The sequence below is a fragment of the Mustelus asterias genome, chromosome 19, assembly GCF_964213995.1.
Source record: "Mustelus asterias chromosome 19, sMusAst1.hap1.1, whole genome shotgun sequence".
Lineage (NCBI taxonomy): Eukaryota > Metazoa > Chordata > Chondrichthyes > Carcharhiniformes > Triakidae > Mustelus > Mustelus asterias.
In genome coordinates this window covers 75334815-75406903 of record NC_135819.1, presented here as the reverse complement: position 1 = coordinate 75406903, position 72089 = coordinate 75334815, and the positions used below count along the sequence as shown (strand labels likewise).

The 72089-nt window shown below is 46.1% G+C and overlaps 1 long non-coding RNA gene across 1 annotated transcript; it reads left to right on the top strand.

The window, feature by feature from the left end:
- The first annotated feature begins 27189 nt into the window (after positions 1 to 27189).
- Positions 27190 to 61872, top strand: LOC144508071 (uncharacterized). The gene is made up of 3 exons (XR_013500203.1): positions 27190 to 27278; positions 52867 to 52963; positions 61391 to 61872. It is a non-coding gene; the product is annotated as an uncharacterized LOC144508071 (long non-coding RNA).
- Positions 61873 to 72089: the final 10217 nt, after the last annotated feature.

Genomic DNA, 72089 nt, shown 5'->3' with positions numbered 1-72089 from the left:
ATTTATTGTGTTACCTAAGCTATTAATAAATGTAGCAAATTATTAATGGCCCAGCAGAGATTCCTTTGGGAAAACACAAGTGATTTTCTTCCAAATCATGTAACCCTCTCTTCTAATACCTAACCACGTTCCCAACCATGTAATAGTCTCTAACATAGCTATAATTAGTCTCTAATTAGCCATAGTTCTTGGGGCTAAAGGGATCAAGGGATATTGGGGGGTGGGCGGGGTGGGGGTAGGCAGGATCAGGATATTGAATTTGATGATCAGCCATCTTCATAATGTATGACGGAGCAGGCTCAAAGGGCTGAATGGCCTACTCCTGCTATTTTCTAGGTTTCTATGTAGTGCCTTATTGAATGTTCTCCATTATACCATCTAAACTGCATCTGTAGATATACCCCTTTCTTTTCGTTTATTTAGTCAAAATTTTCAAGTTTAAAGCTTATTTATTATTGCCACAAGTAGGCTTACATTAACACCACAATGAAGTTACTGTGAGAATCTCCTAGTCGCTACACTCTGGTGTCTGTTTGGGTACACTGAGGGAGAATTTAGCATGGCCAATGCACCTAACCAGCACATCTTTCAGACTGTGGGAGGAAACCGGAGCACCCGGAGGAAACCCACGCAGACACGGCGAGAATGTGCAGACTCCGCACAGACCCAAGCCGGGAATCGAACCGGGTCTCTGGTGCTGTGAAGCAGCAGTGCTGACCACTGTGCCACCCATTTACTTATTTTTTTTTAAAATTACACTTGTTGAATGTGACACTTTGCAAATCAATGCTAGCTCTCACTAATCAGCTCAAATTTCTCTCAGTGCTCAGGCACTCTTCTTAACAATAGATTTCAATAGCTTTCCCTACAACTGATGTGAGACTAACAAGTCTTTACTTCCTGGTATCTGTCCCTCAAGTTTCTCAACTTGCTTCAATAACATGCCTGCAATTTTACAATCTTCAGGCACTGTTCCTGAATCAGGCGAGCTTTAGAAGATTATGGCTTAAGAAGCTGCGATTTCCTCACCTACTTCCTTGACGAACATCAGGTGCTGTGAATTTGTTAGCATTAGTTTTTCATAATGCTGCTTTCTTGCATATAGCTTCAGTGAGTCTCAGAGCATGCTCCATTCTTAAATTCAATAGAATGCCCCTATTGTGAAGACTGGCACAAATTAAATCATTAAAAAAGTCTGCTGTATCCCTATTGTCATTTATTATAAGAAGTCCAGCTGTTTCAGAGGGTCCCTATTACTCTTAACTACCCTTTCCTTTCTTTAGTAATTGTAAAAGCATTAATCCTGACATCCTTCACGAGTTTGGTTTTGTATTCTCTGTTTGCAGCTCTTAGTACTTTTTGTCCTCCTTTGCTGTGCATTATTTTCTGTTCTTTGTTTATTCACAGGATGTGGGTTCACTGGCAGCACTGTATTTGTTGTCCATCCCTAATTGCCCCTGAACTGAGTGGCTTGCTCGGCCATTTCAGAGGGGCAGTTATTAGTCAACCACATTGCTGGGGATCTGGAGCTGCATGTAGGCCAGGCCAGGTAAGGACAGAATGTTTCCTTCCCAAAAGGACATTAGTGAACCAGGTGGGTTTCTCCAACAATCAACAGTGGTCATTATTAGACTTTTATTTCCAGAATTTTTTTATTGAACTTAAATTTCACCAGCTCAGTCCTCTAGATCTACACTACTCTTTGCACCTTTATTCGTAATTTCCTTTCGTTTTGTTATCATCGAATCATAGAATCCCTACAGTGCAGAAGGAGGCCATTCAGACAATTGAGTCTGCACTGACTTTGTGACAGAGTATCTTACCCAGGCCCTGTCTCCCACTGTATCCCTGTAACCCCACTTATTTCTCATGACTAATCCATTTAACCACATCTTGGGACACTAAGGAGTAATTTAGCACGGCCAATCTGCCTAACCCGCACATTTTTGGACTTATCTTGCATCTCTTTTGTTGGCCATTGCTGTTTTACGTGGTAACTAAAGTTCTTCCCCTTCAGGGGTTTCTACAGTTCCTGTATCATGCAAAATTATTTTTTAAACACTTCCCCGCTACTTATCAGTAGATTTACCCGATAACTGTTCTGATCAGCTTGCTGTCATCATGTTCTGCGTCATTCTGTTAAAGTTGGTTGTAACTCTAAGTAACTGCGTTAAGTTTCTCAGCCCTTCACTTCAAACTCAGAATTGAATTCAATCATATGATACCACTGTCAGATAAACAGTGTCTCATTTTTAACTTATTAAAGCTGGCTCATTAGTCATTCCTAAATGACCTGCCCTCTGCAGTTATTGCTCCAAGAAACTATCTTGGATGTATTTGAGAAATGTTCTACCTTTCTGAATCGAACTGCCCTGCATTTCCTAATCTGTCTGAAAATTGAAGTTTCCCATTAAAACAACTTTGTGTTTAATGTAATCCTTTCTGAATCACTGAATTAATCAAATAACCCCCAGAGTGCAGAAGGAGGCCATTTGGCCCATCAAGGTCTGCTGCGATTCCCTGACAGAGTACCCTACCAAAGCCCTCTCCCCACCTCATCCTTGTAACCCCACGCATTTCCCATGGCCAATCCACCTAACCTACACATCTTGGGACACTGAGGGACAATTTATCATGGCCAATCCACCTAACCTGCAAACCTTTGGACTGTGGGAGGACCCAGAGGAAACCCACGCCGACACAGGGATTTTCGCAGTAACTTCATTGCAGTGTGAATGTAAGCCTACTTGTGACTAATAAATAAACTTTAAAACGTGCAAACACCACAGAGTCACCCAAGGCTGCAATCAAACCTGGGTCCCTGGCGCTGTGAGGCAGCAGTGCTAACCACACTAAATTAATATATTTTGCTGCTATCAGGAGGCCTGTCGACAACTCCAATTACATTTTTAAGTCAGATGCAGCTCCCTCCTGTCCCAGTGCTGAGGCCACTGTCCCATTAAATCAACCTTTTCTTCTCACAGAAGAACCCCTTTAGCTAAGTGTTTGTCTTCTAGCTTACTTGCTATTGTGGCTCAGCTGGTCGTGCTTCTACCTGAGTCATGAGATTCTAGAATCAAGTCCCACTTGAGGGCTCGGACGCTAAAGTCATGGCTGATGCTCCAAGCAGTACAGAGGGAGTTTGGCACTGTTAGCCGCACTGCCTTTTGAGAGGAACGTAAAACTATGACCTGGGTTAAAACTGTCTGCTCCCTCAGGCGGATGTCAAAGATCCCATAGCACTATATTGAAGAAGAACAGGGGAGTTATTGTTGGTTTTCTGCCTAATATTTATCCCTCAATCAACATCTGAAAATCAGATTAGCTAGTGATTATGACACTGCTGTTTGTGGGAGCTTGCTGTGTACCAATTGGCTGCCACATTTCATACATTACAACAGGGACTACACCGCAGAACGTACTTCATTGGCTGTAATATGTTTTGAGAAATTTAGTGGTTGTGAAAGGTGCTATATAAATGCAAGTCTTTTTTTTCTTCCTGGGGATTACCACCCGTGTCCATTTCATAGAAGCATAGAATCCCTACAGTGCAGAAGGAGGCCACTTGGCCCATCGGGTCTGCACTGACTCTCTGACAGAGTATCTTATCCCAGGCCCTCTACCCCCACCCTATCCCTGTAGTCCCACCTGACCTGTACATCTTTGGACTGTGGGAGGAAACCGGAGTACCTGGAAGAAACCCACACAGACATAGGGAGAACGTACAAACTCAACACAGACATATCACAGTCCTGGACACATTGCCTGAACTGACATTTCCAGTTTTCATCTATTTTTTGCTTGTTTGTTTGTTAGTTACGATTTAATTCTCAACATAAGAAAAATGTGTGAGCTCCAGATCACATTGTATAGATGCATTTAGCTTGATTTTAGCTCAAAATGTGTAATTAATTAGTTACGCTTTTAGTTTATTAACTTATTTAGTTTAAAATGCCTTCACCTCATATTTACTATTTATGTCCTTACAATTTGGATTCTTTTAAAGTCGGTATGTTCTATTCAGCTCATTTTAATTGAATCCTCTTTGATTGAATTTGCCAATTCTGATTATTACTTTTTAAAATATATTTAGCTATTCGCTGTTGCCCCTGAGTTGTAATAATGCATCACCTCCTTCCACCCCTGCACCACATTCTTACTTCAACTACATTCCTGCTGTCATTCCACTTCGTAGATTAACCCAATTCTCATGTGCCTGCTCTGCCCCATCCAGAAGAAAGAAAGGAAGAGGAAAGTTATGCATTTATTTTGTACTTTTCACAACCTCAGGACATCCCAAAGCACCTCACAGCTGATGGAGCACTTTTGCAACGACTGCTGTAATGTAGCAAACACAGCAGTCAATATTGCACCCAGCAAGCGCGCACAGATAACAATATACTAAGAACCAGGTAATCCTTTGTGATGATGGTAGTTGAGGGATGGGTATTGTGGCACAGTGGTTAGCATTGCTGCCTCACAGAGCCAGGGCCCAAGTTCGATTCCTGGCTTGGGTCACTGCCTGTACGGAGTTTGCACGTTCTCCCCATGTCTGTGTGGGTTTCCTCCAGGTGCGCTGGTTTCCTCCCACTATCTAAAGATGTGCAGGTTAGGTGGATTGGCCATGCTAAATTCTCCCTCAGTGTACCTGAACAGGTGCCGGAGTGTGGCGATTAGGAGATTTTCACAGTAACTTCATTGCAGTGTGAATGTAAGCCTTACTTGTGACACTCATAAATAAACTTTAAACTTTTTTTGGCAAGAACGCGAGGGAGAACTCCCCTGCTTTTCCCCAAAGTTGCATCACGGGCGCTTGGACATGGGTTCCTTAACATCTAACATAGAAGGCAATACCTCTGACAGTACAACACACCCTCAGTACTGCACTGCAGCACCTGCCTAGGTTTTATGCTCGCATCTCTGGATTGGGTCTTCGAATCCACGAGCCTTCTGACTCAGAAACAAGGGTACTACGCAGTGAGCCAGAGCGCACACTAACTGATACTGCGAAGACAGACACAGTGCGCATGTACAGTGGGAGGAATGTGCCTTGAGCTTCGAGATGAATTTGTACTGATAGGCAGAGTGGAGGGGGCTTCATTCTAACCCCTGTGAAACTGGCTGTAACGTGAAGGAGAAACCCTAAACACTCCAACAATCATTGATGTCCATCCTCTTGATAAGAGAAAAAAAATGTTTTGCTTCTGATTAAGCTGGAAGCCCATGTAGAGAGCTTATAAAGTGCAGCTTTAGCAAGTTGTTTGCAGTGAAGGGTTGCGGCTCTGTGGTGCCGAGTGCAAAGAAACCAGTGGAACAAAGTCCTACATGTCTTTGACCAGGTCAGACCAATACACACTGGAAGATGTATGAGACTTGGCTCATCATTTGTAAAGGGCTGGTTAGATGTTTATCGATGACATGTCACCGATAGAACAACAAAGCAAACAAAGAAAATAAGAACACTCTTTGCTCATTTTATCAGCACAATACCTTGTAATCATTAACATTAATTAAGCGCATCTTAAACGCAAGTTATATCTCCTGATGGAGAATGAAGTCTTCTTATTTCCTTTTTAAGAAGTTTCTGGCTGTAATATTTAATAAAATTAAAACCCGATAACATCTCGCTTCGCTAAAGATCACTTTTCGTGAAATAGAACTGATTTTTATCAGTTTTGCTGTATCAGCAAATACTATCAACCGCACTTTTTTCTATATTTGCATAACTGCATTAAACTTGGTCGTCAGCATAGATGAGACAAACTTGTGGGTGCAGCCTCCAGAATGATAATTTATAAGATGGTCCCTTCTTAATAAAACAGCAGTTTCTCATAGGAAACAATGATTTAGAGAGTAGTCTCTGACATTTGCGTGTGAACACTTCAGGTATTACATGATACCCCTTTGTCCACCATGTTAATGGAGGTATTAAAGCGTTCAGAACTAATGCCAGCTGCAAGAATATACGTCACACATTATTTTTGCACCTTTGAAATTACGAAGTCTTTCCTGGAGCCCATCACTGGTGCACTGTGACAGCAAAGCCTACCATTTCCAGGATGCACTACGGTGGCACAGTGGTTAGCACTGCTGCCTCACAGCTCCAGGGGCCTAGGTTTGATTCCAGCCCTTTGGTGATGGTGTGGAGTTTGTACATTCTCCCCATTTCTGAGTGGGTTTCCTCCGGGTGCTTCAATTTCTTCCAACAGTCAAAGGATGTGCAGGTTAGGTGGATTGGCCATGTCTAAAATTGTCCTTTCATCTCGCAACATGTGTAGGATATGCACTCCAATGTCCCCTTGATCTTCACTACTTTCCAGGGCCCAATCATTCTGTTTTTGTTCAAAAATGTAAAGTATTGCCTGCAAGTTCACAATGTTTTGGAGCATTACATGTGTGAGCAAGAAAGTAGGAGCAGATTTATTGGTTCAAATGGAGGGAAACAACAACACAGACTCAGGCTCAAATAGTTAGGTGCATTGGCCATGCTAAGTTCTCCCTCAGTGTACCCGAACAGGCGCCGGAATGTGGTGACTAGGGGATTTTCACAGCAATTTCATTGCAGTGTTAATGTAAAGCTACTTGTGACCATAATAAATAAACTTTAAATGTTCTTATCTCATCTGTGCACTTCATATTTTAACAACCTCTCTTCCCTCCAATAGAGGTGTCCCAGCCAACAATTTGTTTTGACCTAACACCTTTAACACTGTAACACGATACAATGCACTTTGCAGGAATGTTCTCACAGATGTAAGTTGGCTTCAAGCCACAGAAGGAGGTGGGACTGCTGAACAAAAGCTTGGTCAGAGATGTCAATTTTAAGAAGCGTCTTGAAGAAAGAAAGAGAGGCAGAGAAACCGAGTTAAAGGAGGGAATTTCTCAACTTAGGGCCCAGGAATCCCTGGTACAGCAGGACTCCCACAAGGAGGGGATGATTTCCTCCTGCGTTACATGTAACAAAATAATAACTGCATTCTTTGAAAATGCATTTATAATCTGGTCAAAATGCAAATCTCTCTCTCTTTTTCATCAGTATCCAATTTTGGTTAAGGAACAAAATGTAATTTGACACAACACACTCAACTGGAGCCACCAACCCATGCCTGTCTGTTAAAGATGGCTGCCTTCTGACTGTTGCATATCAATAAACCCACAGCATGTTTATCACTGGGCTATTCCAAGGGTGACATGGTGGCAGAATGGTTAGCACTGCTGTCTCACAGGACCTGGGTTCGTTTCTGGCCTTGGGTAACTGTTTGTGTGGAGTCTGCATGTTCTCTCTGTGTCTGCATGGGTTTCCTCCGGGTGCTCCAGTTTCCTTCCACGCTCCAAAGATGTGCGGGGTTAGGTGCATTGGCCATGGCATATTGCCCCTTAAGTGTCAGGCAGACTAGCAGGGTAAATGCATGGGGTTATGGGGATAGAGCCTGGGTGGGATTGTGGTTGGTGCAGACTCGATGGGCCAAATGGCCTCTTTCGGAAATGTTGGGATTCTATGATTCTAGTCAATTATGGAACGTTACCACAGCCAAATGGAAGAGGTCTTGTGGAGAGTGGGTCATCAGAAAGTCCTGGACGTGAAAGCCAAGGAAGGTGCATTCATAACATGGCCACACAGGTTAATTATCAACCTGAAATCCTTTCCAACATATCCCATGACAGGCGATGAGAGTGGGAGAGATTCCTGTTTAGCCAAGTGGGGAAAGAAAGCTTGGAGCCTTGAATATAACTATTCATAGCTCCAGATACTCTCTGAAATAACTCCCATGAGGCTGGTGTCCCTTCACCAAATCCAGATTTATTTACAGTGGTTAGTAACTCTCAGACAGGTACTTCCCAGTACAGAGTATACACCCCGAGAGCCAATAAACCAGGCACTCCACATTATATACCTCTGCAGGGCTCCCGGATTGGATGGCATGAAACTACCTCAATCAAGGAACTCATATTCTAACAGGTCCACCACCTCGTTAAACTCATTACACACCCTGCATGTAAAATTGCCTGTTACCACAAGAACTCAGACTCCCTAGCCAGGATTTTCTGGTCCAGGGAAGCAACATGGGCATGGCCGGAAAATTTGGAGTGGAGGCAGAAGTCTGTTGACTTTGTGCATGAACTTCCACTTCCATTGTTGGCTGGACTGGAAAATCCTGCCCCCCTGCCCACCCCCATTCCCCCCCTCCACCTCCACGACACGCCCCCTCCTCCCCCCCCGTCCCAGCCTGAGTGAGCTATAACACACCACCCCCACAGTCTTACCTGATCTCCACCTACAGGGGGGGAGGAGGGCAGTGGGAATATATCAACAAAGTGCTGGAATGCTGGTGAACTTTTCCCTCCCTAGATCTGGAACACTCAAATCCAATTGCGGCTGCCTCCTCTGCCTGTCAGCTGTGACTCTGTTGATTGAACTCCCACCTTGGCACTAGGGTTGTGGGTCAAATTTCTGCTCCAGAGACTTTAGCACAGAAAGCAATCCAGGTCGTTACTGATGCGCGATAAATTACACGGGAGGCTGGATGTACCTGGGAAATAAAAGCTTTTATTACCAACAATAACGGAGCTACTATATACAATATACAATCCCAGACTAAAGGGTCACCAGGCAGAGCAGTGACCTTTATACCTCTCCCAGAAGGCGGAGCCAACTGGAGTGTACCATAGGACTATATTACCAGGTAGAAACAGCCCAAGCCTAACCCCAACAGTAACATATCTACAGACTCATAGTGCTGGCCAGACCATGGCTCAGCACTCCTGGTGGTAACCAACAATGGTTCACCACATTCACCCCTCCTTTAAAAACAAAGGCCGGCGGGGCACAAAAAAAACAGAACAACTGTTCATCTGTCTATAAGTTCAATTGTTTTGGGGGACCGCACCGTTGCTGCGACCTCCTCAACACTGGCGATGACGCCGGTTCAGGCAATCGCGGTGACCTTCTCTCCAAGGCGGTGTCCAGTAGCTCCTCCAATTCCTCACGGGCCGGTAGGCCACGAGGTGGTGACAATCCGCTGGACTCGAGCACGCCTCGAGGTGGCGACAATCTCCTGGACTCAGGCAAGCTGTACACGGGAATAAGAGGGTTAAGTGGTGGTCCCGATACTGCCCGTGCCGTGTCAGGAGAAGAGATAATGGTCGGGGGGTCCCTAACTGGGGGTGTGGGAGTGACTGGGGTTTCCAAGCCTCCTGCAGGCGCCAGATCTCGAATCGAGACCGTGTCCTCTCGCCCGTCAGGATATGCCACATAGGCATACTGAGGGTTGGCGTGGGGGAGATGGACCTGTTCAACCAAAGGGTCGGACTAGCGGGTCCTAACATGCTGCCGCAGGAGGACAGGTCCTGAGTACGTCAACCAAGACGGTAATGAGGTCCCAGAGGAAGACTTCCTAGGGAATGAAAACATTCTCTCATGAGGAGTAGCGTTGGTTACCGTACACAGGAGTGAGCGGATGGAATGGAGCGCATCAGGGAGTACCTCTTGCCAACGGGAGACTGGAAGACCTTTAGACCTCAACGCCAGTAAGACAGCCTTCCAGACTGTAGCATTCTCTCGTTCAACCTGTCCATTACCCCTAGGGTTGTAGCTCGTGGTTCTACTAGAGCCAATCCCGTGTGAGAGCAGGTATTGCCTCAAGTCGTCGCTCATGAACGACGAGCCCCTATCGCTGTGGATATAACAGGGGTAACTGAACAGGGTGAAAAGATGCCGTAATGCTTTGATAACCGTGGCAGCGGTCATATCAGAACAGGGAATGACAAAAGGGAATTGTGAGTACTCGTCAATCACATTGAGGACGTACACGTTCCGATCTGTCGAGGGAAGGGGGCCCTTGAAGTCCACACTCAGTCTTTCGAAAGGACGAGTGGCCTTAATGAGGTGTGCCCTGTCAGGTCGGTAGAAGTGCGGTTTGCATTCCGCGCATACCTGGCAGCTTCTGGTTATGGGCCTGACATCCTCCACCGAGTAGGGTAGATTCCGGGCCTTTATAAAATGGAAAAGCCGAGTGACCCCCGGATGGCAGAGATCATTGTGGAGAGCCTGTAATCGATTCTCCTGCACACTAGCACATGTTCCACGTGACAGGGCGTCCGAGGGCTCGTTGAGCTTCCCTGGATGGTACATGATATCATAATTGTAGGTGGAGAGTTCGATTCTCCACCTCAAGATTTTATCATTCTTGATCTTACCCCGTAACGTGTTGTTGAACATGAACGCCATGGACCGCTGGTCCGTGAGCAGGGTGAACCGTTTTCCCGCCAAGTAATGGCGCCAATGCCTGACGGCCTCCACAATGGCCTGGGCCTCCTTTTCCACCGCTGAATGTCGAATTTCAGGGCCTTGGAGGGTACGAGAGAAAAAGGCGACGGGCCTGCCCGCCTGGTTAAGTGTGGCGGCCAGGGCGAAATCAGATGCATCACTCTCCACCTGGAAGGGGATGGACTCATCAATAGCGTGCATCGTGGCGTTCGCGATGTCGGCTTTTATTCCTCCAAAGGCTAAGCGAGCCTCTGTTGTTAGGGGAAAGGAGGTAGACTTGATGAGCGGACGGGCTTTGTCCGCGTAATTGGGAACCCACTGTGCATAGTATGAGAAGAAGCCTAAACATCTTCTCAGTGCTTTGATGCTAGTGGGCAGGGGGAGTTCGAGGAGGGGACGCATACAGTCTGGATCAGGGCCAAGGACCCCGTTTTCCACCACGTATCCGAGGATAGCTAGGCGGCGCGTGCGAAATACACACTTCTCCCTGTTGTAGGTCAGATTCAGGCGAGATGCAGTGTGTAAGAATCTAAGAAGGTTGGCATCGTGGTCCTGCTGGTCATGGCCGAAGATGGTGACGTTATCCAGGTACGGGAAGGTAGCCCGCAGCCCGTTCTGGTCCACCATTCGGTCCATAGCACGCTGGAAGACCGAGACCCCATTCGTGACACCAAAGGGAACTCTTAAAAAGTGGTACAGACGACCATCCGCCTCAAAGGCCGTGTATTTTTGGTCCTCTGGGCGAATGGGGAGCTGGTGGTAAGCAGACTTCAAGTCAATGGTGGAGAACACCCGGTACTGCGCAATCTGATTGACCATGTCAGATATGCGCGGGAGGGGATACGCATCCAGCTGCATGTATCTGTTAATGGTCTGACTATAGTCTATGACCATCCGGGGTTTGTTCCCATTCTTAACCACCACGACTTGCGCTCTCCATGGACTAGCGCTAGGTTGGATGATCCCTTCCTTGAGGAGCCGCTGAACTTCAGATCGAATGAAGATCCGATCCTCAGCGCTGTAACGCCTGCTCTTTGTTGCGATGGGCTTGCAGCCTGGCACGAGATTCTGGAATAGGGAGGGTGGGGTAATCCTGAGCGTCGAGAGACTACATGTGAAGCGCTTTGGGCAATTTAGAGGCTGCAGTGCTCCCACTGAAAGCGGAGGGAGTGGCCCATCATACTGCAGGGTTACACTCTTCAGGTGGACCATAAAATCTAGTCCTAGGAGTATCGGCGCGCAAAGGTGCGGTAACACAAGGAGCCTGAAGTTCTCGTAAACCGTGCCCTGCACCGTCAGGTTGACCACGCAGCTCCCTAGCACGGTGACAGACCGGGACCTTGACGCCATCGAAATTGTCTGCTTGACAGTCCGAATCTGGAGACCGCACCGCTTTACGGTGTCAGGGTGAATGAAGCTCTCCGTGCTCCCGCTGTCAAACAAACAATAAATCTGGCATCCGTTTACCTGTATGTCCATCATGGACTTGTCGAGTCTGTGAGGCTTGGCTTGGTCCAGGATGATTGACGCCACCGTTGGATCGTGGGTGCAACTGCAGGCAGCTGAGCTGGTTGATTATGGCCCCTGCTGGTCATTTGCGGTCGGTGCCGACCAAAATGGCTGCCCCCATGGGTCGCACGTGGTCGATGCCGCCAAAAACGGCGCCCCTGCAGGTCGCACGTGTCTTGCGACTCCGTCGTTAGGAATGGCGATGCTCTGGGATCGCACGTGGTGGAAGACCTCGCAGGCGCTGAAGACAGGGAGACCGGCTCCGGGGAATCACACGCCGCACTGCTATGTTTGGAGGGTGGTTTGGTCCTGCAGACTTTGGAATAATGCCCCTTCTTGCCACAGGCGGAGCACAATACCGCTTTAGCTAGACATCGCTGCCGTGGGTGTTTCACCCCCCCCCACAGAAGTAACACCGCGGGCCTCCTGGAGCTGCTGCCGTTGTCAGGTCCGAGGCTGGAAACGCCATCGCGCAGTTTTTCGAAACCGCTGAATAAAGTGGAGTCTGCGGCTGCACCTGCCACAATGTCCCCACACGGTCGTCGGGGTACATCTCCAGACTTTTGGAGGCCGTTTCTAGAGCGTCAGCTAATTCTACGATTTTAGTGAGGTCGAGGTTACCTTGCTCTAGCAGCCGAAGCCGGATGTATGACGAGCCGATTCCCGCCACAAACGCATCTCGAACTTGGTCGCTCATGTACTGGGCCGCCGACACTGACTTGCAGTTGCAGGCTCTGGCTAGCTGCTGAAGTTCACACAGGTACTGTTCCGTCGTTTCGCCGGGCTGCCGCCGTCGAGTGGCTAGAAGGTGTTGAGCATGGATCTCATTCGGCGGTTTGTTGTATCGCTTTTTGAGAAGCTCGAGGGCCCCTTTGTAGTCGGGGGCCTCACGGATCACTAAGTATACAGCGTCGCTTACCCTCGCGTGGAGGACCCGCAGTCTGTCGGCGTCGTTTTGAACCGCTGTGGAGGCGTCGAGGTAATCTTGGAAACACTTCAACCAATGGTCAAAAGTGTTCGACGCTCCCGCCGCACGTGGATCCAACGTAAGCCGCTCAGGTTTCAGCATTTGCTCCATGGTTTTCTTTTGTTTTTGTCAAAAAAAATTTTGTTGGTAATAAAATTGATGCGTGATAAATCACACGGGAGGCAGGAGGTACCCGGGAAATAAAGGCTTTTATTACCAACAATAACAGAGCTACTATATACAATATACAATCCCAGACTAAAGGGTCGCCAGGCAGAGCAGTGACCTTTATACCTCTCCCAGGAGGCGGAGCCAACTGGAGTGTACCATTGGACTATATTACCAGGTAGAACAGCCCAACCCTAACCCCAACAGTAACATATCTACAGACTCATAGTGCTGGCCAAACCATGGCTCAGCACTCCTGGTGGTAAGCAACAATGGTTCACCACAGTTACTTCCACCGCAGTACAGAGTGCTGCATTTTAGAGGTGGTTTCTTTCAGAGGTGATATGAAACAGCTGGACATAAAATATCTCGGGACGCTATTAAGAAAGCATTCAAGGGAGATTTCCGCTGCTGCCCTGACTACTTACCCCACCAAACAACATTAGTGAAATAGAGTAGTTATTTTCACATTGTTGTTTGTGGACACTTTTGCTTACTTTCTTCGATACACCACAGATTACACTTTAAAAAATACATTATCAGTTGTGAAATGCTTTGGGGTGTACTGAGGTTGTGAAAGGTGCTACGTAAATGCTTTTAATCATAATCATAGAATCTCTGCAATGCAGGAGGAGGTAATTCAGCCCATCGTGTCTGCACTGACTGTCCGACGGAACATCTTACCCAGACCCATTCCTTCCCCATTCCCTTAACCCCCACCCATCCCACTAACATCTTGGGACACTAAAGGTCAATTTAGCATGGCCAATTCACCTAATCTGCACATCTTTGGACTGTGGGAGGAAACCGGAGCACCCGGAGGAAACCTGTGCAGACACGGATAGAAAGCACAGACCCCGCACAGACGGTCACCCAAGCCAGGATTCGAACCCGGGTCCCTGGTGCTGTGAGGGAGCAATGCTAATCACTGTGCCACTGTGCTGCCCTTTTCACTGCTGCTTTGGGTAAGAGTTAACTGATCATAAACTGGGAAACAGAAGTTGACCCAAGTAACTCAGGAAAACTCAGCCTTTGTTGAATCAACTATTCCCTTTATAGTTTTAACTGATCTTCACTACAATTGAAAAAAACAATTGTGCAATGCTCCTTCGATGCTCCATTAATAGCATATAAAAGCTTGAGTGTTTGAGTGGAGTTTTCCCCAACCTGCGAGATCGTAACAAGTCTTACAGGGCAGAAGTTCAACTCAGACAGTGTCTGAGAGACAGGCAAATCATTTAGTAAATAATGACATGATTCAGAATTCTAGGTAAATCTCTCAATTTAGGATTCTTAGAAGAAGATGTCTTTTTGTGTGGGTAGATGTAAAAGCAGCAGAATTTATATGAATCATTGAATAGTGAAAATATCTTTGTTTGTGTTAGTCCAAAAGCTGCAATCACCTCAATGTCAGTAAAAGTCTCACTATGAAAAGATTTTTAAAAATGAATTTATCACCATTATCATAACTTTTGCTTTTCTGACCAAATGCTTAACTAATCAATTAATTTAGTTCTTACTCTTCTAAACTCCAGTGGATACAAGCCTAGCTTGTCTAGTCTTTCCTTATAAGACAACTTGTCCATTCCAGGTATGAGTCTCGTAAACCTTCTCTGAACTGTTTCCAATGCCATTCCTTAAATAAGGAGACCAACACTGTACACAGAACTCCATATGTGGTCTTACCAGTGCCCTGTATAGCTGAAATGTAACCTCCCTACTTTTGTATTCAATCCCCTACACAATAAACAAGAGCATTTTATTAGCTTTCCTAATTACTTGCTGCCCCTGCATACTAACCTTTTATGATTCATAACTAGGACAGCCAGATCCCTCTGCATCTCAGCAATCTGGCCAGGTTCTGCAATCACCCACCAATTAGATAATAAGCATTTTTATTATACCTGCCAAAATGTACAATTTCACATTTGCCCACAATACACAAGGGCGGCACGGTAGCACAGTGGCAGGGCGGCACGGTAGCACAGTGGCAGGGCGGCACGGTAGCACAGTGGCAGGGCGGCACGGTAGCACAGTGGTTAGCACTGCTGCTTCACAGCTCCAGGGACCTGGGTTCGATTCCCGGCTTGGGTCACTGTCTGTGTGGAGTTTGCACATTCTCCTCGTGTCTGCGTGGGTTTCTTCCGGGTGCTCCGGTTTCCTCCCACAGTCCAAAGATGTGCGGGTCAGGTTGATTGGCCATGCTAAAATTGCCCTTAGTGTCCAGAGATGCGTAGGTTAGAGGGATTAGTGGATAAATATGTAGGGATATGGGTGGGATTGTGGTCGGTGCAGACTCAATGAGCCAAATGGCCTCTTTCTGCACTGTAGGGTTTCTATGATTTCTATGATTTTACACTCCATTTGCCGGATCTTTCCCTACCCTCTTAACCTTTGTAGCCTTCCTATGTCCACTTCACAGCTTACTTCCCCATCTTTATTTTTATTCATTCATGGGACATGGGCATCACTGGCTGGGCCAGTATTTATTGCCCATCCCTAGCTGCCCAAAGGCAGTTGAGAGTCAACCACATTGCTGTGGATTTGGAGTCACATGTAGGCCAGACCAGGTAAGGATGGAAGATTCCCTTCCCTCAAGGACATTAGTGAACCAGATAGGTTTTCTGACAATCGACAATGGTTTCATGGTCATCAGTAGATTCTTAATTCCAGATATATTTTTAATTGAATTCAAATTCCACCATCTGCCGTGGCGGGATTCGAACTCCTGTCCCCAGAACATTAGCTGAGTTTCTGAATTAATAGAGTGGCGATAATACCACTGGGTCATTGCCTCCCCTTTGTGTCATCAGCCAATTTAGCAACTCTACCATTTTTTCAAATTCATTCACTGGATGTAGGCATCGCTTGCTGGGCCAGCTGTGGCTCCGGAGACACATATGGGCCAGACCAGGTAAGAACAGCAGATTTACTTCCCTAAAGGACATTAGTAAATCTTTGATATGCAGAAAGCTTTCTTATTTAAAAACAAATTCCTTGAGGTTTGGATCCATTAACTGAAGATAGATGTGATTTGACCCCCGACATGTTCCTGCTCTTCCTCTGTCACTTCCTCTCGAAAGACTTGCTTTTATATGGCAGCTTCCAGGGCCTCAGGACATCACAAATTGCTTTGAAGCCAGAGTAGCAGCTTTGAAGTATTATCACTATTAAAATGTACGAAACTGTTCACCATGTTTTGTACATCATTGAGTGCTTTCTCCTTAACATCACTCCCAAAATTTTCAGAGTTGGGTGTAGCTGGTGGTTAGAAGGATTTGAATGGAGAGACGATGAAGAATAAGAGGCAACTTGATCAAAACCTTTAAGATCCAGAGGGGGATTGACAGGCTGAATGTGGGGAGGATGTTTCCTCTTGTCAGAGATTTTAGAACTGGGGGGGGCGGTCACTGTTTAAAAATAAGGGGTCCCACTCATTTAAGACAGAGATGAGGAGAATCTTTTTCTCTTAGAGGGTTACAGGGTGGCACAGTGGTACAACTCCAGGGACCCGAGTTCGATTCTGGCTTGGGTAACTGTCTGTGCGAAGTCTGCACATTTTCCCCGTGCCTGCGTGGGTTTCCTCCGGGTGCTCCGATTTCCTCCCACAGTCTGAAAGACGTGCTGGTTAAGTGCATTGGCCGTGCTAAATTCTCCCTCAATGTACCCGAATAGATGCTGGAATGTGGCGACTAGGGAATCTTCATAGTAACTTCATTGAGGTGTTAATGTAAGTCTACTTGTGATGCTAACAAATAAATAAACTTGTGAGTCTTTGGAACTCTTCATCAAAAGCCAATGGTTGCAGAGTTTTTGAATATTTTTAAGGCAAAGATCGATGGAGTCTTGATTAACAAGAGGATTAAAGATTATTAGGGGTAAGCAGGGATGGGAGGTTGAAGTGACAAGCAGATCAGCCATGATCTTATTAAATGGTGGAGCAGTCTCAAGAGGCTGAGTGGCCTACTTCTGCCCCTATTTAATATGTTCAGATCAATACTATTATGGTTCAGGTCAGAAACACGAAAGTGTTCTATGGAGCCTGCCTGGATCATGAATTTTGCATCTAGGATAAGAATGAGATGTTTCACTTCAGGTATGATTCAAGTGATCCACTAAGGAGCTTTTATCAAACAAGTGGGGTGGCACAGTGGCACAGTGGCACAATGGTTAGCACTGCTGCCTCACAGCGCCAGAGACCTGGGTTCGATTCCCGGCTTGGACCACTGTCCGAGCGGAGTTTGTATGTTCCCTCCGTGTCAGCATGGATTTCCTTCGGGTGCTCCTGGTTCCTCCCACAGTCCAAAAGATGTGCTGGTTAGGTGGATTGGCCATGATAAATTCTCTCTCAGTGTATCCGAACAGGCGCCGGATTGTGGCGACTGGGGGATTTTCACAGTAACTTCATTGCAGTGTGAATGTAAGCCTACTTGTGACGAATAAATAAACTTTAACTTTCAAGTTTATTTAAGAATATAGTTAACATGTATAGTAGAAAATTAGCAAGGGCTTTTATCAATTACAAGCAAGAAACAAACAATCATGATAATGCATAACCCTTAACAAAGATATCTAATGTGTTCCAATCAAACCAAAACTCTTGCCATAGACAAAACCCTTTAAAGCACGTTCAATACAGCAAGGTCTACTGCTCATGTGAGACTGGAAATTGAGTCATTTGGTTGAAGTCTCCAGTTCTCTGGATTCCCTTTGAACAGTTTGAAGACAAGACAGTTTCCCAAAGCACCAGAGACACTCTGGTCCAACCCCCAACAATAGCAGATTTTCACCCTTCTGGAAAACAAGCTCTTGTTTTCAACTAACCAACAGAATTTTCAAAACAATAGAGAGGGAAAACACTTTTTAGCATGCTGTCTCTTCTAAAACTAAAACTCAAACCTGCAGCTCCAAACTGAAAATGAAAAAAAACTGTCCATAAACACATGATCATCCTCCTAACAATGCAGGATTGTAAAACTAATCCCAGAGTAAACACAAAGAACCCCATTTAAGCCACGTAAATAGCAATAAAGGATATTTCCAGTCAAGCCTGCAACAATGACATCACTGAAGCTGTGAACTGCAGAAATCATGTTTTAAAATAATCCTTCCTTAAAGCTACACTAAAGTCACAACACTGTAAGGTACTGTCAGTCTCCAGTTTCTGTTCCCATACTTAGCTCCATGTGGCAACTTAAAGGGAGACAAGAGAAAGATGTATTATGATGTTATTTTCATGATAACACTTCAGTTATAACTTTCAACAGATGCAATGAACCTAAATTGTGTTGTAATGTATGCTTTGGAGTTAATACGTTACCAAAAAGGATGAAGAAAAAACTGTGTAAGTTGAAATCCCAATCTGGAGAAGTGCTTTCAATTTTTCCATCTCTTGATCTCTCAATGATCCCTGTTCCAAGAACTTTCTCAAAGAGGCTAAATAAATGAAGGTTGGAGAGATGACTCAGATTACACAGGTTCTCTCGAACTCATTACATTACCTCTTCTTCCGCAAACACAGTCTCCTTCTTAGGCAGTTCCTTGGGTTGGAGGATGACTTGCTCCCACTCCAGTTTAATAGGTTCTGAGATGATTGATAAATCCGATGTGAACAAGATCTGCAGACTCTGTGCCACTCGCTGGGGCTACCTTTGAGGGTCCCAGGTTTCATTTTGATAAGTAGATGATGCCTGTACATGACTTTTTCAAAACATGGGGTGGTTGTTGCACATTGTCTACCACACAGTCTGGGCAGACTGGGAGCCTTGGTCCAATGGTAAGGTGGTTCCAAGTTGATTGGGGGCCAGGCTCTGCTGTGAGCCATTAGCTTGTTCTGTGCATGATCATACATGGATGCCAATGTAACCTGAGGGCCAGGAGCAGTGTAGAAGTCACACAATCATTGAAAGTTTCTGATGAGACATTAGAGAGTGAATAATTAATGCTTTGGTCTACAATTATAGCATTTTTGTTTAACACCTCTGCTAAAATAAGTGAACAAGTCTAGATATTCTGATCTTCAAGGAGTAGAGCCTGGAGCCCCATTTCAGTGGGAAAGATGTGCGACTTTGGGCAGAGTCCAGGTATGAGGGTTTCTTTATATTCATTTGTAAATTCTGGATAATTGTGGTGATTCTTTTGCTCCGTCCAATCACTGTTACCAACTCACCTCACCTCAATTCATTAGCATCCATTGTCTCATTCTTGATCAATAAGGGGGCTAGGGGTTATGGGAAAAGGCAGGAGAATGGGGATGAGAAAAATATCAGCCATGATTGAATGGCGGAGCTATGGGCCGAGTGGCCTAATTCTGCTCCTATGTCTTATGGTCTTTTGGTCTCCGTGTCTGAGCAGCAGCTCAGGAATATTTCTGCAGAATGTATTTTATCTACACTAGTAATTATACCCAACTGACGCTGTGGCATGCAAACCTGCTGAGGACAAATACGGACTCCATTTTGAACCTTTGGTTGATCTATTTTTTTTTTTGTTATTTATTTGTCACAAGTAGGCTTTCATTAACACTGCAATGAAGTTGCTGTGAAAATCCTCTAGTCGCCACACTCCGGCGCCTGTTCGGATACACCGAGGAAGAATTCCGCATGGCCAATGCACCCTAACCAGCACATCTTTCGGACTGTGGGAGGAAACCGGAGCACCTGGAGAAAACCCATGCAGACACGGGGAGAACATGCAAACTCCACACAGACGCCAGAATTGAACCCGGGTCCCTGGCGCTGTGAGGCAGCAGGGCTAACCACTGTGCCACCAAACTCTCAGTGTAGAAGGAAATGTCAATTAAAGGACTGGTTGCCATTTGAAGAGAAGCCAATGAGTGCGTCATGAAGAATACAGACCACCAAACTATCATGGTAATGTTGTGAAAAGCATTAGACAGAAAATCAGAGATGCATGTGTTAAAGGAACATCTGTGATAGTGGGAGACTTTAATCTGCGCATAGATTGGGAGAATCAAATTAGTCACCGTACAATAGAGGGGGAATTTCTGGAGTAAATATGGAATGGTTTTCTGGAGCAATACATTGAAGAACCAACATGGGAACAGGTCATCTTGGACTGGGCATTGTGCAATGAGAAAGGGTTAGTTGGCAATCTAGTTATGAGAGAATCCTTTGGGGCGAGTGGCCATAATATGGTGGAATTCTTTGTCAAGGTGGACTGTGGTGTAGTTGATTCCGAGACCAGGGTCCTGAATTTCAATAAAGGGAACTACAATGGTATGAGGCGTGAATCGGCCATGATGGACTGGGAAACATTACTGAAAGGAAAGACGGTGGACAGGCACTAGCAGGCATTTAACAAATGAATAGGTGAACTCCAGAAGTTGTTTAGTCTTGTTTGGCGCAAGAGTGGTAAGGGAATTTTGGCCAAACCATGGCTTACAAGTGTGATGCTGGTGTGCCTTTAAGAGATGTTTTTTAAATCAGGTTCTCTGCAGATTGTAAGCAGTTTTTAACATTGTGGCACCGGCTGCCTGCTTAGCAGTCCTTTTATTGCTGCTTCAATGGTTTAAATGGGGTTTGGCTTATTTTTACTCTGGGCTTCATGCAGTGTCTGGGATTTTACGATCTTTTGAATTGTTATGGGGAAGATTGATTGACAAGTCAAAGTCAAGTGCTTCCTCCCCAGATGAATCCAAGGATTCACTTTCAACTTTGGTTCAGAGTCAGAAGTTGTCCTGGCTTTCAAATGCAGGCAGGTTTTCTCTCTGTCTCCCTGGTATTATCGATTCTGTTGGCAAGCTGGAAGCAGTTCTTCGTGTCTTCCTGGAGACAGAATTCTGTCTCTTGCAGTGGTTCACTGGCTAAACCTTAGAGACCAGCAGTGGCATTATCTCTACTTTGAGGGCTGCTGGAAGTTAGAAAGCTGAGAAGTCAGAGTTTCAATTCTCCAACCAAAGGACTAAGTTCCAGCATAATGTGAGCATTCGTGTTTTCTGTGTTAAACCTGTAGCAGAGGTATGTTTTAAGGAGGTTTGTTTGCTTGGAACATTTCATATAGTTGTTCAGGTTTATACGATATCACAGTTGTTTTTTTCACCTTTGTAATTGGTAAAAGTTATTGCTATATGTTAACTGTATTCTTAAATAAACTTTGTCTGATGAAAGCTTCCTAGTGGGTCATTTGAATCATACCAGAGATGATACATCTCATGCTTTTCCTCGCTAAATTCAAATTGCAAAACTTATGATCCAGGCAGACTTCATAGAACACTTTGGAGTTTCTGACCTGCGTTATAGCACAAAGGAAAGTAGAGATAGTATCAGATTCAAGGAAGAAGCATGCACATTGGAAGAAAAAGATATCGGCCTGAGGATTGGGAGCAGTTTAAAATTCAGCAAAGGAGGACCAAGGGATTGATTAAGAATGGAAAAATAGAGTCATAGGGTCCGATTTTACCAATAAGTTGCACCCGTTTTCGGGTGCGAAGAACTTGATAAAGTCGGGTGTGAGGCGAGTACCACGATCCGTGGCCGCCTCCGCGCCCATTCCCCCTTTACCAAGCACTAAAATGACCACGATCGGCACCACACCCGAAACGGACATGATGACAATTTAAATGCATTTGCATGCATTTAAATTGACTTAATGGGCTGGTCGCCCAAACTTACCAGTATTTCCCCCTTTACCACAGCATTCGCCCGTCCAGATTCGGCACGAAACAGACATGCTCGGCAAAAGTCTGTTTCGGACGCTCCAGCTTCTGAAGAGGTAAGTTCAGACCTTCCAGCGGCTCTCTAACTCAGGTCGGTGGTGGGGGGGAGGGGGATGAGGGAGGTGGGCCAGATTGTTCTCTGGTGGTGGGGCGGGGAAGGGAGACGGGGTTAGATCATTCTCTGGTGAAGGGGGGGAGGGGGAGGGAGGTGGGCCAGATGGATCTTTGGTGGGGGGGTGGGGGGGTGCAGGGGGGTCCGCTGCCACTCTGCATGCGATCGGTGGGGGGGAAGTGGGGCAGGGTGTCACGATCGGTCTGGGTAGCGGGGGTGCGGGGGGGGGAAGGGTGGATAAGGGGGACAGTTATGTTGTGGGGGTAGGGGCAACGTCTGTCGGGGCCATCGCTCCCGGGCTGCATAAAGCTGTGGCAGGGGAGCGTTTTTCAAATTTTTGTTACTGCACATGCGCAGTTGAAGGCTCCGATTGGAGCTGCAGCGTTTCGGGCGTGATAAGCCCCGCCCACAGCCTTCTGTAGCGCGATTCAGAATCGCTGCTTCTTTTTCGGGCAGAGTGCGTATGGGGTGGGCGGGAGAACAGATTTACAAGTCGGATCTGAAACACGCCCAGATTCAGCACTCAGAATCAAAATGGTAAAATCGGGCCCATAGAGTGATAGCGTCATCGAGCTTTACATCACAAAAAGAGGCCTTTCGGCCCATTGTGTCTGTGCTGGCCATCACGCACCTATCTTTTCTAATCCCATTTTCCAGCATTTGGTCCATAGCCTTGCCTGCTGTGGTGTTTCAAGTGCTCATTGAAATGCTTCTTAAATACCGAGAGGTTCCAGCCTCTACCACCCTTTCAGGCAGTGAGTTCCAGATTCCCACCACCCTCTGGGTGAGAAAGCTTTTTCTCGAATCCCCTCTAAATCTGCTGCCTCTTACCTTAAATCTATTCCCCCATGTTTATTGACCCTTCCACTCAGGGGAAAATATTCTTCGGGCGCGTTAAGCCCCGCCCAAAAATAAAATAGAATGAAAACAAAGGGGGGTGAGGTGGGGTAGAGCAAATCATCCGACATGTGGGCAGCACACGATCCTGCTCCCCATCCCCACATGTCTGTCCTGGGCCTGCTGCAACGTTCCAGTGAAGCTCAACGCAAACTGGAGGAACAGCATCTCATCTTCCGGCTCGGCACGTTACAGCTTTCCAGTCTCAACATCGAATTCAACAACTTCGGATGATTTGCTCTATCCCACCTCGGCCCCCTTTGTTTTCATTCTATTTTATTTCATTTTTTTTACTGTTCTCTACCTTTTATTTCTTTATTGTCTTTCTTCATTTTTCTTCCCAACCCCACTCTTTCCCCCAACTTCATCTCCCTTCCCTTGCCTTTTCTCTCTCTGCTTCCCCTTTTCTACATTCTACTTCTGTCCCATTTCTCCCCCCCCTCCGCCATCATCTTCATCTGTCACAACTTACAGCTTCTCTGCCGTTTGACCATTCACACCCTTTATTCTCTCTGTGGACTGCCGTTAGCAGTCCTTCCTATGGCTATGACTCATCTTTCATTCCCTCCCCCTGCAGGAGAATATCTCCCACTTTCTCTGCCTTTTCGCTTTGACAAAGGGTCATCTGGACTTGAAACGTCAGCTCTTTTCACTCCTTACAGATGCTGCCAGGCCTACTGAGATTTTCCAGCATTTTCTCTTTTGGTTTCAGATTCCAGCATCCACAGTAATTTGCTTAAATAATGATTGGGATGTTTTACTGCAACTGTATAGTGCGTTGGTGAGGCCACTCCTGGAGTAGTGTGTGCAGTTTTGGTGTCCTTATCTGAGGATAGGTGACCTTGCCATAGAGGCAGTACAGCGAAGGTTTACCAAGCTGATTCCTGGGATGGCAGGTCTGTCACATGAGGAGAGATTAAGTCGGTTAGGATTATAATTGCTGGAATTTAGAAGAGTGAGAGGGGATCTCATAGAAACTTATAAAATTCTAACAGAATTAGACAGGGTAGATTCATAAAGAATGTTCTCAATGATGGGAGCATCCAGAACGTCCAGGTCATCATTTGAGGATAAGGGATAAACCTTTTAGAACTGAGGTGAGCAAAATTTCTTCACCCAGAGAGTGGTGAATGTGTGGGATTCACTAGCACAGAAAATAATTGAAGTCAAAACATTCTGCGATTTCAAGAAGAATTTCGATATAGTTCTTGGGGGGGAAAGGGAGCAAGGAATATGGGGGTAAGGAGGGATCAGGATATTGAATTCGATGATCAGCCATGATCACACTGAATGGCGGAGCAGGCTCGAAGGGCCGAATGGCCTACTCCTGCTTGTAGTTTCTATGTAAGTGATCTTGTTTTCCTTTGTCTCCATCTTGGGCCTCGGAGAAGAGGAGGTTTTGGTTTAACATCTCATCTGAAATACAGCATTTCCAACAGTGTCACACTCCCTCAGTGCTGCACTGACTTGACAGCCTGGCTCATGTGCTCCAAATTTTTGGAGGGTGATTTGCAACTGCAGTGATATAAAACTAAGGTTGACTCCCGCAAGAGGCATTTGTTACCCTTCCCCCACCATCCTCGGAGAGCATTCTCCATTTTATTTCTGGAATGTCTGTCACTCACCCTTAGCCTCCAGGCTCAGCCTGCAGGCCCCTGTGGGGTTTCCGGCATAGTTTTCGAATTAGGTAACTCAGCAGACCCGGATCACATCCCCTTCTCCTCCTGCTAAGTCAGCCAAATCTTCCTATCCGTACCCCAACAATTCCCCCACTCACCAAGGCAGGTCCCACCATAAGTCATCAATATAATGCATTGCAGAAAGTGTATCATGCTCTGTGTGACAGAATGAGGGAATGAAGAAGGGGCTTAAGGCTCCGAAAGCGAGTGGCTTTTGCTACCAAATAAACCTGTTGGACTTTAACCTGGTGTTGTTAAACTTCTTACTGTGTTTACCCGAGTCCAATGCCGGCATCTCCACATCATGACAGAATGAGGGTCAGACCATTTCCCGAAGGAGTATTACCCTCACCAAAAAAGCTAATTAGTTAACATTCCCCAATAACTTATTGAAGAAAGGCTTGATAGTGTTGGACTTATCCATGTAGAGCTAAGGTTCCGGGTGTGATTCCGTGTCTGTGTTGTGTTCGCTGACTTCAATCAGGGCGGTAACTGCACAGTGGCACAGCGGTTAGCACTGCTGCCTCACAGGGCCAGGGACCTGGGTTCAATTCCAGCCTCAGGTGACTCTCTGTGTGGAGTTCGCACATTCTCCCCGTGTCTGCCTGGGTTTCCTCCGGGTGCTCCAACTTCCTCCCACAGTCCAAAGATGTGCAGGTTAGGTTGATTGACCAGGCTAAATTGCCCCTTAGTGTGGGGGGGGGGGGGGATTAGGAGGGTAAATATGTGGGGTTACGGGGATAGGACAGGACCTGGTTGGGATTGTTGTCGATGCAGGATGGGCCGGATGGGCCAGATGGCCTCCTTCGGCAATGTAGATTCTATGATTCTATGACCATTACAGCTGGCTGGAGCTACCCCCACACTAAGTGGGGAAATCCAGTGATGGGCTTCTGCTCCTGATCACCAGTGACCTCTGCTGGAAAGTGTGTGTCTGTGGGCATAGAGGAGGATCCAGATTTAGCTCAGCAGTAACTGCACTTAACTGTCAAGTAACCAGATGACATTCAGTGTGGAGAGTCAAACTTTAAAACAGATTACTCCTCACGGGTGAATAATGGTGATCAGAGTGAGGATTCAGAGCGCTGACAGCCTCCTGCAACTGCATCCCAGCGAGAGACCTTTGGGGAATAGCAAATGGAAGGAGTGGGGGAATGATGTGCATGTACAGTCACACAAATTCCACATGACAGTGTAAATTCCATTAACAACAATTTGATTGTCAGAAAAAATAGGGTGGCACGGTGGCACAGTGGTTAGCACTGCTGCCTCACAGCGCGCAGGGACCCGCGTTCGATTCCTGGTTCAGGTCACTGTCTGTGCGGAGTCTGCACGTTCTCCCCGTGTCTGCGTGGGTTTCCTCCGGGTGCTCCGGTTTCCTCCCACAGTCCAAAGATGTGTGGGTTAGGTGGATTGCCCATGTTAAATTGCCCCATAGTGTTGGGGGGATTTGGAGGGTAAATATGTGGGGTTACAGGGATAGGACAGGACGTGGGTGGGATTGTTGTCGATGCAGGCTTGATGGGCCAGATGGCCTCCTTTTGCACTGTAGATTCTATGACCATTACAGCTGGCTGGAGCTACCCCCACACCAAGTGGGGAAATCCAGTGATGGGCTTCCCATCCCTGATCACCAGTGTCAGGGGGGCTAGCTAGGGTAAATGCATGGGGTTATGGGGATAGGGCCCGGGTGGGATTGTGATCAGTGCAGACTCGATAGACTGAATGGCCTCCTTTTGCACTGTCGGATTCTATTCTATGATTCTATGAAGCACTAATGTTTGTGCTTAGTGGATGAATTCAATGATGCAATGATGAGAAGCAAGAGCCCAATGATCTTTAACGCTGTTATTGCAGACACGATAGAGCAAAACATAGACTTAAACAGTCGCAAGTAGTGTAAATGATGAGCTTGTGCAGCAAGGATTATGGCTGTCTCTGTTCCACAGCTTCAGTGTAAGCATGATGGATGGATTCATGAAATATCTCGATAAACTTTATTGAAAGAATAACATTCGCGACAGAATTTTTATTAAGACGGAAGCTACATATTGTTTTTAATTAAAATTCCGTTTTATTTTACAAGGGTGCAGCATTCCCCGCTTTGTAAAGGGGGATGTCAGTGAAAACCAACCCAATCTGGCGCACAGATTAACCCATTCACTGAGTTCAGCAGTGAAACAGTATTATATGTTCTTTCATAATGAAATGGCTTTTTAAAAAAAATGCTGATAAAGTGGCGCCTTCATTCAAATGGAAAATGCGAAACAGATTTGTCTGAACACAAATCTCCATTCTGTACAGATATCACCTTGCTCTTGTGAAGGAAACTGCACAGGAAAATCTTTGCCGGTTAAATGTAACAATGGAGGAACCACAGCCTTTTCAAGCTGCTTTGAGACACACCGGGTGAGAAGTATTTGTGTGAGCCTACAGATTAACAGAAAGTCACACCTATAGCAAAATACAACGCACAATGCTTGAAGATGAATTGCAGTAACATTTCCATGACATAATGCATTAAAATCTACTTGAGAATGTGAAGAAAGATTATACAACATGATACCAATTGACAAGACAATGCTGACATTCTGAATCTTGGTGCATTTTTTGCACAGAACACCGCTCCCCATTCATTCATGGGCAAACCTGACTTTGTACATTTTAAATACTCAGATACCCAAACAGGATCTTGTTTTTTTGTTGGTCCTGAGGTGTACAATTTATAACAAAACTTGTAGTCACAGGACAAAATTGATTTCTTTTGCAAAACATCAAGATGGAGATTGAGATTGTGAGGAGGTTTGGATGCTAAACAAGAATTCCAAAGCTTTTTGATAGGCTTCACGCCAACTACATAATGTCTGTGTTTGACATTCCCCAACGGTTGGGTGGGTTAACTGTGTTTTGGTCTATAGTCGGATAGACTGTCAAGATCCCAGTTTGATCCCCATTCTATTCTGCGTGAACTGATGACAATTACAAGGGGGCACAAGTTCAAGGTAAAGGGGGGAAAGGTTCAGTGGAGACGTGTGGGGAAAGTTTTTTTACACAGAGGATGGTGGGGGCCTGGAATGTACTGCCATGTGAAGTGGTTGAGGCAGATACGTTCGCCACATTTAAGGCTTATCTGGATAGACACATGAATAGACAGGGAATAGAGGGATACAAGCAGTTGGCCTAGATAGGACAACATGATTGGCGCAGGCTTGGAGGGCCGAAGGGCCTGTTCCTGTGCTGTATAGTTCTTTGTTCTATGATCTTAGACAACTGTATGAGGCTGGGGTGCAAGTTGGGGGGGTGGTGGGAAAACTTGTGCTGCTCCTGAGAATGTGACCCCTGCTGCCTGCACAGGTATCCTAATTACCCGTGAGAACTGGGTGAGCATCAGTCAGCTTTTTGATGCCTGCTTTGATTCTCACTCACAGGTTTAGGGAAAACACAACTTGTTTATTTACAGGTTAAGACTATACAGAGGCTTGCAGCTACATGGCTGCAGTCAGCTCCCGAGATGACTCTGAATACGGAAGCCAGCCTTACCCCGCTGATCCCCATCCTGCTCCCCGATTGGTTCCCTGGAAGTCACGTGACCTTTACTCTACAGCGTGATTCTTCAAAGGACAATCACCACAGTGTCCTTCTCAATACAATAACCTATCAAACACAAGGCTTATATGAACAATGGACAATTAGGCATGGGAATATACCACAGTTTGGACCAGTGCCTCAGAGGAGAGGAAGAAAAAACCCCAGAAAAAATAGAGGAATAGTTCTGGGTTTAAACAATCTGTATTGATGAGATCATCACCATCAGCCAATGTCAATACATAAAAGTAAGAAGGGGGCTTATATGGCACTTAAATATTATTCAAGTTATAGGTTAAGTTTAAGTTATCAAAACAAAACCTACTGGAATTATTCAGAAAGCCAGGCAGCATGGAATTTATTTATGTAATTTATTTATTAGTCACAAGTAGGTTTACATTAACACTGCAACAGAATTACTGTGAAAATCCCCTAGTCACCACACTCCGGCGCCTGTTGGGATACACTGAGGGAGAATTTAGCACGGCCAATGCACCTAACCAGCACGTCTTTCGAACTGTAGAAGGAAACCAGAGCACCCAAAGTTGCATGCAGGCCCCATGCATGGGGCGGCACGGTAGCACAGTGGTCAGCACTGCTGCTTCACAGCTCCAGGGTCCCGGGTTCGATTCCCGGCTCGGGTCACTGTCTGTGTGGAGTTTGCACATTCTCCTCGTGTCTGCGTGGGTTTACTCCGGGTGCTCCGGTTTCCTCCCACAGTCCAAAGATGTGCGGGTTAGGTTGATTGGCCAGGTTAAAAATTGCCCCTTAGAGTCCTGGGATGCGTGGATTAGCGGGTAAATATGTGGGGGTAGGGCCTGGGTGGGATTGTGGTCGGTGCAGACTCGATGGGCCGAATGGCCTCCTTCTGCACTGTAGGGTTTCTATGATTTCTATGATTCTATGCAGACATGGGGAGAATGTGCAGACTCTGCACAGACAGTGACCCAAGCCGGGAATCGAACCCGGGTCCCTGGCGCTGTGAAGCAGCAGTGCTGGCCACTGTGCCACCGTGTCACCCCATTTATGTATGTGAAAGCATGTAAAATCGCCGGCTCCAAGGCACCCCTCCCTGATGAGCTCAATGCATTCGACACCCATTTTGAGCAAGAGGTCAGCGAGAGCATGCCCTCCACCTTGGAAGCCCTGGATGAACTTGTATCTGGGGTCACGATTGCAGATGTCAGAGCAGGTTTCTCGAAGGTCAACCCACGGAAAGCAACTGGCCCGGATGGGGTACCCGGACGAGCACTCAGATCTTGTGCGGATCAGCTGGCGGGGGTATTCACAGACATCTTCAACCTCTCTTTACAACAATCTGAGGTCCCTATCTGCTTCAAGAAAACGACCATTATTCCGGTACCTAAGAAAAGCCAGGCAGCGTGCCTTAATGACTATCGGCCGGTGGCTCTGACATCAATCATTATGAAGTCCTTCGAAAGGCTAGTCATGGCACAAATCAATTCCAGCCTTGCGGACTACCTGGATCCACTACAGTTTGCCTATCGCCACAACAGGTCCACAGCAGATGCCATCTCCCTGGCCCTGTACTCAACCCTGGAACACCTAGATAACAAGGACACCTATGTCAGACTCCTAATTATTGACTACAGCTCAGTCTTCAACACCATTATTCCCATGAAACTCATCTCCAAACTCTGTGGCCTGGGCCTTGGCACCTCCTTCTGCGATTAGATCCTGAACTTCCTAACTCACAGACCACAATCAGTAAGGAAAGGCAACAACACTTCCTCCATGATCATCCTCAACACTGGTGCCCCACAAGGCTGTGTTCTCAGCCCCCTACTGTACTCCTTATACACCTATGACTGTGTGGCCAAATTCCCCTCCAATTCGATTTCCAAGTTTGCTGACGACACCACCATAGTGGGTCGGATCGCAAACAATGACGAGACAGAGTACAGGAATGAGATAGAGAATCTGGTGAACTGGTGTGGCAACAATAATCTCTCCCTCAATGTCAACAAAAGGAGATTGTCATCAACTTCAGGAAGCGTAAAGAAAACATGCCCCTGTCTACATCAATGGGGATGAAGTAGAAAGGGTCGAGAGCTTCAAGTTTTTAGGGATCCAGATCACCAACAATCCGTCCTGGTCCCCCCATGCCGACACTATAGTTATGAAAGTTTACCAACACCTCTACTTTCTCAGAAGACTAAGGAAATTTGGCATGTCAGCTACAACACTCACCAACTTTTACAGATGCACCATAGAAAGCATTCTTTCTGGTTGTATCACAGCTTGGTATGGCACCTGCTCTGCCCAAGACCGCAATAAACTACAAAAGGTCATGAATGTAGCCCAATCCATCACGCAAACCAGCCTCCCATCCATTGACTCTGTCTACACTTCCTGCTGCCTCAGCAAAGCAGCTAGCATAATTAAGGACCCCACGCACCCCGGACATTCTCTCTTCCACCTTTTTCCATTGGGAAAAAGATACAAAAGTCTGAGGTCACGTACCAACCTGCTGCTGTCAGACTTTTTGAATGGACTTACCTTGCATTAAGTTGATCTTTCTCTGCACCCCAGCTGTGACTGTAACACTACATTCTGCACCCTCTTGTTTCCTTCTCTATGAACGGTATGCTTTGTCTGTATAGTGCGCAAAAAACAATGCTTTTCACTGCATGCTAATACATGTGACAATAATAAATCGAATCAAATCAAATCAGAAAGAAATTAATGTTTCAGATTGAAGAATCATTCTAACAACAGGTGATTGAATTGAAACTTTGGACAGAGTTGTTGCTTGCAGGAGTGTGTCATTCTGGCGGTGGACAGAGGATTAAAAGTGCTAAAATTGACAGTCTGCCAGGAAGCTGGTTCCAACCGAGCAAATGTAACTGCAGCACATTAGGTTGTGTGCTGCTTTTGGGTAACCAAATGAACAAATTGAGGGATAAACAAAAAAAGCAGTTCCTTCAAGGGATACTGCATCAAAGTAGGCAGAATCTCCAAGGAAATTTAAAACATCAAAACAAAATGAGATTAAAGGGATCGATAATGCAACCCAGTCCCCGCGGTGTCCACTGGGTATGAGACACCGCATGCTCCGTTTCGAAGGGCATCCAGACATGAACCTAGCTGTAGAAGAGGGGAAGACAGTCTGGAAGGAAAAGCCCCTCCACTGCCCACTGCCTGGACCTATTAGTACTCAGCCTGGCCAGAGCAAAGAGCAACATTGGGCTCTGTGTGTGAGCAACGCCCACAGGAGAGGCAGGTTATCAATTTCAATATGTTAATAACTCATTAATAGTGATATTAACATGGGCTTTGGGATTTAAATGGGAGTGTATGAGTTTTCCCATAATGAAAGCAAGGCTGGAGGGAACACAATGGCAATTGAAATGACTGAGAGCTAACAGGGAAACATTTCTAGCATTGGTCAGGTCAGGCAGCTCTGTACATCCTGCCACTCATGGCGCCAGCCAGAATGATCAAGCGCTCAGGACTATGGATCTGCCTGGCTTCTCATAGGTCCATGGCAACATTGACATAAAAACGTCAATTACTCGGAGACATTGGTTTAAGCTAAAAGGGGGAAAGTTTAATGGAGATGTGAGAGGCAAGCTTTTTACACAGAGAGTGGTAAATGCCTGGAATATGTTGCTTGAGGAGGTGGTAGAGGCAGAAACAATAGCAATGTTGACAGATACATGAATAGGCAGGGAATAGAGAGATACGGGCCACGTAGAGGCAAAAAGCCTTTAGTTTAGAAAGGCAACATGCGCCGGTGCAGGCTTGGTGGGTTGATGGGCCTTTCCCTGTGCTGTACTCTTCTTTGTTCTTTGACTGCATGCGAAGGGCAACCCCATCAGACTCTTCAGTAACCACAGGGACTTCCTCTCCATTAATATTTAGCTGGTGCGAACCACAGAAGATGCCTGTCCCAGTATGAGTAAGATTCCCAGGCAGATTTTGCCCTGTGCCGATCCACACTCTCTTTGCACCTTGAAGCAGGTTTAGCAGTTGGTCATTTGGAGATAGGAAATGCCCACATAAAAGGTGACTGCTGACAGTCATGAGGAGCCCGACTGGTGAGGTCCAGCAGAGCTACACTGAAGGTCATCTGAGAACCAGATGTGTTGTTTAACAAGAAATAAGCACCTGATGATGCACTTCTTGTCCCTCGATAGATCTGGAGATGCCCTTCAAAATGCACCAGCCAGTCTCGCTGGAGTAGTCCAAGGGGTGCTGTGCTCTACACAAAATTGCACAGCAGCGAAGTTTGAACCTTTGAGAGCAGCAGAAGCTAATGGCCGGAATTCTCCGACCTCACTCACGGCTCTCGTCCCGCTGCAGTGAAATTCTCCAACAGTGGGATGAGCAGATTCGGAGAATCCCGGTTAATATCTGAGACTCTTTAGGAGGGGAGGAATGTGAAGAGGAAATGCATGATTCAGCCAATGCACAACACAAAGCAGCCCGCTTGATTGGCACCACATCTACAAACATCCATTCCCTCCATCACCGACGCTCAGTAGCAGCAGTGTGTACCATCTACAAGATGCACTGCAGCAATTCACCAAAGATCCTTCAACATCACCTTCCAAACCCACGACCACTTCCATCTAGAAGGACAAGTGCAGCAGATACATGGAAACACCACCACCTGCAAGTTCCCCTCTAAGCCACTCACCATCCTGACTTGGAAATATATCACCGTTCCTTCGCAGTCATTGGGTCAAAATCCTGGAATTTCCTCCCTAACAGCATTGTGGGTCAACCCACAGAACATAGACAGCAGCGATTCAAGAAGGCAGCTCACCACCACCTTCTCAAGGGCAACGAGGGATGGGCAATAAATGCTGGCCAGCCAACGATGCCCATGTCCCACGAATGAATTAAAAAAAACAATGCAGCCCATGCTACCCTCATAATTGCAAGATTCGGTAAGGTTCTGCCTGTGCACCCATTTTACAACTGCATGTTAAAACAAACTACCTGCACCACCCCCCACGTCCCCCCCACACCCCTAATCAATCCCCGCCAATTCCCCCAACACAAATGGTCCTGCAATCAACCAAACATCCATTTCATTGACACCCATGTTCAATGGTAAGTTTTGGACCATTCATCACAAGTGAATGCATCACTTGTTCGGAGGTGGCCAAAAAATGGGGAACTTGTATAAACAAGTAATTCTTAATGTAGTTCAAAAATGGATCAGAAACTTAACAATCTAACATTGTGTAGCACACTCGTGTGCATAACCTTGTGTAGCTACAGATCTTTGCTCTTCACCTTTTGATTTGATTTATTATTGTCACATGTCATATGGGTGAGCCACTGAAGGACTGTTGATGTCTGTGAAATCAGAAATGGGTGTAATTCAGTGTCTAAGGGAGAAAAGTAGAAGAAAATATGTCTGGAACTTACTGTGAACAATATTATTGTATGAATGTTCAATATGCTTGCTTTTAAATCCTCCCTGCACCATTTTAATGGAGGCATTAGCCCACTTAAAAGATTTGATTTGACTGATTTATTATTGTTACATGTATTAGAATCGAGTGAAAAGTATTGTTTCTTGTGCACTATATAGCCAAAGCAACCGATAGAGAAGGAAAGAAGAGGGTGCAGAATGTCGTGTTACAATCACTGTTAGCGCGTACAGAAAGGTCATTTAATAGTCTGATGGCAGCAGGGAAGAAGCTGTGGTTGAGTCAGTTGGCACGTGACCTCAGACATGGTATCTTTTTCTCGATGGAAGAAGGTGGAAGAGCGTAGGTCCTGCGTGTGTGGGGTCCTTGATTACGCTGGCTGCTTTTTCGAGGCAGCAGGAAGTGTAGACAGAGTCAATGGATGGAAGGCTAGTTTGAGTGATGGACTGGGCTTCTTTTATGAACCTTTGTGTGTTATTGTGGTCTTGGGCAGAGCAGGAGCCATACCAAGCTGTGATATAACTGGAAAGAATGCTTTCTGTGATGCATCTGGGAAAGTTGGTGAGAGTTGTAGCTGACATGCCAAATTTCCTTAGCCTTCTGAGAAAGTTAGAAGTTGCAAACGTTTTGTACTCCACATGCTGCTCAGGTTCCTGCTGTGATTATTGAGATGCTCTTGGCCAACATTACCTGGGTTTTGGGAACCTCAAGGGACGATCAATGACTCCTCCACCTGCACGAGTGAAGGGGTAGACTCAGCCACCGGCTCAAGTTTTATTTTTAGGTTATTTTTAATTGCAAAAGTATATTCATTTGAAAAATATCTGAAAAAACATTACAAACTGGCCATCACAGAAAACGCAATGATGTTAAGGTTTTCTACATAGATCATAGAATCCCTACAGCACAGAAGGGAGCCATTCGGCCCATTGAGTGTCCACCAACTCTCTGACAGAGTATCTTACCCAGGCCCTCTCACCCACCCTATCCCCATAACCCCATGTAATTAACCCACTAAATCTCCTAACCTACACATCTTGGGACATTAAGGGGCAATTTAGCATGGCCAGTTAACATAACCTGCACGTCTTTGGACTGTAGGAGGAAACCGGAGCACCTGGAGGAATCCCATGTAGACACGGGGAGAACGTGCAGAGTGCACACGGACAGTGACCCAAGCCGGGAATCGAACCCGGGTCCCTGGCGCTGTGAGGCAGCAGTGCTAACCACTGTGCCACCGTGCCGCCCTAGCGCAATCATGTTGCACTCTGAGTGCTTCAATACAATCAAAGGAACATTACAGACAGTTCAAAATGGCCACTCCAAAAAGTGCAACCTCTATGTTACATTGCTCTAACTTCCTCCTGTAGTTCAGTGTCTAAATTGTGACCCTTCTATGACTGGTAAATCTTAATTCACTACATTCTCCGTTTGTCAAACCAGTATGTCAATAACATAATCTACTAACTTAAGAACACAGAGGCAAAAAACCTGCATTGACCTCGCATTCTTAAGCATCCCAAAGCATTTGAGAACCAACAAAGTACTTTTGAGGTGACATCAGTGTAGACATGAAGGGGGTCCAGATTGCATGTGACAAATTGCAAAGGGATCAGTGGCCAGCCAATCATTAATTGTGTGGTGTAGGTTAACTTCTCACATGATATCTTGTCGTGTTAAGTGGGTTTTCCTTATCAAAGATGGGTTGTATCATCTCTTCATGTATGATGTGTGAATTTTTCCGCCGACAGATGTTAAAAGCGTCAGCGACACTTTCATTTTCATTTGAATCACGCCTCCCAACTCATTTCCATGAAAATGTTAATGTTTTATCCACCCTGTTTTCTAGTCAGGTCAATGCCTCCTTCCTGGAATATGGTCTCATACAATATGCCTCTCCTCTATGTTGCTCCGTGACAGTTTGTTTCTGTGTGATCACAAACGCCAGGTCCTTTAGACTCTGAGGAGCAAATAGAAATAGTGAGTGGGATTTTCCGGCCGTACTCGTCTCGAAACCGGAAAATCCCACCCAAGGTCAACAGACTTTTCCATGGTCTGCCCCTCATTTGAAAATTTGCCCCAGTGACCTTATAGTGAAATTTAAATTCAATAAATATCTGGAATGAACGCCGGAATTCTACCTCCCCGCTGTCACGGGAACCGGAGCGGGCAAGCGGCGGACAATGGGAAGGTCCATTGACCTCAGGCGGGATTTTAGGGTTTCAGAATGAGCAAGGCTGTAAATTCCCACCCAAAAAGTCGACTGATGACCATGAAACCATTGTCAATCGTCATAAAAACTCATCTGGTTCACTAATGTCCTTCAGGGAATGAAATCTGCCATCCTTACCTGGTTTGGCCTACATGTGACTCCAGAGCCACAGTAATGTGGTTATCTCTTAATTGCCCTCAGGGATGGGCAATAAATACTGGCCCAGCCGGCGACACCCACATCCCATGAATGAATAAAGAAAAAGCAATCAGCAATTTAAGCTAGACAGATATTCAAATCCAACAAGAGTTCCCATGGAAATTGTGATTGGACAAATTACTGCATGTTGAAAGTATCTTCAGTCAGTAACTGGACCTCTGATTGGTCAATAAACCTAAGACCATTTGTAAATTATGATCGGTGACAATAGACATGGCAGCAAAGTAGAAGAAAAAAGACGAATAACATGACAGAGCGATAAATATTTCAAATGTAAATCCAAAAGAAGATTTTATGTATGTCTGATGTAAGTTCATTGACCTTAAGGGTTAACTCTGTTCCTTTCTCTCCACAGATGCTACCTGATTTGCTGAGTGTTTTCCAGCACTTTTTGTCATTATTTTAATTTCATATTTCCAACATCAACAGTATTTTACTTTTGTTTAGCATCTTCTGATTAAGAACGAGACTATGGAGAGAGTTTTTTTTTTTTTGTTTTCTTTTTTTCTTGCTGGTAATGGCTTCAGGGATGGCAGTTCAGGCAGTATGCTGCATCTCCTGTGGGATGTATGTGGTGAGGAAATCCAGTAGTGTTTCAGGAGATTTTAGTTGTAAGAAGTGCATTAGATTGCAGCTTCTGGAGGAGCGTGTAAAGGAGCTGGAGGGGGAGGTAGAGGAACTCCGCATAATTCGGGAGGCGGAGGTGGAAGTTGATAGGAGTTATAGAGAAATAGTAACTCCTAGAAATGAGGCTTGGGTCAATGCCAGGAGGAGGGGTAAGAAGCAATCGGGAAGACAATCCCCTGGGGCGGTTCCCCTCCATAATAGGTTTTCGGTGCTGGAGGCTACAGTTGAGGAGGAATCAACTGAGCATAGAGAGCAGATCTCTGGGGGTGAGCCGAGTGAGAAAGCTCAGGTGGTTAGGGGCTGTAAAAGACTGGGCCTTGTGATTGGGGACTCCACAATTAAGGGGACAGATAGGAGGGTCGGAACTAAAGGTAGGGACTCAGGGTTGGTGTGTTGCCTACCAGGGGCTGGGGTCCGGGATGTGTCTGACAGGGTATTCAGGACTCTTAGGGGGGAGGGAGATCAACCACAAGTTATTGTACATGTGGGGACACACGACATAGGGAGGATAGGGGAAGGGGATATTAGGCAGGGATTTATGGAGTTGGGGTGGAAACTAAAGGCCAAGACTGACAGAGTGGTTATCTCTGGACTCTTGCCTGTACCACGGGATAGTTTAGAGAGGAATAGGGAGAGGGAAGGTTTGAATTCATGGCTGAGGGGATGGTGCAGGAGGGAGGGGTTCAGGTACTTAAGCAATTGGGGCTCGTACTGGGGAAGGTGTGACCTCTATGAGAAGGATGGTCTACACCTTAATCAGAAGGGGACCAATATCCTGGGGGGTAAATTTGCTAAGGCCATGCAGGGAGGTTTAAACTGATTCGGGGGGGGGGAGGGATCCTGAGTAGTGGGGCTGAAAGTGAGGGATGCATGGATGGGGTGGAGCAGGGTTTGAAATGTGTATACTTCAATGCCAGGAGTATTCGCAATAAAGTGGGTGAACTTGCAGCGTGGATCAGTACCTGGGACTTCGATGTTGTGGCTATTTCAGAGACATGGATAGAGCAGGGGCAGGAATGGATGCTGCAGGTCCCGGGGTTCAAATGTTTTAGTCGAAGTAGGGAAGGAGGTAGAAGAGGGGGAGGGGTAGCATTATTGGTCAGAGATTGTATCACAGTGTCAGAGAGGAGGTTTGATGAGGACTTATCTGTTGAGGTAGTATGGGCGGAGATTAGAAATAGGAGAGGAGAGGTCACCCTGTTGGGAGTCTTTTATAGACCTCCTAAAAGTTCTAGAGAGGTTGAGGAAAGGATTGCGGAGTCAATCCTGCTTAGGAGTGAAAGTAATAGGGCAATTGTTATGGGGGATTTTAACTTGACTAATATTGACTGGAATTGTTATAGCTCTAGCTCGTTAGAGGGGTCAGTTTTTGTTCAAAGCGTGCAGGAAGGTTTTTTGACTCAGTATGTAGACAGGCCAACTAGAGGTGAGGCTATATTGGATCTGGTGCTGGGAAATGAGCCAGACCAGGTGCTAGACTTGGAAGTTGGTGTGCATTTTGGTGATAGTGACCACAATTCGGTTACGTTCACCTTAGTGATGGAAAGGGATAGGCATGAACCTCGGGCCAATGGTTTTAGCTGGGGGAAGGGTAATTATGAGGCTATTAGGAGAGAATTAGGAAACATAGGTTGGACTAGGAGATTACAGGGACTGGGAACGTCCGACATGTGGAGTTTTTTCAAGGAGCAGCTACTGCGAGTCTGTGATAGGTATGTCCCTGTCAGGCAAGGAGGAATTGGTAGGGCTAGGGAACCGTGGTGCACCAAAAAAGTTTCTTTGTTGGTTAAAAAGAAAAAGGAGGCTTATGTTCGGATGAGACGTGAGCACTCGGGTAGTGCACTAGAAAGCTTTAGATTGGCTAAGAGGGAGTTGAAGAGCGAGCTTCGAAGGGCTAAAAGGGGACATGAGAAGACTTTGGCGGATAGGGTTAAAGAGAATCCTAAGGCGTTCTATAGGTATGTCAAGAACAGAAGGTTGGTTAGGGCAAGTTTAGGGCCAGTTATAGATGGCAGAGGGAAGTTATGTGTGGAACCGGAGGAGATTGGTGAAGCATTGAACCAATATTTCTCTTCGGTGTTCACGCAAGGGGACATGAATATAGCTGAGGAGGACACTGGGTTGCAAGGGAGTAGAATAGACAGTATTACAGTTGATAAGGAGGATGTGCAGGATATTCTGGAGGGTCTGAAAATAGATAAATCCCCTGGTCCGGATGGGATTTATCCAAGGATTCTCTGGGAGGCAAGAGAAGTGATTGCAGAGCCTCTGGCTCTGATCTTCAGGTCGTCGTTGGCCTCTGGTATAGTACCAGAAGATTGGAGGTTAGCGAATGTTGTCCCATTGTTTAAGAAGGGGAACAGAGACTTCCCCGGGAATTATAGACCGGTGAGTCTCACTTCTGTTGTCGGCAAGATGTTGGAAAAAATTATAAGGGATAGGATTTATAGTTATTTGGAGAGTAATGAATTGATAGGTGATAGTCAGCATGGTTTTGTGGCAGGTAGGTCGTGCCTTACTAACCTTATTGAGTTTTTTGAGAAAGTGACCAAGGAGGTGGATGGGGGCAAGGCAGTGGACGTGGTATATATGGATTTTAGTAAGGCGTTTGATAAGGTTCACCATGGTAGGCTTCTGCAGAAAATGCAGATGTATGGGATTGGGGGTGATCTAGGAAATTGGATCAGGAATTGGCTAGCGGATAGGAAACAGAGGGTGGTGGTTGATAGTAAATATTCATCATGGAGTGCGGTTACAAGTGGTGTACCTCAGGGATCTGTTTTGGGGCCACTGCTGTTTGTAATATTTATTAATGATCTGGATGAGGGTATAGTTGGGTGGATTAGCAAATTTGCTGATGACACCAAAGTCGGTGGTGTGGTAGACAGTGAGGAAGGGTGTCGTAGTTTGCAGGAAGACTTAGACAGGTTGCAAAGTTGGGCCGAGAGGTGGCGGATGGAGTTTAATGCGGAGAAGTGTGAGGTAATTCACTTTGGTAGGAATAACAGATGTGTTGAGTATAGGGCTAACGGGAGGACTTTGAATAGTGTGGAGGAGCAGAGGGATCTAGGTGTATGTGTGCATAGATCCCTGAAAGTTGGGAATCAAGTAGATAAGGTTGTTAAGAAGGCATATGGTGTCTTGGCGTTTATTGGTAGGGGGATTGAATTTAGGAGTCGTAGCGTTATGTTGCAACTGTACACAACTCTGGTGCGGCCGCACTTGGAGTACTGTGTGCAGTTCTGGTCCCCACATTACAGGAAGGATGTGGAGGCTTTGGAGAGGGTGCAGAGGAGGTTTACCAGGATGTTGCCTGGTATGGAGGGGAGATCCTATGAGGAGAGGCTGAGGGATTTGGGATTGTTTTCGCTGGAAAGGCGGCGGCTAAGAGGGGATCTTATTGAAACATATAAGATGATTAGAGGTTTAGATAGGGTGGATAGTGATAGCCTTTTTCCTCTGATGGAGAAATCCAGCACGAGGGGGCATGGCTTTAAATTGAGGGGGGGTAGTTATAGAACCGATGTCAGGGGTAGGTTCTTTACCCAGAGGGTGGTGAGGGATTGGAATGCCCTGCCAGCATCAGTAGTAAATGCGCCTAGTTTGGGGGCGTTTAAGAGATCCGTAGATAGGTTCATGGACGAAAAGAAATTGGTTTAGGTTGGAGGGTCACAGTTTTTTTTTTTAACTGGTCGGTGCAACATCGTGGGCCGAAGGGCCTGTTCTGCGCTGTAATGTTCTATGTTCTATGTTCTAAGAGAAACACCTACACAGTGCCTTTCACAAGCTGAAAACATCATGAAGTGATTCACAGCCACCAACGTCCCTGTGGAAGTGTAGTCAGTTTGAACGCAGGACTCCCATCATGCAATGGTGAGGGTATGATGGCAAGCAATGCCAATAACCTCACGGTAGCCATGATGTGGAGGTGCCAGCGTTGGACTGGAGTGGGCACAGTAAGAAGTCTCACAGCACCAGGTTAAAGTCCAATAGCTTTATATGGGATCATGAGCTTTCAGAGCACTGCTCCTTCATCAGGTGATGAAGGAGCAGTGCTCTGAAGCTTGTGATTCCATATAAACCTGTTGGACTTCAACCTTGTGTTGTGAGGCTTCTTATAATAACCTCACAACATACGGCTCACCTCGCGTCAATAGTGACTACAATTCAACAGTACTTTGTTGATTGTAAAAATGCTTTTGGGTTGTCGTGAGGTTGTGAAAGGCACCCTCTGAATGCAAGTCTTCCAATTTTCTTTCCAGTTCTCAATCAGAGGGGTGGCACGGTGGCACAATGGTCTGTACGGCTGCCTCGTAGCGCCAGGGACCTGGGTTCAATTCTGGTCGTGGGTGACTGTGCGGAGTTTGCACATTCTCCCCGTGTCTGCGTGGGTTTCCTCCAGGTGCTCCGGTTTCCTCCCACACTCCATGGATGTGCGAGTTAGGTGGATTGGCCATGCTCAATTGCCCCTTAGTGTCAGGGGGATTAGCAGAGTAAATACGTGGAGTTATGGGGATAGGGCCTGGATGCGATTGTTGTCAGTGCAGGCTTGATGGGCCAAATGGCCTCCTATTCCACTGTAGGAGTTCTATGAAGCTAAGTGCAATGAGTGTTTCCTTTGTGCTCACGCTGGAATTATGTAGAAACCTGAAGCTTTTGAAGTTTATTTATTAGTGTCACAAGTAGGCTTACATTAACAATCCAATGAAGTTACTGTGAAAATCCCCTTGTCGCCACACTCTGGCGCCTGTTCAGGTACACTTAGGGAGAATTTAGCATGGTCAAAGCACCTAACCAGCACGTCTTTCGGACTGTGGGAGGAAATCGGAGCACCCGGAAGAAACCCACGTAGACATGGGGAGAACGTGCAAACTCCGCACAGACAGTGACCCAAGCCGGGAATCGAACCCGGGTCCCTGGCGCTTTGAGGCAGCAGTGCTAACCACTGTGTCACCGTGCCACCCCTTGTACAGCACAAAAATAAAAACAGGCTGTTTGTCGCTGTTGGGCCAGGCCTTTGTTTATCCTCCACAATCTCCTTTCGTCCATCTCCATTGAACCATATTAACAAATCCTTCCATTGCCCTTCTCCCTCATGTGCTCTCTCCCCCCCCCCCCCCCCCACAACCATGTCTCACTTAATGAAGACAATACTGTCATCCCTTGGTGGCTGAGTGGTTGAATAGCTGACTGCGTCTCTCAGCAGTTACAATTTGGGATTGGAGCAAGGAGTGGGCAACCATCGGCTGTTGGTCATGCATGTGGTTTTGTGAGCCTCCCCGAGCAGCTGTTTAGGCCCACCGCATCTGCTGGCGTTAAACTGACAACCCTCCCCCTCTCCCCCCCTGCCCCCATCCCCGACCTCCCCTCGACCGCGCTGACTTGGAAACATCAAGGGGGGTGGGGGGAAGCTTTCTACTCGTGTCTGCTCTCCAGGATGTGGCTGTCCACAGCTGGATCTCCATAGCTGGTACGGGAAACTGAATTACCACCGATCCAGCTGTAGGCACGAGAATTTGAATGTCTGGACAGGCGTCGCTATCTCTGGCGGTCAAGGAAACGATATCAAGCCCTGTCGACAAAAATAAATCGCCAATTATTCAGAAAAAAAAATGCAAGGCATTGTGTAGGGTTGGCCGACATCCAGGAAAGTTAAACAGACCACTCACTTTTATTCCTCCTTGCTTAGGAGCTAAGCTGAGGCAACCAGCAGCTTAACTCTGAATATAATATATAATCGGGATCACCCTGGTTTGATCTATAGAATTTGGAATGTAAAACATGGCCTGTAATCAATATTAGCATTAAATGAGCGTAATGATAACAGACAGTGGCAGCAGACTGTCTTACGCTAGTGTTAATCAGTCATGGTCTGTCTAACATACCCCTTTGATGAGTGTAATAAGATCAATGGTTATTATAGCAGGTTTTTCATGAAGCATTGAAATGCGCTGGAAAGATCGTGGTCTGCTTAAGAAGTAACAGGGGATCTTAGTTAACTTGCAGATCTTAACCTCCCTACTTGGTGCTGCACAGTTTAACCACAAGTCAGACATACCTCGAGCATTCATTTGACCACAAAAGCATTTTTATCGATAAACACATCAGGCACCCCATCATGCACGTATGGCCCTTAGCTTCCCCAACACCACCCCCGACCCACCCCCGAAGGTTCCAGCAGTATAACTCCCTCAGATTGTTAACCCCTTAGACAAGGGTAGCACACCTGACTGCTGGAGAGTCTTCTGGGACTCCAGAACTTGGGGGGGGGAGGTCATAGTTTGAGGATGAGGGGCAAACCTTTTAGAACTGAGGTGAGGAGAAATTTCTTCACCCAGAGAGTGGTGAATGTGTGGAATTCATTGCCACACAATAAAGGCAAAGCCAAAATTGTCCAATTTCAAGAAGAAATTAGATATAGTTCTTGGGGCTAAAGGGATCAAGGAATATGGGGGTGGGGAGGGGGGAATCAAGATATTGAATTTGATGATAAGCCATGATCAAAATGAATGGTGGAGCAGACTTGAAGGGCCAAAAGACCTACTCCTGCTACTCGTTAAAATCATAGAATCCCTACCATGCAGAAGCAGGCCATTCAGCCCATCGAGTCTGCACCAACCACAATCCCACCCAGGCCATATTCCCGTAACCGCACACATTTACCCTGCTAATCCCCGTGACACTAGGGTCAATTTAGCATGGCCAATCAACCTAACCCGCACATCTTTGGACTAGTTTCTATGTTTCTTCCGGAGGCAGTCGCAAATATTTCCCTCGGAGTTGGTTATTGTGGACCAGTTTAGTACACTGATATTACTCATAACGTTGAGAATGTCGCCTTTCTGGTTGTAAGAATTATTGATTTCTGCACTCACCCTTTGAATTTAGTGTCATGGTGCATGACTGTTTAGTTATTCTGCACCCCCTTAACCTTCTGCTACCCGGCTCCCAGAGCCTCCCTGTCCTTGCCTTGTCTTCCTGTGCTATTCTGCTTGAACTATTTTCCCCCTTTTGCGTCTGTATTTGTCTCATTAACACCTTATTTTGCCTTGCAGCGTCATCACTTTAAACACTCCTCCCCTCTACCATATTCTTTGCCGGCAGTTCCCTCTCCTGACCCCAGTTTCATTACGACCTCCAAACTTGTATGAAAACTGCTTCCAGTTGGGATGAAAGGTCATCGACCTGTAATGCTGGATGGGGCTTTTCCGGGCCGCTGGAAGTGGGTCCAGGGCCTGGGGAAGGGATGGGAAGGGTGTGTGGGAGGAAATTCTGGAAAATTATGTTGAGTTGGGATCCCATTCCCTTTCCAGCTTTCCCAGGATCACGAGTGCAGCAGAAACCCCGGAGGCTGAGGTGGGAAGTAAATTGAAGTAATTAAGAAGGTCATTGAGAGCATTTTTGCTCACTGATTCCCCCTTTCCCAACAGTGTAGGGTTTCCAAGCTGCATCTGCAAAGCTGGCATTTGGGGAAGGTGAGATCTGAGTGAAAGGAGTCAAAGTGGTACGGCACGGTGGCACAGTGGTTAGCACTGCTGCCTCGCAGCGCTAGGGACCCGGGTTCGATTCCCAGCTTGGGTCACTGTTTGTGTGGCATTTGCATGTTCTCCCCGTATCTGCGTGGGTTTCCTCTGGGAGCTCCTTCCACAGTCTGAAAGACATGCTGGTTAGGTGCATTGACCCGAAAAGGCACCGGAGAGTGGCAACTAGGGAAATTTCACAGTACCTTTATTGTAGTGTTAATGTAAACCTTACTTATGACTAATAAATAAACTTACTTACTTCCTCAATCAAAGTGACAAGCTGAGGAGCCTATGTTCAGTCCCCTGGAATAGTTCCAGATGTGGCCAGGTGAGAGACTCCTGTTCAGAATGCTCCTTCTCCCAAAAAGTGCTTTCACTGCTTAACAGGTGATTGCCACCTTTTCGGAAGACACTTTGCCCATACAGGATTTCACCCAGCTTTGGTTACACTCTGTTGAGAGTCAAAGGGTACCAACAGCAGCAGCTGCCTTCCCCTCAGACACACACTCCCACCACAGGGTGAAGGAGATACAACAGAGGCAATGTCCTTGTCTCGCCCACTGTGAGAATCATTAAACTTAAACTTTATTTATTAGTCACAAGTAAGGATCACATTAACACTGCAATGAAGTTACCGTGAAATTCCCCAAGTCTCCACAGTCCGGCACCTGTTCGAGTCAACGCATCTAACCAGCACCTCTTTCAGAATGTGGGAGGAAACCGGAGCACCCGGAGGAAACCCATGCGGGGAGAACATGCAAACTCCACACAGACAGTGACCCAAGTGGGAATTGAACCCGGGTCCCTGGCGCTGTGAGGCAGCAGTGCTAACCACTGTGCCACCGTGCCGCCCCACAGGCGATACAAAAGATTTAATAGACCAGCAAAATGTCCATTGAATTTGGTCGGGAAATCCCACCCAGATATCAAGGTGGAAGGAGAGGGCACTCTTGACACAGGGGCCTACAGGTAACTCAGCAGGTCCAGGCTCTGTTGCCAGACCTTGCAGACAATGTGGGCAACATTGCCAATGGCTGACAAGGTTTCTGCCATGTGAGGGCAGGGAGGTGTGAATGCTGGTCATGGCTTGTGTGCTGAAGAGGGAAGGACACCATTTGCGGAGGGTGACTGTGGGGGATGGGAGCGAGAGTGCATAGGCCGAGGGTGAGTGTTGACTGCCTAGTTGGGGATGTGAGATGCCTGCAGAAACAGGTATGAGCGGACTTGCACAGCATGATGACCTGAGGCGAGTGTGCGGGAGAACACTGGACAAGTCAGACTGTGCGAATTGGCACCTGAAATGTTATGACTTCTCCTGAGGTTCTGGAGCCTCTTGCTGCACCACCTTTGAGTAGCAGAGAACACGTTCTCGCTGATGACTTTCTCGGGCAGTTCCATCCACGTCCACCTGGTTAGAGAGGCCTCCTGTCTTAAGAGGGCTGACCTCACTGCGACCTCTCAACTCCCTCAGCTGGACACCCAGAGTGAGAGGCCCACAAGGCCCTCAGCTTCCCCAGAGCCCCACTCCATTCCTGTCATTGGTGCGGCCTGAAAAATCTGACCTTCTCTGAAACAAACCATGGCCCTATTCCTTCCTCTAACAAAATGGCCACCTCAGCCTGACCATCCTATCTTATTGTTTGAGGAGCCTGGTTAGTTCTGGTCAGGAACAATCGGAAGGCCCTTTAATCGGGAGGTTGGGGTCGTGACCTGAAAATGACCCCGCAGGAATGATGTTGGTAAGATTCTGTGTGTTAACTCTGGTTATCTCGAAATGAATGTCATCTGATCAGCAAAATGTTTCCAATCTGTCCGACTGATACTTCATTTTTTTCAGCATTGTAATACTTTAAGTTGTATTTTACTGAGTAATTTAGTGGCATCTTTTTACTCCAATGTTAGTGATGCAATTCAGTCTATCTCGCATCTCAAAGATCCCGGATTTTTATTGACATTTTCCTCGTATGACACACAAGTGATCAGAGTGATATCTCCACAGCGTGTTTTGTCATGTTGTATGTGGAGATAACGCAGTCATTTTTCTCTCTTTTCATGTGCAGGGCGGCTTTAATAGACTGTGGCGACTCTGGTATTCGTACCACACACCCAGTTCTTCTTCACTCCTGAATCGTACGCTTGATGTCTCACTAGCATTTGAATAATCAGACCTTACATTATTAGGCCAGGCTAATTCATTTGATAGCCTCCACTCAGCATGGATGAGCAGCACTGTGAGTACATTATTGACTCCATTGCCAGATGCTAAATACAAATCTAAACGTATGGCCACACAGTATGAGAGAAGATTAATAACTACGATGGTCTGGAACTGTACCATGAATTGCTTCATCATTCATGGGTAGCACAGTGGCACACAGCTGCAGGGGCCCGGGTTCAAAAGATTATTTTGTGTCACAACTAGGCTTACATTAACACTGCAATTAAGTTACTGTGAAAATCCCCAAGTCGCCACACTCCAGCACCTGTTCGAATACACTGAGGGAGAATTTTAGCATGGCCAATGCATCTAGCCAGCACATCTTGCGGACTGTGGGAGGAAGCTGGAGCACCCGGAGGAAACCCACGCAGACACGGGGAGAATGTGCAGACTCTGCACAAACAGTGACCCAAGCTGGGAATTGAACCCAGATCCCTTGGCACTGGGAGGCAGCAGTGCTAACCAATATACCACCCAATTCTGGCCTTAAGTGACTGTCTGCATGAAGTTTGCACGTTCTCCCCGTGTCTGCGTGGGTTTCCTCCAGGTGCTCCGGTTTCCTCCCACAGTCCAAAGATTGACAGGTTAGGTGGATTGGCTATGTTAAGGGCAGCATGGTGGCACTGTGGTTAGCACTGTTGCGTCACAGCGCCAGGGACCCAGGTTCGATTCCTGGCTTGGGTCACTATCCGTGTGGAGTCTGCACGTTCTCCCCATGTCTGCGTGGGTTCCCTCCAGGTGCTCCGGTTTCCTCCCACAATCCAAATGACATGCTGGTCAGGTGCATTGGCCACGCTAAATTCTCCCTCCGTGTACCCGAACAGGCGCCGGAGTGTGGCGACTAGGGGATTTTATAGTAACTTCATTGCAGTGTTAATGTAAACCTACTTGTGACTAATAAATAAACTTAACTTACTTAAGTTGCCACTTAGTGTCCCAAAATGCGCAGATTAAGTGGATTAATGTGTGGGGTTATGGCGATAGGGTGGGGAAAAGGGCCTGGGTAAGATACTCTGTCAGAGAACTGGTGCAGACTTGATGGGCCGAATGGCCTTTCCTGCACTGTAGGGGATCTATGACTCTGTGATGACACAAGCAACGCTGTAGCAAGTGTCATAACCACAATACCACAACTAAGCAGGATTCACCTTCAGGAACAAATTATAATAACTGCTCTTTAGTATACAAAAGAAATGTCATTATAAAAAGATATGTGCAGTTATAAACAATCTACCCTCTCAATCCACAAGTAAGGACCTTAAGCTTCTTAAAACAGCTCACCTGTTATAACCACTTAAACGTGTTCAACCACAGCCTGAAAAATCAGTTAGAAATTGACAGCAAGTTTGTTAAAGATGGTGCAGACGTAATGGAGAAAATATATTTTATTTGACTTTGATATTTAGCAAATTTGTGCAGGGAGGCTTGGAAGCACTCAAGCTGCAGGGAGGAACATTGAAGATAAATCTTCACCCAACACACTGGTTCATACTACACTTGGCCGTTCATTAGACTCAGCGGGTTCACATACTGCCCCTTCATCCCTGGGACCAGCTTTAAGACTACCCGAGGGGAGTGGATGAGAGTGACCCAGGCGGTGGTTGAAGTCTGAAAGGACGATCATTAAAATGAATTGGGTGGTAAAAGTTAAAGTCACAAGTAAGGCTTACATTAACTCTGCAATGAAGTTACTGTGAAATTCCCCGAGTCGCCACACTCCGGCGCCTGTTTGTGTTAATGCACCTAACCAGCACGTCTCCCAGATTGTGGGAGGAAACCGGAGCACTCGGAGGAAACCCACACAGACACGGGGAGAATGTGCAAACTTTACACAGCATTGACCCAAGCTAGGAATTGAACCCAGGTCCCTGGCACGGTGAAGCAGCAGTGCTAACCACTCTGCCACTGGTCTCAGCTCAATTTACATTTAGCAGGAGGGCATTGTGCGAACATGTCTGTAACTTTGAAAATGAATGTGCAGCCACACAATGAAATAATTATTGGAAATGCCATTATGTGTATTGGGGAGGGGAGCACTGCTCTGAAACTGGGTGGCACAATAGCTAGCACTGCTGCCTCACAGCGCCAGTGATCCGGGTACAATTCTGGCTTTGGGTAACTGTCTGTGTGGAGTTTGCACCTTCTCCCCATGCCTACCTGGATTGGCCCTGCTCGATTACCTCTTGGTGTAAGGGGGTTGGCAGGGTAAATACATGGGGTTATGGGGGATACAGCCTGGGTGGGTTTGTTGTCAGTGCAGGCTTGATGGGCTGAATGGCCTCCTTCTGCAGTGCAGGGATTCTGAAATTCTATTCTGTTTGGGGGTCTTTATTTCTTGTGTGTCACCAACAAGGCTAACACCCGCGAAACTGTGGAATGGCTGAGAAACAGACTATTGGGGTCTGCATGCTGATGACCAGTTTAGCCACACGGGCCTTCAGGATAATGACCTAGGTTTCTTAACATGGTCGGGTGTGATGGGCCAGATTCTCCGACCTCCCCCGCAGCTGGGATTCTCCGGTCCTGCTGCAGTCGTAACAGAGATCTGGCAGTGCGCCAAATTCTCCAGTGTGGCAGGGTGCGAACTGCCAGAGAATTCCAGCCAATATTTACCATCTCACTTGCACATCTAGGCCAGGATTTAAGGGCCCTGCCATAGCGTGTCTCTCCTCCCAGGGGATGAGGCAAGACCTTTTAAATTGCTGTTTACTTTGGCAGGACAGTAAGTATCCAGCTGGGTGGACGGGATCATAAAATCCTGTCTCCGATCGCTGCTTGTTAGCAACAGCAAAGGGAGAAAATGTGAGAAAACCTCAGCAGATCCGACAGCAGCTGTGGAGAGAGATTAAAGCCAACAGCTGGAATTTTACCACCACGCCCGCCCCAGAATCAGGGCGGACAAGGCTCGCAGAATGAAATTCTCCATTGGCCTTGAGAGAGATTTTACGAGCCTCGCCCGTAATAGTGGCTGACGTTACGAGTCTGGATGACCCTTCGTCAGCGCTCTGACTCGAAGGCCGGAATTTTACCAGCCCAAGCAGCCATGGGAATCGGAGCGGGCGAGGGGCAGAGCATAGAGAGGTCCATTCACCTCGGGCGGGATTTTACGGTTTCGGGACAAATCATAGAAATCATAGAATCATAGAAACCCTACAGTGCAGAAGGAGGCCCATCGTGTCTGCACCGACCACAATCTCACCCAGGCCCTACCCCCACATATTTACCCGCTAATCCCTCTAACCTCCGCATCTCAGAACTCTAAGGGGCAATTTTTAACCTTGGCCAATCAACCTAACCCGCACATCTTTGAACTGTGGGAGGAAACCGGAGCACCCGGAGGAAACCCACGCAGACACGAGGAGAATGTGCAAACTCCACACAGACAGTGACCCAAGCCAGGAATCGAACCCAGGTCCCTGGAGCTGTGAAGCAGCAGTGCTAACCACTGTGCCACCGTGCCGCCCTGAGACTGTAAAATCGTGCCCAAAACATTGGCACTATTCTCTCTCCACAGATGCTGTCAGACCTGTTGAGATTTTCCCATTTTTGTTTCAGATTCCAGCATCCGCAGTATTTTGCTTTTATCGACAGATTATTACTATTACAGTAACCTCAACAATTGATGAAGCATCCTTGCAGCCTGTCCTTGGCATCAGACAGGAATATTAACTGTACATGGCTGGGTCTGACAATGAAATTCACAATTTGGAATGTAATTCAGTACCAGGTAGACTTTGTGAAATACATCATACCTGAAATGTGATCCAGAGAGTTGGAAATGTTCACTTCTTACAATAGGCCATTCTGTCCATTAAGAAGAAGATTAGTTCTAAATCTTTCAAGACCATTATCCCCATTGTTAATATATGACATTTTCGCCTTAAACATTTGCCTAATAAGGATTAGTTACAAGCACTTTACAACTTATTTGCACAGTAATTAAGCAGGGCTTTTAGCTGTCGCATGTGGTGGGACTCTGAAACTGATAGCACTAACTAAACATTTGGACCAGGCAGACACCCTTTACTTTAATCCCATTTATAAATTCAGAAGAGGTCAGAATGAATGGAACTAAATGCCATCCCTAAGGCTTTATAGAACCTTTCTCTGCCAAAGTGTGCACTTTTTGTAACCTATAGTTTTTTTTCCGTGTGGAACACTCGTCAGATACTACTGGAGTTCTGATGCATAAACAGGCTGCTATGGTTACAAAATTAGATTTAAAACGCAGACCACGGAGAGATCCGCATTAATAATTCATCAGCATGGCACAGGAACAAATCACACATCATGCCCACATTATCTGAGTATTGCCCCTAAGATATAGGGTGGCACGATGGCACAGTGGTTGGCACTGCTGCCTCACAGCGCCTGGGACCCGGGTTCAACTCCCGGCTTGGGTCACTGTCTGTGCGGTGCCTGCACGCTTTCCCTGTGTCTGCGTGGGTTTCCTCGGGTGCTCCAGCTTCCTCCCAAAAACGTGCTGGTTAAATGCATTGGCCTTGTTAAATTCTCCCTCAGTGTACCCGAACAGGCGCCGGAGTGTGGCGACTAGGGGATTTTCACAGTAACTTCACTGCAGTGTTCATGTAAGCCTACTTGTGACACTAATGAATGAACTTCAACTTTGACTTAAGTAACCCCTCAGTCCAACAGACCAATTTTTGGTTAGCAGCTTAAATCCACAGATGAGTGGACTGCTTATGTTACCCTGACAGGGATCTCCAGCTTCACAATTCCAGATAACTCCACTTAAGGGGCAGTTTGACAAGAGTGCATACCTGTGAACCAATGCTGTTTATGCTTTCACCTCCCCCAACACCCCCCGCCCCCCCCCCTGCCATCTTCATTCCTAGAAGTTTAACAACACCAGGTTAAAGTCCAACAGGTTTATTTGGTAGCAAAAGCCACACAAGCTTTCGAGGCTCTGAGCCCCTTCTTCAGAGCCTCGAAAGCTTGTGTGGCTTTTGCTACCAAATAAACCTGTTGGACTTTAACCTGGTGTTGTTAAACTTCTTACTGTGTTTACCCCAGTCCAACGCCGGCATCTCCACATCATCTTCATTCCTGCCATGTTTAACACAAGAGTTTAATAAATGTGACTCAGAGAGCAAGTGGGCCAATTGCGGTGTGTCCCCTCCCTGCCCTCACCCCCTCACCTCTTTCCCCTGAGGTTTCCACACATTAACAATCAGCTCTTGGGCTGAAAGGGGAGGGGAAAGCTGCCACCGCGCTGGGTGAGATCAGCGGGTGAGTGGCAGGCTGATTGTTTGGCCTGAGCACTCCCAGAGGGCATTGGGATTTTGATGATGTCACCACTTAGTGGAACGAGCGACACTGATGGGTCTGAAATGAATCTCGAGTCCCAGAAGAACGAACTTTCCACAGTGCTGCGAATCAGGCAGCTTTCCCCAGGTTTAGAGTTACATCCTCAAAGGGGCAAGGCCAAGTTCAAACCAGCCTCCGAGATAGTGTGTGGGAAACAGCACCAAAAAAAAATAGTATTTGGCACTTTTCACTTCTATCAAAACAGAATGATGGAATATTGTGTCTGATTTGGTCTTTCTGAAAGTTATTTTTTTTCCAATCCAAGCACATCTTAATGACAAACCAAATTTTGCCAATATAAAATATGTAAGAGATTTCTGTATTTAATAAAACATGATTCTTAAAATTAAGCTGTACAGAAAAGCAACCAGATTTTGTTTTCAACTGCACGGAGGGATTAATTCCATTAATTTTAAACAAGTTAACACCACCTTAAAATAAAAGATAAAGGAACTGGGTATTAATGGATTTGGATGCTATTTTCTACAGAGTACAAATTCAAGGCCGGTAATCTTTTTTTTAGAAAATAAATGATTAGAAACGTGGCAATGAATATAACTCCCCTTTCAGACCCGATACCATTTTGGTTTCCGACTCAAAAACTTTAATTATATTCAGGACTACCTAATGTAACGGGATTGATAAAACCGCAATCACCTCAATTAACCCATCGCGTGGATGTGAGAGAAAGTTGTAAAACTGGTAGATCAGTATCTGCGTGAATCATGCATTGCCACTTCTGATGGTTACAATGTTAAGGTGTGTTCATAGAAATCATAGAAACCCTACAGTGCAGAAGGAGGCCATGCAGCCCATCAAATTTTCCACACCAGGCCCCATAGCCCCACATATTTACCCCACTAATCCTTCAAACCCACACATCCCAGGACACTATGGGCAATTTAGCATGGCCAATCAACCTAATCTGGGAGGGTACTGGAGCACCTGGAGGAAACCCATGCAGACATGGGGAGAATGTGCAAACTCCACGCAGACAGTGACCCAAGCCAGGAAGCGAACCCAGGTCTCTGGAGCTGTGAAGCAGCAGTGCTAACCACTGTGCCATGTTGCAGGTTAGATTCTTAGCAGGCACTATAACAGATGAGAGCGTTGTCATAGAAAAGAATCAGATTACACCCTAGAAGGAGACTGTTTGGCCCATTGAGTCTGTGTTGGCTCGCCATAAGAGCAAGTTAATTGGTCCCTCTCTCCTGCTCTCTCCTTGCAGTCCTGCAAATTTTTCCCCATTCGGCTGCTTATCCAGAATTCGCTCTTGAAAACTATGATTGAATCTGAACCCACCACTCTCTCAGGCAGTGTATTCCAGATTGTAACCATTCACCGGGTAAATATGTCGGATCTTTTGCCAATCGCTTTAAATCTGTGTTATCTGCTTCTCAATCCTTCTACTGATGGGAACACTCATACCACACATACCTCCTCCTGTGAGATAACTGGTTCCTATTCCAGGGCAATAATTTCATCTCTTACCGACCTGTTGAGGATCTGTAACCCCCATTTGGTGTTGGATTATTGTACAAGAGGACAGAATGGAAATTAAACTCAGGTAAGATGCATAACAGGCAATTCATTTGATATCAGCTCTCTTAAACTCCCACACAAAGTCAAAGTTACCTCAGTGTGTTCTGTGAGCAGCTGAGTTGCTGAGCCTGAGATGTAAGAAAGTGACAGTTTCCACTTTTACATTTTTTCTATATTGATCAAATATGGTTCATTATATCTTTTTAGATTCAGGGGAATAAAATATTACATGATCATAGAATTCCTACAGTGCACAAGAGGCCATTCAGCCCATTGAGTCTGCACCGACTCTCTGACAGAGTATTTTACTCACACCTTCCGCCCTGCCCTATCCCCATAATCCCATACATTTACTGTGGCTAATCCATCTAATCCCTACACATCTTTGGACACTAAGCGTCAATTTAGCATGGCCAATCCTGCACATCTTTCAGACTGTGGGAGGAAACCAGAGCACCTGGAGGGAACACACGCAGATACAGGGAGAATGTACAAACTCCACACAGTCAGTGAAATTGAACCCCTCACTGCTGTGAGGTAGCAGTGCTAACCACTGTGCCACTGTGCTGCCCCAAGAAATATCTTCAAAATATTTTATTTGTATCATACAAAGCCCTGAACTAAGGGTCATAGTTTGAGGATAAGGGGTAAACCTTTTAGAACTGAGATGAGGAGAAATCTCTTCACCCAGAGGGTGGTGAATGTGTAGAATTCATAACCACAGAATGCAGTTGAGGCCAAAATGTTGTCTGATTTCAAGAAGAAATTAGATATAGCTCTTGGGGCTAAAGGGATCAAGGGGTATGGGGGGGAGGGGGGATCAGGATATTGAATTCGATGATCAGCCATGATCAAAATGAATGGAGGAGCAGGCTCGAAGGGCTGAATGGCCTACTCCTGCTTCTAGTTTCTATGTTTCATACCACCTTGAGTCAAAAATCTCTATCACAGTTTGAGATAAGGAGCCACTGAACTGTGAATATTTCTGGAAACACTTCCCAGCTAAAGGTCAATCGAGAGTTTTGAATTAACAATAAAGGAAAACGCTTTCTAAATTTCCCTTCTTCTCAATGGTGGGTGATGGTAAAAGTTCCACATGTTCTTCAAATATACCACTGGATCTTTAACATCCATCTGAATCAAAATCCATGACCTAATTTAGCAACTGAAGACAATGCAAAAAGTCCTCAGTAATATGCCTATTTTAAGAAAAGGCTTTGAAATTTATCTTAAGCACACAGATAAGCAACATTTCTACTCATCCTTAACTCAACTGGATGTAAAGAAATCACGGAAGTTTAGTTGGAACAGAAACCTGCAAGTCAGTTCTAACTCCTTTGCCATCTATGCAACCCATACTTGAGGCAGTAGCAAGTGTTAGGGACCGATGTTTAACTTGTCACCTACTTGAAGAACTGTTGTTGCGGAACAAGCACTTGTGATGGAAACCCATCCAATTCTCATAGTCTTTGAATCAATGGAATTGAAAATTGAGTAGTTTCTGTAAAGGTTGGACAATTTGTAGTGGCAGCTTTAAATTAAAATTTACACCGTCAATTTTCCATTCATCTCGTCAAAACCCTTCATAATGATAAAAAAAAACCTTTATTCAAACTGATCTTATCCCTTTCTGCTCCAGTGGAGATAGTTCCAGTAGATAAAGTCTCTTGTCATAACAATAGTTTCTCAAATTGGGTACCATCTTGATGAAGTTGTAGACTTTCAAAAGCTTTTATGGCCTTTCTAAAATAGAATATTCAAAACTGATTCCAACGCTTTTACTGATGACTGACTTGTACACGTATCTCATAACTGACATTCATTTGCACCCAATGCCACAATTTATCGAACACTAACTGCTTTTCCAATTTATGGCTTTATCCACCTGATTTCATACTCCAAGGAAATATTTAAGATTGTATTCATTTACCTTAGGGAAGGATTTGCAGTAATACATTGGTCATAGCATTTTTAGCTGGTCTTTATTCACTTATTTACTTTATTTATTTTACTTTATTTACTTACTTTGCTTAATTGAAACGAGACCATTGTCTTTTGGAACTACCTGCTCTTTTCTCTTTATGAATGGGGAAGGATTGGCCTAGTGGTATTATCGCTAGTCTATTAATCCAGAAATTTAGCTAACGTTCTGGGGACCTGGGTTGAATTCACAATCCACCTGCCGAGGTGGATTGTGAATTCAATAAAAAATATCCGGAATTAAGAATCTACTGATGACCATGAAACCATTGTCGATTGTTAGAAATAATCCATCTGGTTCACTAACGTCCTTTCAGGAAGGAAATCTGCCATCTTTACCCAGTCTGCCCTACATGTGATTCCAGAGCCACAGCAATGTGGTTGACTCTCAATTGCCCTCAGGCAACTAGGGATGGGCAATAAATGTGATGCCTGAATTTTTTAAAAAAATCATTGACACGGTATCCTTCAGAAGACTGTGGGCAGCCTGATCCCAGAGCACAACCAACAACATACTGGAGCGGACTGTCAAGATAAGCAGGAGGTTGACCAGGTGTGAGTTTGTCTCCAATTGTCCTTCTCACACTGTGGTGAAGGGCAGCCTCTTGTTTAGATCCCCTCAGTGCCAGGGGCAGGATCTGAAGCAGTTTCTCCTTTCGATGCCAAACAACAATATGAGATTATGCAAATTGCTCCCCAGTGCAGTGGTTAGCACTGCTGCCTCACAGCGCCAGGGACCCGGGTTCGATTCCCAGCTTGGGTCGTTGTCTCTACAAGTCTACATGTTTTCCCTGTGTCTGCGTGTGTTTCCTCCGGGTGCTCCAGTTTCCTCCCACAGTCCGAAAGACGTACTGGATAGGTGCATTGGCCATGCTAAACTCTCCCTCAGTGTACCCGAACAGGCGCTGGAGTGTGGCAACTAGGGGATTTTCACAATAACTTCATTGTGCTCACATAACTCACATAACTTGTGACACTAATAAATAAACTTAAACCTTTATCATGATAAAATTTGACTGCAAGTTGCAACTGAATCGCAATCAACTTGGCAAAATGTTCCCATACACAGACGGGTTGCACGGTGGCACAACGGTTAGCACTGCTGCCTCACAGCGCCAGGGACCCAGGTTCGATTCCCGGCTTGGGTCACTCTCTGTGAGGAGTCTGTACGTTCTCCCCGTGTCTGCGTAGGTTTCCTCCGGGTTCTCTGGTTTCCTCCCACAATCCGAAGATGTGCGGGTTAGGTTGATTGGCTATGCTAAATTAACCCTAGTGTCAGGGGATTAGCAAGATAAATACGTGGAGCTCTGGGGATAGGGGCTGGGTGGGATTGTGGTCGGTGCAGAGATGATGGGCCGAATGGCCTCCTTCTGCACTGTTACGATTCTAGGATTCTATGATAAAATTACTTTCAAACATAAATAATGCAAGGAAAAATGTTCAGGCTAAATTCTCCTGCTCTTTGTCATATTGCCACCTTTCTTCCTTCCATTCCACCTATTTAATCATTGTTTTTGTTCCCCTCATTCCCCTCTTTTGCTCAGCATCCTGTTTCCTCTTTGCGACTCCCCGGAGACCTTACTTTTCCTCAGTAAAGGTTTCTACACAAATACAGAGTTGATGTTGTATTTAGTGCAGCGAATGGAATTTAAATGGCAGTCAGCACTTGTCACTTGCAAGTGAATCAGCTGCTGAACTCGTTCATGGGGACATATGTGTTTAGTCTATTGAAGCATACTCTGGAGCTGACAGCGTCACTTACTCCATATCTCAGTTACACTGCTCTCATGAGCTAGTCATAACCAGGTCAATCTTCCAAGTTGCAGTGTACTTTAATCAGTCCTGTCAGCTGCCAGTGGCAGTCCCCTTGTGGAGAGTCACCTCACAAATATGATGGGACAGTCTCGTCTTTCATGTCGCGATTAAATCTGAGGAGGTGGCAGCTGTTCTGTGGCAGTCTGAAATCCAGATGAAAGTATAAGAGAAAATCCATCCAGTATTACCCATTGAGGGTCCGAGTACAAGGTTACTCTGCTCGCCCAAGCAGCCCCACTGTGGGATCAAACAGCAGCAGAAACATGTAATCCTCAAAAGGAAAGGTTTGCTAAACGGCATTTTACTTAAAGGGGAAGGGTTTTCATGGAATCATCGAGTCTTTACAGTGCAGAAGGAGGCCATTTGACTCATCGAGTCTGCACTGACTCTGTGGCAGAGTATCCTTACCCAAGTCCTCTCCCGCACCATATCCCCGTAACCCCATACATTTACCAAGGTGAATCTATCTAACCTACACATCTTGGGGCACTAAGGGGCAATTTACCATAGCGAATCCATCTAACCTACACATCTTGGGACACTAAGGAACAATTTACCATGCCGAATCTATCTAACCTGCACATCTTTGGACACAAAGAGGCAATTTAGCATGGTCAATCCACCTGACCTGTACAGGACTGGACTGTACTGAAAGTCCTTTAAAAGACAAGACCAGCTAATTACTTTTTTTATTCATTTCCCCCTCCCTCGCTGCCCAGAAAATCCCACCCATTGTATTTTACAATTAGAAGGAGGCCATTCAGCCCATGATACCTGTGACAGCTCTCTGAAAGGGGCTATCCATTTCACTTTCTACATTGCCTTTATATTTTCTTTTTCCAATACTTATCCACTTTCTTTTCAAACACTATTATTTGCTCTCATTCCTCCACTATTAATATTTCACATCATAGTCATTGAATTTTACAGCACAGAAAGGGGCCCTTCAGCCCATCGTGTCTGCACCTGCCATCAAGCACCGATCTATTTTAATCCTATTTTACAGCATTTAGTCTACAGCCTTGTATGCTATGCTGTTTCAAGTGCTCATCTAAATGCTTCCTCTGAGGGTTCCCACCTCAACCACCCTTTCGGAGTTCCAGAATGCCTCTGTGTGAAAATTTCTATCCTCAAAACCCCTCTAAATCTCCTGCCCCTTACCTTAAATCTGTACCTGCTGGTTATTGACCACTCTACTAAGGGGAAATATTTCTTCCTATCTACCCTAGCTATATCCCTCATGATTTTGTACACCACAGTCAGGTCCCCCCTCAGCCTTCCCTGCTCTGGGGAAAAAAAGCCCAGCCCAACCAGCCTCTTTTCATAGCTCCAGCCCAGGCAACATCCCGGTGAATCTCCTCTGCACCTTTTTGAGTGCAATCACACTCTTCCTATAGTGTGGCAACCAGGACTGCACACAGTGCTCCAGGTGTGCTTCATCATGAATGTGTCTAAGTGTGGTAAAGTTTTCATTCAAAATAAATCATAAGAAATACACTGCATTATCAAACTATCTGATGAACAATCAGCAGGAAAATTGGGTAAGAATAGGACATCCAACTTTTATTTTCTGATTATGGGAGGCTAGTGCTATAGTACTTCTTGGAACCAGTCACCTCTGCTTAAATTTCCCCCCTCACTGCCACCTCTTATCATTCGATGTTAGCTCTGGCACAGTTGAATCTCATGGCAATCTGTGCAAGAACTCACCAAATAAGATAAGTTCTCTTCCATTTTGCCGACATTTTTATAACGTGAAAGCATCTGGGAGTGGATCTGGTTCAGGTCCCAGTGTAGAAAAGGAGCTTTAGCCAGGAGACAGAGGAGACTTTTATCCTGCTTGTCTGGCCTGATTTTGAACCCAGTCCCAGAAGGTGAAAGGACGTGTTCTAATCCGCTGATGGTTATCATTGTTTTCACTGCGTTCTGAGAAACACTCATTCCTAGCAGGGGGAAATAAAAAGAAACTTCCAGCCTGAGAGATCTTAAGGCTGCTGTGGAAATGTCAGGGAAATTCCATCTCCCACCTGTCTGACTGGATATCTGTCAATGCAGTGTCACCCTTCAAAGGCAGTGCCAAGTGTTACAAAGCGTTTAGACTCCCCAGAGGTACTTTGTGACTTTTGGCAATGAATTGAACATCAGGAGAGCAGGTGGTCAATCCAGTATATCAACCATTCTGCAGAAGAATGGCACGGTAGCACAGTGGTTAGCACTGCTGCTTCACAGCACCAAGAACCTGGGTTCGATTCCCGGCTTGGGTCTGTGTGGAGTTTGCACGTTCTCCCCATGTCTGTGTGGATTTCCTTCAGGTGCTCTGGTTTCCTCCCACAGTCAGAAAGACATGCTGGTTAGGTGTATTGACCTGAACAGGCCTGGTGGTCTGTGGCGACTAGGGGCATTTCACAGTAACTTCATTGCAGTGTTAATGTAAGCCTTCTGTGTGACTAGTAATAAACTTTATTTATCATTACTTTAATTGTCTCCCACAAATTTACTGCAGTGAAAAACCCAAACCTCCTCAACACCAACAGGTGGGTAAATTGGATGGGGAGATTCACAATAACACCAAAGTGAATTGAACCAAAACACACTTCTCCCAGAAATCTTAATCTGCTTTCTTTCAATGCCACTCTGATCTCTGACACCAGATCCAGGCTACACATGATGAAAATACACTCACAATGTTTCCAGGTTGTATATATCACACAATAAATAGTTGTAATTCTGAGATTGCATAATCAGTCTAAAGTGTGCATTATTTTAAGACATAAGACCATAAAATATAGGAGCAGAATTAGGCCATTCAGCCCATCGAGTCTGCTCTGCCATTCGATCATGGCTGATATGTTGTTCAATCCCAATCTCCCACTTTTTCCCTGTAACCTTTGATCCCTTTACCAATCAAGAACCTATCTATCTCAGTCTTAAACACACTCAGTGACATAGCCTCTTCTGTGGCAATGAATTCCACAGATTCATCACCCTCTGGTTGAAGAAATTTCTCTTCATCTCAGTTCTAAAGGGTCATCTCTTTACTCTGAGGCTGTGCCTCGGATCTAGTCTTTTCTAATATGGAAATATCTTCCCCACATCCACTCTATCGGGCCTTTCAGTATTCTGTAAGTTTGAATGAGATCCCCCATGATCCTTCTAAACTCCATTGAGTACAAATCCAGAGTCCTCAGGCACTGCTCCTACGTCAAACTTTTCATTCCCAGGATCATTCTCATGAACCTCCTCTGTACCCTCTCCAAGGCCGACACATCCTTCCTTAGATACGGGGTTCCAAATTGCTCACGATATTCTAAATGTGGCCTTACCAGAGCTTTATATCCCTGTTTCCTGCTTGAATTTTGTGCTTGAATGATGCAGTTGGGATCTTACTGGCTCACTACACCGGTTGATCGGCAATGTCCAAGATGGGGTGGTGGAGGTGACACATCCCCCAGTATACTGTGTACACTGTGTACACAGTATACTGGGACGATCGGGGTACTTGCGCAATGGCGCCCTGAGAACTCAGCAGCTGGCTTCCCGATGAGCTAAGACTCCACCCTTCCTCCTACTGACGAGATTCACATTATGGACTCTGTATTGCACAGAGTACCGTAAATTACCATTACTTACCTCGCTGATTCAAGTAAGGGAATCAGGGGTTATGCTGTTAAGATGCGAAAGTGGAATTGAAGATTATCATATCAGATCAGTCATGATCTCATTGAATGGGGGAGCAAACTTGATGGGCCGAACAGCTTACTTCTGCTCCTATGGCTGGAATTTTCCAGCCATTCATTCTGACGGAATTCTCAGGTCCCGCTGGTGGCAAACCCCCTGCCGCGGGTTTTCTGGTGGCGTGGGATGGCTTCAATGGGAATTCCCATTGACATCGGCAGGACCGGAGGTTCCCATCCCCAGGGAACCATGCACCACTTCCCACTGCCAAGAAATATGTTGAGTGGAGGCCAGAGAATTTTGCTCGATATTTTGTGGTCCGATGGTCTTTCATTGTCCAATAACTTAACAGGTACATCCTGAGATTAACATGTTTACTGCTCTCTGCAGAGGCAGTTTCAGATTGATAATTGCATGTGAATTTCTGGATCCAGTTGAGAAGAAAGGAAGATGAAATGACTATTTTCCGTTTTGAAACACTTTAATATTTTGAAGCAAAACGGGTATTATATATAGTCCTTAAGTTATGAAAGCTGTCATGTCCCCAGTCCATTGAAAGTCATCAGTAACGCAGTATTAGACACAAAACCTGTGGTAACAGTCATTTGCAATCATTGGGCATTGCTGAAATGATAAAGTATTGTGCCGGTTATTCTTAATACCTTCAGAGGTCATACTGAAACTTTCAAGGAACCAATTGCTGGATGCCCACTATTCCTCGCTCCAGATGTGATAACCTCTTTTCTGTTACATCAAACGCAACTAAAAGATATAACATTATCTCTGACTAACTGTGAACAAGCATACAGTAGTGTCACTGGATAAAAGATTTTGTTTACAGTGGGTAGCACTTTGGACAAAACTTATTGATTATTCTTATCCTTTAAACTTAATTCTGCAATTTTTGCCTCATTGCTGCAAAAGGTGTGAAAGATCTCGGCAGATGCCATCAATTAAAACATTATTCTTAACAATCCTTCAGGTTGCAAGAGCACTGCCAAGTCTCCATCGACAGCTTCTTCCAAACTCGCAGTCTACCGCCAAGAAGGACAAGGGCAACAGGCGCATGGGAACATCACCATCTGCAAGTTCCCCTCCAAAACCTGGCACGGTGGCACAGTGGTTAGCACTGCTGCTTCACAGTGCCAGGGACCCGGTTTGATTCCCGCCTTGGGTCACTGTCTGTGTGGAGTCTGTACGTTCTCCCCATGTCCAGTAATTTTCTTTGTTCTTTCCGGAAGGGTAGTGGGTTTTAGTTCAGTCGGGCAGCATGGTCGGTGCAGGCTTGCAGGGCCGAAGGGCCTGTTCCTGTGCTGTAATTTTCTTTGCTCTTTGTTCTTTGTCTGCGTGGGTTCCGTCCGGGTGCTCCGGTTTCCCCCCACAGTCCGAAAGACATGTTGGTTAGGTGTATTGGCCATGCTGAATTCTCCCTCGGTGTACCCGAATAAGTGCCAGAGTGTGGCAACTGGGGGATTTTTCACAGTAACTCCATTGTAGTGTTAATGTAAGCCGACTTGTAACACTAATAAATAAACTTTAAACTTTAAAACCTGCAAGTTTCCCGTCAAGACACACACAGGGGCTGACTTGGAAATATATTGGCAGTTCCCTCACTGTCATTGGATCAAAATCCTGGAACTCACACGCCAACAACACTCTGGGAGTACCTTTGCCACAAGGACTGCAGCAGTTCAAGAAGGCAGTTCATTCACCACAACCGAGGGGTAATTAGAAATGGGCTGTAAATGCTGGCCGAGCCAGCAATGCCCACATCCCATGAACAAAAAAGAGAAGCATTCTGAATCTGGGCAGGACTTGACGTGAAAATGATAGAACTCGTGTGTATTTCTCATATCCATTGATAATAATTGAATCAATGCGCATCCTTTTTCAAAAAAGAGTTAATTGTACAACAAAGGCTCTGCTTGTTATCTGTGATAACATTGAGATCAAAATTATTCATCTTTGTTTCAGAAATTGGAAATGAGCAATTTGCTTCTTTCAAAAAAAATGTTCACCACTTACTGATCTTAACCTCAGCAACAGGTCAGCATTTTCTCATAATAGGATTTCAGTCTGTTGGATGGTAATTAATTCTGATTGGGTTCTGGTGAGATCGCATCACTGTTTAATCTACCCTTCACTCTGCTTCAGCAGGGAAACTGCCCCAGGAATGGACCGAATGCACAAATCCAATTATCTCATTACCGCTGGTTTAGGAATGGTGGTTGAGTGTGTAATGATACCCCTTATCAGCAAAAAGCTCCCACATAGGTATGCTTTATAGATTTTCTTGACTGGTTCTGAAGTTATGCATAATATTCTGACTACAGTATTTTATGTATTATTCTGAGTGTTTTTCTTATTTGCTACTTTTTCAATACCACTTGATCCTTGCAGCAATTAAAATGAAAAACCACAATACAGGACAAAAACACACATTAAAGATATTTTATTTATGCTGCAGTGTGATTCAGATTGAGTGCATGGGCAAATGAATGGCAGATACAGTATAATGTGGATGAATGTGAGGTTATCCACTTCAGTAGCAAAAACAGGAAGGCAGGTTATTATCTCTAAATTAGTAGAGGGGAATGTGCAATGAGACCTGGGTGTCCTCGTACACCAGTCATTGAAGGTAAGCATGCAGGTGCGGCAGGCAGTAAAAAAGGCAAATGGTATGTTGGCCTTCAAAGCAAGGGGATTCGAGTACAGAAGCAAGATTGGCTTACTGTAATTATACAGGGCCTTGGTGAGACCACACCTGGAATATTGTGTGCAGTTTTGGTCTCCTTATCCGAGGAAGGATGTTCTTGCTCTAGAGGGAGTGCAGTAAACGTTTACTGGACTGATTCCCGGGATGGTGGGACTAATGTACGAGGAAAGATTGATTTGGTTAGGATTATATTTGCTAGTGCTCAGAAGAAGGAGGGGGGAATCTCATAGAAACCTATAAAATTCTAACAGGACTAGACAGGATAGATGCAGGAAGGATATTCCCAATGATGGGGGAGTCCATAAGTATGGGTCATAGTTTAGTCATAAGGGTAAATCTTTTAGGATTAAGGTGAGGAGAAATTTCTTCACCCAGAGAGTGGTAAGTTTGTGAATTCGCTACCACAGAAAGTTGAGGCCAAAACATTGTGTGTGTTCAAGGAGGAGTTAGAAATAGCGCTTGGGGCAAAGGGGATCAAAGGATATGGGGGGAAGTTGGGATCAGGCTATTGAGTTGGATGATCAGCCATGATCATAATGAATGGGGGAGCAGGCTCGAAGGGCTGAATGGGCTACTCCTGCTCCCATGTTCTGTTTCTATCATCAATACCAATCTCAAAAATAACGTACTTTGTAATGCCATCTCGGAGGTAATTTTTAGGAGTGGTACCACTCAAAATATTAATTTTATTTTTGGTCACTTGCTGCCTTGTGCAATTCCAATGTTTTCAGCATGTTCTGCTTTTATTTTGGTTTGGTTATAAACTACACAAACTTTTTCAGTCTGGGTTAAGATCTCATCTGGATTCACTGATGATGATTTCTGGCCTGTAGCTCTAAGTCTTACCCACAGCCTGGAAGGTACTGTACATAGAACCAAATGGATTGTCTTCACCATCGTACAGTAATAGAGTCAGGATTTACCGTCTTGGTCAAGTCGTTACTAGAATCATAGAACCCCGACAGTGCAGAAGGAGGCCATTTGGCCTATCGAGTCTGCACTGACCACAATCCCACCCAGGCCCTATCCCCATAACCTATTTACCCTGCTGGTAGCCCTGACATTAATGGGAAATTTAGCATGGCGAATCAACCTAACCCACATATCTTTGGACCGTGGGAGGAAACTGGAGCACCCAAAAGAAACACACGCAGAAATGGGGAGAATGTGCAAACTCCACACAAACAGTGACCCAAGCCGGGAATCGAACCTGGGTCCCTGGTGCTGTGAGGCAGCAGTGCTAACCACTGTGCCACCATGCCACCCATGTTGCATATTTCGTAACTTACAACCATGCAGAGATAACATTAGTTTCTATGCGTCAAGGAACTCTCTTTACTGTGCTTTAAAATATCTTATCGATGTTTCTAGCTCAGGTTTCCAGCTCTTTCTACACCTTTGTTTACTTTTCTCTGAGACTATACCCAGGCTAAACCAATTATGCACGGAGAACATTATCAGTAAACAGACTCACCTTATCAAACACAGAACAATCGAACCATTGAATGCTCCAGTATCATTCTTTGGATGAAGTGGAACTGGTCAGATGCTATTCTACATCCATGATTTTGCTCCGGTTTCACTCTTACATGCGGGCAACTAGGTGACAACTTAGATGTTAGTAAAAAAGATCCATTCACCAAGATGGTTAATGCTACATGAAATCTGAGATGGGGTGGCACTGTGGCACAGTGGTTAGCACTGCTGCCTCATAGGGCCAGAGACCTGGGTTTGATTCCCGGCTTGGGTCACTGTCTGTGTGGAGTTTGCACGTGCCGCCCTCCAGTTACCTTTCACAGTCCAAAGATGTGCGGGTTAGGTTGATTGGCCATGCTAAATTGACCCCAGTTTTGGGTGGATTAGCAGGGTAAGTATGTGGGGTTACGGGGATAAGGTAGGATTGTTCTCGATGGGTCGAATGGGTCGAATGGCCTCCTTTTGTACTGTAGGGATTCTATGATTCTGAGATTGCATCCTGCCCATCCATAGCCAACTTGTCATAGCAGATGAGGCCCCACAGGCAAAAAGTAGAAATAATTGGTAAACTTGGAACGAGGTCCAAAAGAGACAAAAAACCTTTGGTAAATTGGTTTCAACTCCATTCCTATAATAATAACATGTGCCTTCTTTATATTCTGCAATTATTAGGGTGGCACGGTGGCACAGTGGTTAGCGCCAGGATCCCAGGTTCGATTCCAGCCTTGGGTCACTGTCTGTGTGGAGTTTGCACATTCTCCCCATGTCTGTGTGGGTTTCCTCTGGGTGCTCCGGTTTCCTCCCACAGTCCAAAGATGTATGGGTTAGGTTGATTGGCCATGCTAAATTGAACCCAATTCAGGGGGATTAGCGGGGTAAATGTGTAAGGTTATGGGAATAGGGCCGGGGTGGGATTGTGGTTGGTACAGACTCAATGGGCCGAATGGCCTCCTTCTGTACTGTAGGGATTCTATGATGATTTGGAAGAAGCTTTACAAAAACTCTCTTTAATCAGTAATTCTTACAGCTTCTGACCATCTCTTTGTAAATTGATACTCTAAAAACTCGATACAAGACAAACTCCATCATCTGCAGCTGATGACAACACTTAAAGAAGGTTTTATTTGTCTTGGGTGATTAAGGATTAATACAAAGGACAAGATTAAACAAATATGGAATATCAGAAAGACGAATATTGTGGCGTATCATCAAAGTGTTTCTGAAATGATTCTTTTTTTCCTCCCTGCTTTGATTTGACAACCAATAAAAGATATCTCCTGATCTTCCCTGCGATAATCTTAAGTCTCTTGATTCTTTTAATGCTGTCCCTGTTTGAATTCTGTGAAGTATTTTAAACGGTGACTTCATTAGCAATAAAAATATTCCCCTCACAGTGTGTTTCACCCACAGGTGCTGTATGTCGTGTGTATGTTTTTTTAATGTAATATTGTGAAGAACTGACATCCGTCTTATGCATGATGCTGCCTTTGAATAATGCAGGTTACACATTGGAAATATTTTGTCATAGAAACGGGAGGTGCTGGATGTGTGAGCGGCATGGTGGTACAGTGCTTAGCACTGCTGCCTCACAGTGCCAGGGACCCAGGTTCGATTCCCAGCTTGGGTCACTGTGCGGAGTCTGCACATTCTCCCCGAGTCTGTGTGGGTTTCCTCCGGGTGCTCCGGTTTCCTCCCACAGTCTGAAAGACGTGCTGGTTAGGTGCATTGGCCATGCTAAATTCTCCCTCAGTGTACCCGAACAGGCGATTTTCCCTCAGTGTAGCCGAACTAGGGGATTTTCACAGTAACTTCATTGCAGTGTTAATGTAAGCCTACTTGTGACGCTCATAAATAAATAAGATATGCAGCAGACTGGTCAACTTCTGATAGGAGTAAAGCTGGGTAAAATCTACTGCCCCCTTTGGTTTTGGGAAGGCGGTAAATTGGGTGGACGGGTGTGAGGGGGCACTTCAATACCTTCCCTCCTCCATCCTGATTCAGTCTGGGACGGGAGGTTCGTGGTTGACCTTCCATCTCCATCACCCCAATTGAGACCCTGAAGTGGACAATTAATGACCACTTAAGTACCACAACATCCTGCAACCTCTGGGATTAACCTGGCTGTGGGCCGGCCTGTCACTGTAGAAATAAAACTGAACGTAGAAATAAAACTGAACGGGCTACTCGTCATCTCCCAGGTGGGAACTCGTCATCTCCCAGGTGGGAGGGACACCCCCCCCCCCCCCCCCCCCCCCCCCGCCGCCCCCCGTGCCTCAAAGGCACTCAATGGCTGTTTGAGGGACCCAGCCTTGGGAAGGGGGGCCTGCTAGGAGCCACACCCTTTGCCATTGCTGCTGACCTCTCCTCTCTCCCCTCCCCTATCCATACCACCCCCCCCCCACCCTCCTACACAGCCTCACTCCATGACCCCCGACCCTACAACATGTTCCTCGTAATGACTTACCTGTGACCTGAGTCACTCGATGATTCTGTATCTCCCCTGGCTGCCATTCCAGTGGCAGCAACTGCTCAGTGCAAGATTGGCCAGAAGCTCTTAGTCGGCGAGATTTCTGTGCCCCCCGACCCCCACCTCCACCCCCCCGCCTCCCCACCCCACACCCCAAGATCCTGATTCTGAGTAAATGCCTGTTACTGGCCTCTCCACTGGCTTGTGGTTCAAAGTGTGCAATGTGGGCCTCTCGCTGGCTGTCCAGCTTAGCATGCGAGACTCCCCCCGTCACCTCCACAGGATTCCGTCTGCGAGGTTAACGTTTCCAGTAAAACCCCTACGTTGAAATGTTTTCTCAGAACACCATTCGATGATTAAGAGAGGAATGTTTGTTTTTAAAGACCATGTTATTACATCGCTCAGAACTATCTCAAAGTATTTCACATACAGCAAACTATTTTTCATTTTATGGGACATGGGTTTTGCTGGCTCGCCCATCTACTCATTACCCATCCCTAAATGCCTTTGAGAAGATGGTGGTGAGCTGCCTTCTTGAGCCGCTGCATAAGGTGTAGGTACATCCACAGTGCTATTAGAAAAGGAGCTCCAGGATATTGACACAGCGACAGTGAACAATGTATTTCCAGGTTAGGAGGATGAGCATGGTGGCACACTGCTGCCTCACAGCGCCAGGGGTCCAGTTTCGATTCCTGGCTTGGGTCACTGTCTGTGCAGAGACTGAATGTTCTCCCCGTGTCTGCGTGGGTTTCCTGCGGGTGCTCTGGTTTCCTCCCACAGTCCGAAGGATGTGCTGGTTAGGTGCATTGGCCATGCTAAATTCTACCTCAGTGTACCCGAACAGGCACCGGAATGTGGCGACTAGGGGATTTTCATAGTAACTTCATTGCAGTGTTAATGTAAGCCTACTTGTGACTAATAAATACATATAAACTGAGTGGCTTTGAGGTGCAGTGTGAATGTTGCAGAATTTTAAATTTAAGTATATTTATTAGTGTCACAAGTCGGCTTACACTGCAATGAAGTTACTTGGAAAATCCCCTGGTCCTCACACTCTGGTGTCTGTCCGGGTACACTGAGGGAGAATTTAGCCTGGCCAATGCACCTAACCAGCATGCCTTTCGAACTTTGGGAGGAAACCGGAGCACCCGGTTTCTTGGGGAGACATGAGAAGAACGTGCAGACTCCGCACAGACAGTGACCCAGGCCGGGAATCGAACCTGGGTCCCTGTGAGGCAGCAGTGCTAACCACTGTCCCACCGTGCCACCTGGTGAAATGCTCTGGAACATTCGGAGGTCATACTTTACCCCCATATTCAGGATTAAACTTAAATACATCAAGACTTTCGCACATTAGATCCCACAATTAGCCATGAAATAAATAACCAATAATGAAATAAATAACCAATAATATCACCTTGTTTCCCGAAATGAGCTTGGATGCTCTCAAAAAAGTTCAGGATGTGCACAGATTTACCGGGTAAAAGCGAATGAACAATACCAGCCATGGAAGTGATCATGCCAGGACTTGAAGGCAAACAGAAACTGATATTTCATTTCATGAATCCCTCATTCATTGACACTAAGCACTCTGAGGTCAGCTATAGCACAGATAGAAGCAGCTCCAATTTCATTTTGCCCAGCTCCGTGCCTTAACCTCTCACTGCAAGAAAAGCACTCTTTAATGCCTAGAGTTCCTGTTGTGGGCTTGTCCCAACTGTTTACACCTTTAAAACTAAAAAGGAGACATAATTGCCAGAACTGGATCGAAGGCTGGAATCTTAAAGAGGTGATGAGAAATTCAGATTTGATAAGAAATATTCAAAATCATGGAGGGACCTGGACAGAGCAGAGAGCAGGAACCTGTCCCACATGAAAAAGGATTGAGAATAAGAGGGCGTGGGTCTAAAGTAATTGGCAAAAGAAGTAAAAGCGATCTGAGCAAAAGATTTTTCACAGTCTGGAATGCCCAGGAGTTAGGTTATTTATTCATCTCACAAGTAGGCTTACATTAACACTGCAATGAAGTTACTGTGAAAATCCCCTAGTCGCCACCCTCCGGCACCTGTTCGGGTACACTGAGGGAGAATTTAGCATGGCCAATCCACCTAACCAGCCCATCTTTCAGACTGTGGGAGGAAACCGGAGCACCCAAAGGAAGCCCACCCAACATGCGGAGAATGTGCAGTCTCTGCACAGACAGCGAAGCCAGGAATTGAACCTGGCTCCCCAGCACTGTGAGGTAGCCAGTGCTAACCACTGTGCCACCGTACCACCCTAGAGTGTGGTGGAGGCAGGTTCAATCGAGGCATTCAGGAAGGAATTGTGTAGTTATTTGAAAAGAAACAATTTTCAAGGCTTTGGGGAGAAAACACGGGATCGGCACTTGATCTAAGGCTCATACGAAGAGCCGATGCAGACAGGATGGGCCAAATGGCCTCTTTCTGTACTGATTCTCAGCCACTGAGAGCCCTGCGTCGCCTCTTTAACAGAAGGTCGACCGCATCATGTTCCTCTGATGAACAGGCCATGGGTGAGTCAATAGTCTATTACCTTGATGTGTCTGATGTTCTAATGGAGTTACTGATGCTGTTACTGTCCACTGCATTGTGCGCCATGTATTAATAATACAGATTGATTCAATCGATTGCCCCTGCAATTTCACAAACACTTAAACATCAACCTACCCCCTCCCCTCGCCCCCCTCCCCTCACCCCCCTCCCCTCACCCCCCTCCCCTCACCCCCTCCCCTCGCCCCCCTCCCCTCACCCTCTCCCCTCGCCCCCCCCCTCCCCCACCCGATCAGCTATCAGAAAAGCACGGAAGTTTTCATCTTGATCAAGTGTCACATACAAAATTAAAAACACAATTTAACGGATTTGACTCTGTAAAACATGAAAATAATAATTTGTGCTAGTTACAGATTAAACAACGGAAATTTTCAGCTAACGAATGTAACACGTTAAAATTAGCATGCTTAAAATGAACTGTAAATGAGCACAGCTAACATATGTAAATTAAAATGGATGTATATTTATAAGCTAAGCTTTAAATTTGCATATTTATTGAAATCTATTAAATGAATAAATATTTTGGAAATAGAAATTCTAAGATAGTATATTAAAGTTATTCTATTAACAAAATATTACTGAACAGAAAAAAATTGTGGCACGGTGGCACGGTGGTTAGCACTGCTGCTTCACAGTGCCAGGGACCGGGGTTTATTCCAGCCTTGGGTGACTCTCTGTGTGGAGTTTGCACGTTCTCCCCGTGTCTGCGTGGGTTCCCTCTGGGTGCTCCAGTTTCCTCCCAGTGCTAAAGAAGCGCTGGTTAGATGCATTGGCCATAATAAATTGCCCTGTGGTGTCCAATGATGTGCAGGTTAGATGGATTGGCCACGATAAATTGCCCCTTAGTGTCCAAAGATTTGCAGGTCAGGTGGATTGGCCATGCTAAATTTTCCCTTAGTGTCCAAAGATGTGCAGGTTAGATGGATTAGCCATGGCAAATTGCCCCTTAGGGACTGATTTTACCAACAATTTGCGCCCGTTTTTGGGTGCGAAATCGCGGTAGAGTCGGGTGTGAGGCCTTTATTGCGATCTGCACCCGGGTCCGTGCAGATCGCCACTTTACCATTTGCATGCATTTAAATTGAATTAATGAACTGCCCGCCCAACTCTATCAGCATTTCCCCCTTTACCACCGTGTTTATCAATCTGGAACCGCGTTTTTAGGGACCTGCTGAATAAAAGTCTGAGTCGGGTGCTCCAGCCTCTGAAGAGCGTGTTCAGAGCTTCCAGCGGCTCTCTGACTCAGATCAGTGGTGGGGGTGGAGTTGGAGGCGGGTCAGATCATTCTCTGGTTGGAGGGGGGAGGAGGGGAGTGAGGTCAGATCGTTGTCTGGTTGGGGGGGGGGAGGAGGAGGAGGAGGCGGGTCAGATGTATCTCTGGCGGGGGGGAGGGGAGGGCCAATCGTTATCTGGTGGTGGGGGGGAGGGCTGATCGTTGTCTGTGGTGGGGGGGGGAGGAGGCGGGTCAGATGTTCTTCTGGAGGAGAGGGGGAGTGAGGCCAGACCATTCTCTGCGGGGGGTGAGTGAGGCAAGTTCATTGTCGGGGGGGGGGGGACTGAGGCCAGATCATTGTCTTGGGGGGGGGAGGAGGGAGGTGGGTAAGATGTATCTCGGTGGGGGGGGGCAGATGGATCTCTGGTGGGGGGGTGGATGGATCTCTGGTGGGGGGCAGATGGATCTCTGGTGGGGGGCAGATGGATCTCTGGTGGTGGAGCAGATGGATCTCTGGTGGGGGGGCAGATGGACCTCTGGTTGGGGGCAGATGGATCTCTGGTCGGGGGGCAGATGGATCTTTGGTGGGGGGGGCAGGGGGGTCCGCTGCCACTCTGTGGGCGATCGGTGGGGGGGGGAAGGGGGGCAAGGGTGGCGATCGGTCTGGGTGGTGGGGGGTGGATAAGGCGGGCAGTGATGTGTGTGTGTCCCCCTTATCCACCCCCCACTACGCACACACATCACTGCCCCCCTTATCCACCCCCCCACTACCCAGACCGATCGCCACCCCTGCCCCCCTCCCCCCCCCGCCACCGATCGCCCGCAGAGTGGCAGCAGACCCCTTCCCCCCCCCCCACCAGGGATCCATCTGCCCCCCCCCCGAGATACATTTTACTCACCTCCCCCCCCGAGATACACCCTCGCTCCCGCTTTCTGCTCCTGAGCCGCTTTCTCCATTTTCTGCAGCTCAGGAGCAATCTGACACGTGCGTGCTTTTTCCAATTTTTGTCTAACTGCGCATGCGCAGTTCAGAGCTCCGATCATTCCGGCCATGCTAAGCCCTGCCCACAGCGCGAATGGGACTGGAGATGGCTGAGAGCGTATGGTGGCGCCTGAAACCAGATTTCTAAGTCAGAACTGTACTACGCCCAGATTCGGCACTTAGAATGAAAATGGTGAAATCGGGCCCTTAGTGTTCACCCGGTGAGTAGAATTGGACTGAGAGCTGCATCTAGGGAC